At 37.2% G+C, this 72089-nt stretch overlaps 1 pseudogene; it reads left to right on the top strand.

Annotated features, from left to right (window-relative positions):
- Window positions 1-14874: 14874 nt before the first annotated feature.
- Window positions 14875-48614, top strand: LOC122136437 (annotated as a pseudogene).
- The last annotated feature ends 23475 nt before the right edge of the window (window positions 48615-72089 follow it).

Raw genomic sequence — 72089 nt, 5'->3', positions numbered from 1 at the left:
GAGTTATATAATGACCATTATAATTCATAATTCACACAGTTTCTAATTCATACTTACATGTGCTAGAATATAATTTCCAGTCTATTTTACAATAACTTGTGTTAGTTTGTACTATGACCCGAAACTGCCTGAGTACAGAAAAAAATGAAATCTTTGACCTGTGAAATCACTGACTCCACCCAATAGACACACACACACACACACAGAGAGAGAGAGAGAGAGATCTCTTGCTGCTTTTAATGAAGACAAACAACAACTTGACATAAAGAAAACTTCACAGGTAATCTTAAAAAGACTGTTTTAATGTAACTTTGATAAATGAAACATGAATGTAAGATGCTGCACACTAAATGAACCATTTGGTTTAATCATGAGTGTTCATGATGTGTAATTCAATAATTGAGTAATCTATAGTAACCACATAGATTCCACTAAGTTTTACTTGAGACAGGATTGTAAAGAAGTACAATCAGTGTCAAATGTGTTGAATGTTAGAAAGTGGAACATATTATCTTCAGATTATGCGTTATGACAGAAAACAGTAGAATTATGGTCTGTGTTTATTTAAAAAAATATAATTTACTCATGGATGTAGAAATAAAAATTAAAACTTACTGAAGGAAAATAAAATAAATAAATCAAAGTGATATCAGGAGTCAGAGAAGATGATCATCTGAATCTAAAAGAAAAAGACAGGAGCAAGTGTTCTTTGTACTGTAATGTCATCTCAGAAGTGAATGAGACATATGGTAGCAGTTTGTAGACTCTGCTCTGACTGTGTGTTCATGTGTTCTGGATGAGGAACGGCTGTGAGCAGATCTCTGAAAGGCTGAACATTTTATTATAGTCTATTAGAAATAATTGCAGTGTGAACAGAGTTACTGTCACTATAGAGCACTACAGCCCTCAAATAGTGGACTGTAAGTCTTAATGGGCCTGTCCCAATACCCTCACTTGTGGTCTTTGCATTTAAGCGCTTGTCTGTTTAAATGATGGATTTCCTGTATTTGGCCCAAGTGCTCTAGTGGGTGTGAAGACTGCAAGTGTGTGAAGAACTTTTGATTGACTGATAAGACACACTGCAACATAGTGTTGTGAAAATGCAAGTAAATTTTTTTTACAGAACTTAATTTACACATGTTGTACATGTATTGCTGTGCACTTCTAATTAAGTGATAATTAGTTGCAAATCTTTTACAAAATATTTTACAGATGCGCATCTCAGTACCATTAAAATGTGCAACACTTCACGTCTTACACAACTTATATGTGATATCTAATTACCTTACAACGTTAATAAAAGTTTTCCTCATCATTTCACATTTTTGGGGTGTGTGAGTTCCGAACATGATGAATGATGAGATACGCTTAGTCTCCAATACAGCTCTGAAGCAGTATTAGAGATAGTGTGTTTGATTGTGCATTAAAGGCATTGTGCTTTGCCATTTTTAAGCTTTTTTTAGTGTCTTGGTTGTCTTGCTGATCACTGTTTCTTGTTTGGTACCCAGCAAATTCATTTTAACTGGTGAATTTTTCTTCATCGTAATAACATTAGTTTGCTGTTTATTGAGAGCCAAATGGGAATCTTCTCAACCGCTGTGCAAACATAGTCTTGTAGACAACCTTGCAGACTGATAATATAAGACTACTGAGTCAGCTGAATTGTGTATGCTTTGCCATTTAATATAATTAATATATAATTAATATAATTATTGCTGTTATCTTTGAAAGAAAGGCAGAAAAAATAGCACATCTAAATTAATTAAAATAGTCATAATTTGGAATCAGATACCCAATTAGTCAAAAAGTACATAAACAATGCCAACAAGCATATGAGCTGTTATCAAAGGCAAAGGAGGCCATTTTGTTATTATGTGAATAAGTGTTAATAAATGTTTTAGTTTGTTATTTGTCCAAAAATTACAATAACATTTTTAGAATTTTTATATATATATATATTTTTTTTTTTTTTTTTTTTTTTTTTTTTGACTGATTCCTAAAATATTTGTGTTTTGTCTTATGACAGGTGGTCTAATAAATTGTTAAGCACTGCATGTTTTCATAGCATTCAGTTGGCACATTTGTTTTATGGACATTGGACAGAATGTGGAATAGTGTGTTTTATGTCAGCAAAATTAAAATAAAGAAAAAAGAGGTTTTAATCTGGTTAATCGAAAAAATATTAGGCCAACTAATCGATTACTAAAACAAGCATTAGTTGCAGCCCTAGTTTTGGATGAGGAATGGCAGTGAGCAGATCTCTGAAGGGAGGATGTGTTCTTTTATTTCAGCTGATTTCATCTAAAGCTGTATGACTCCGACTCAGCTGTAGTTGTGTTTCTGCTCACCTCTTTTTTCTGTTCTTGTTCTTTCTTTCAGTGATTTTGCTTGTTAACAGCAGGTTCATCACTAGTGTCACAGTTCACTCAAGTGTCTGAATTCACTCATTTTAGTCATTAATGCAGTAAATAGTGAATATTGGGTGTGACTCCAGACAAAGTCTTTGAGTTTGGACTCTGATCTCTGTTTATTCACAGCTGCTTCATAGCAAACTGCAAATATTACCTAGAAGGCATTGTTTTCAGCAGTATATTACGGTTTTATCCAATACAACTTACTGTGCATTCACTTAATGAAACATGTTTATATACAAATATGGATGACAAAAGTTTCACTCTTAACGTTCTGTAAATATTTTTTCTACTTTTATGTTTATATAATGATCAGTGTAAATTGAAGTAGCCTACTGTTGTAACGGTCTACCCCATAGTTTGTTTTTTTAAGACTGTGATAGTGTTTTACACTGTAAGTAACATGAAAGACATTATTAATTTAATAAATGTATTTCAGTCTTAAATATTACTAATGCAATGCCTTTTTCAATTTAGGAAGAATAAATCACCTTAATGTTCTTTGTGTAATTTTGATCCAGAAGCTCTTCATTTATTTTCCTCTTGCAATTTCTCAAAATAGAGTTTTCATGGCTGATGACACTATAAAATTGTCAATTTTGTAAGCAGAAAACAATTTTTTAATGACTCAGTGAACATATCTTCATATCATGCACTTATGTCACCTGTGTGGAAAAAATCAAATGCAGCGCAGAAGGCAGACGCAAAATGTCTGGTGAAAGCCTTTTAATGACATTTTATTAGAAATAATTGGACTTCCGGTTTGGTAATGTGGTGTTGAGACGCACGGTGTCGAAGCTCCGCATTATTTCATGTAATCTCTTCAGAATACACCCTATTTTATCAGCACTTAGTACTCATTTAATCCCTTTTGTATGTTTGAAAAATTCCGCCTTCGGAATATTACACTTAAAATGAGCAAGTCTACGAGGACGGGAGGTAAACAACAGTCTCAAGTTCAATATGCACAGGCCTCTCAAGAAAAGCAGCAAAATGGCGGAAAACGAGTCCGTATCTGCACAGCTCACAATCGAATCTCTAGTCAAAGAGCTCGAAAGATTCAGAAAAGACATGACCGGGGAGTTCGTTGCACTTCTAAATAGTTCTCTGGAACCAATTCGATCTTCAATTGAATCGATCGGCACGACCCTGACAACACAGGCAGTAACCATAAAGCGAGATGGAATCGGGTCTCTCAGACCATAGCGACCGAATAGATCAGCTCGAGCATGATGTAAGCGCTGTTCAATCAAAGTTGACGACAATGGAAAAGGAAAACACAGCGCTTAAAGCTAGCGTAGAAGATCTGATTTCTCGCTCGAAGCGCCATAACATACGTGTGGTGGGCCTTCCTGAGGGCCTTGAAGGAAAAAACGCAAGAGAGTTCATGACCAACTTGCTTTCTGAACTCCTCGGTGACTCCCTTACAGAACCACCTGAGCTGGATCGTGCCCACCGTAGCCTGCGGCCCAGACCTCACGCAGAGGAATCTCCACGTCCGCTGATTATCAGATTTCACCGATACATCATGAAGGAAACTGTGATGAGTTGGGCTAAATCCCACAAAGACATGTCTTACAAGGGCCACAAAATCAAGATTTACGAGGACTTCAGCACCGAGGTGGCGAAGAAAACGAGCGGCTTTCAACAAGGTCAAGAGCCTACTTTATCAGAAAGGAGTGCTTTTTGGAATGCTGTACCCTGCTCGCCTTCGAGTGAGTCGTAACGGCGTGGAACGGATCTTTGATTCCCCTGAGGCAGCGGAGACGTTTTTACCATCAAAACTTTCCTAATTAGGTCGTGGACTAATACCCGTGTCCGAATTGGGGATGGTAAATTCAACAGGTACAAAGCTGCGTAAATAATTTAAGGACATCATTGAGCTCTCACTGTACTTACGATTTGCCTTGAAGGAAAATTAGTCTGCCACACTATGAGTGCATTTGTCTGTTTTATTTAGATGTTATTCACGCATCCCCAAACTATATATTTTATCGACTGCACAAGTTATTGATCCATGTTGGTAATGCCGTCTTATGGCAGATCGCTTATATAACTTGCCAACTTTGACTTATTTTTTTTTTTTTTTTTTTTTTTTTTTTGTATGTATGTTTTCTGATCATCTACTTTTTTTATTATTATTATTATATATTTTTTTAAATTTATTTTGTTTTATAGTTTCTCGGCAGATATCTATGCCTTGATAGCTGCTTTGGGTGTATATCTAACTTTTAGGAGTTGACAGTTCTACGTGGTTAATCGGTTGTGTGAATTGTTGTTCTGGCTACTCGTCATGTTCAAAAAGACGAGCATCAGAGTTGTAAGTATAAGATTCCTTTTTTTCTCTTTTTTTTTCTCCCCCTTTTCACACCTTTAATTTATTCGTCTCACTTTTTTTCTTTTCTTTTTCTCTTAGATCCTCACGATAACAAATTATGAGTCCTAAAGTGAACACAGAAGGGCTGGCTGGTCATAATGTTTAATTTGTTACTTGGAATGTTAGGGGTCTAGGTGGTCAAATTAAAAGGTCAAGGGTGTTCTCACACTTAAAGAGCTTGTCTACGGATATTGTTTTCTTACAGGAGACTCACCTCAGGGTTAGTGATCATGTAAGACTACGTAGACCATGGATCGGTCAAGTTTTTCATTCAAACTTTAATAGTAAATCTAGAGGCACCGCAATTGTAATACACAAACGTATAAAGTTTGTCCCACAAAACGTAATATCCTGATCCTGATGGGCGCTACGTGATAGTATCCGGAGTTTTATACCACAAACACCTGTTATATTAGTTAGCGTTTATGCCCCTAACTTTGATAACCCTGCTTTTATGACCTCGCTCTTTTCCCATCTTCCAATTTGGATACCCATCGTCTTATTTTAAGGCGGGGATCTTAATTGCACAATTAACCCAAGTTTAGACTGCTCACAGCCCAAGTCATCAGCTCCTGTGTCAATGTCTAGGTCCTTCTCATTTCTAGCAGATCAGACAGGATGCGTTTTCTTTTTTTTTCAAATGTTCATCATGTTTATTCACGTATTGATTATTTTTTTATTGACAAGGCTCTTTTATCTCAAGTTAAATCTACAGAATATTCAGCAATAATTATCTCAGACCATGCCCCACACATTTTAGACCTCTCTTTCTCACAAAACTTGTGTAGACATGCTGGAGGCTGGAAGCTCAATACTGGGTTGTTAGCTAATAAAGAATTTTTTTTTTTTTTTTTTTTTTTTTGTGTGTGTATGGGATGTTTTGGGTTGGGTAGTGTTAAGAGTGTTCTGTATATTTGTATAATTTTTCTTTATTCATTTCTATTTATGTTAAAAAAGCAGGTTGTGTGTTTTTCACATGTCATGCACATTGTTATTTAAAAATCTGCTTAATAAAAAAAATATATATAACAGAAATAATTGCAGTGTGAACTGCTATAGTGTTACTGTCACTATAGAGCACTACAGTTCTCAAATTGTGGACTGTAAGTCATAATTGGCCTGTCCCAATACCCACAACTTTTGGTCTTTGCATTTGAGCACTTGTCTGCTTAAATTATGTTTTTGCTGTATTTGAAATGAAGTGACATACAGCCAATATGGTGACCCATACTCAGAATTCGTGCTCTGCATTTAACCCATCCAAAGTGCACACACACAGCAGTGAACACACACACACCGTGAACACACACCCGGAGCAGTGGGCAGCCATTTATGCTGCGGTGCCCGGGAAGCAGTTGGGGGTTCGGTGCCTTGCTCAAGGACACCTTAGTCGTGGTATTGCCAGCCAGGTTAGGAGTTAAACCCTCTAACCACTAGGCCATGACTTCCCCAAGTGTTCTAGTGGGTGTGAAAACTGCAAGTGTGTGATTAACTTTTGATTGACTGATAAGACACACTTGCAACATAGTGTTGTAAAAATGCAAGTAAAGTTTTTACAGAACTTAATTTACACATGTTGTACATGTACATGCTGTGCACTTCATCGTAAACTTCTATAAGCTTAGCTTAACTTGGGATACACTTAGCCTCAAATACAGCTCTGAAGCAGTATTACAGATAGTGTGGATTGAGTGTGCATTAAAGACACTGTGCTTCGCCATTTTTCAGCTTTGCACTCCTTATCTAGAGCCAAACACTTCATTCATGCCTTTTCTCCTCCTTGCATTTAGTATTATTAATCAGCATGTTAATAGTGTTTCATAATAAACAATGTTATAATTTATCAAATTATTTGTAGATGGCATTTGTAGATGAAGAAGTAAAGACAGCTACAAAGCTGCTTGCACCGCACTCTTTTGTCACTTAATTTTATTTTGATGCGTCAATCTGTTTAATTACTTAGTTTATGAAAACATGATCCACACTCTTATTTTAACGGTTTATTTTACATGAATCACCAGCAGGACAAAACACAAACATTTCGGCTCTTCTGTAGATTCAACATTGGCTGATGAAAGATGACGTCAATATAATTAATGATTTAAAAAGTGGGTGGAGGGAATTAATTATTTAACGCACTGAAGAAGTAAAATAAATGTTAAAAGACAGATCATGGTTTCATATATAAAAATGTAATAAATTTATAAATAGTTTCATATATGAAGGAAAAACTAAAATTTAACTTGTTTTCTACTCATGATGAGAGCATTTTATTGTGTACACTGTTTGTTTTTGGTAGGTAATTACAAACCCGATTCCAAAAAAGTTGGGACACTGTACAAATTGTGAATAAAAACAGAATGCAATGATGTGGAAGTTTCAAATTTCAATATTTTATTCAGAATACAACATAGATGACATATCAAATGTTAAACTGAGAAAATGTATCATTTTAAGGGAAAAAAAAGTTGATTTTAAATTTCATGGCATCAACACATCTCAAAAAAGTTGGGACAAGGCCCATGTTTACCACTGTGTGGCCATCCCCTCTTCTTTTTATAAAAGTCTGCAAACGTCTGGGGACTGAGGAGACAAGTTGCTCAAGTTTAGGAATAGGAATGTTTGTCCCATTCTTTTCTAATACAGGCTTCTAGTTGCTCCACTGTCTTAGGTCTTTCTTTGTCGCATCTTCCTCTTTATGATGTGCCAAATGTTTTACTATGGGTGAAAGATCTGGACTGCAGGCTGGCCATTTCAGTACCCGGATCCTTCTTCTACGCAGCCATGATGTTGTAATTGATGCAGTATGTGGTGTAGCATTGTCATGTTGGAATATGCAAGGTCTTCCCTGAAAGAGACGACGTCTGGATGGGAGCATATGTTGTTCTAGAACTTGGATATACTTTTCAGCATTGATGGTGCCTTTCCAGATGTGTAAGCTGCCCATGCCACACGCACGCACTCATGCAACCCCATACCACTCAGAGATGCAGGCTTCTGAACTGAGCGCTGATAACAACTTGGGTTGTCCTTGTCCTCTTTAGTCTGGATGACATGGGGTGTCCCAGTTTTCCAAAAAGAATTTCAAATTTTGATTCGTCTGACCACAGAACAGTTTTCCACTTTGCCACAGTCCATTTTAAATGAGCCGTGGCCAAGAGAAAACGCCTGCGCTTCTGGATCATGTTTAGATATGGCTTCTTTTTTGACCTATAGAGTTTTAGCCAGCAACGGCGAATGGCACGGTGGATTGTGTTCACCGACAGTGTTTTCTGGAAGTATTCCTGAGCCCATGTTGTGATTATCATTACAGTAGCATTCCTGTATGTGATGCAGTGCCGTCTAAGGGCCTGAAGATCACGGGCATCCAGTATGGTTTTCCGGCCTTGACCCTTACGCACAGAGATTGTTCCAGATTCTCTGAATCTTTGGATGATATTATGCACTGTAGATGATGATAACTTCAAACTCTTTGCAATTTTTCTCTGAGAAACTCCTTTCTGATATTGCTCCACTATTTTTCGCCGCAGCATTGGGGGAATTGGTGATCCTCTGCCCATCTTGACTTCTGAGAGACACTGCCACTCTGAGAGGCTCTTTTTATACCCAATCATGTTGCCAATTGACCTAATAAGTTGCAAATTGGTCCTCCAGCTGTTCCTTATATGTACATTTAACTTTTCCGCTGAGTGGCGCTTTAACCACAAGTTATCAAACAAGCGCATCAAAGCACATTTTCGCAAATAGCCGTCAGCGTTGCCTCACCGATGTGTTACATTTGACGGCTGCAGTCAGGGAAAATGAAAGAAAAACACTGTAGTTAAAATATTTAATATTCACAAATGAAAGTTTAGTACTTGAAGTTATGTGCGTTTCTTAGAACGAATTCAAGCAGGATAAATGTCAAGCGCCTGTGCTTATATTTTCTCTAAGCTGCACAGTATTACACCATATTTTAGATTTGACACATTTAATAGGTGTGCAGTATTATTTATATAATATTAATTATGTGTTATATTATTCAAAAGAAACTGTGGTTTACTTTGCATCAGAGCATTAAAAGTTATAGCCTATTTTAGTGAGCTAGGCTACATGGATTTATATGCAAAATGTCAATATTCTCATATATTAGGCCTATATTTTAATTTATATTTTAAAATTCCTTCAATAAAACAGCATGCATTTTTGTCACGCACTACTTTGTTATTCGTTACCTGTCTTTTATTTTGACAGATAACTTCTTGGGAAAAAGATATCTGTCTGTACACTGATTAAGAAATTGTTGCGTGTTTTATAAATTATTTTCTTTATTTTAGTAAAACGTGAAGCACTGTATAATTTCGCTCCCATTATTTAGGCCTAATTAAAACAAGAAACAAATAAATTAAACCTGCACGATTTAACTAAATCACTGAAACTCTAAAGAATGGACGAATTAATAAAACATCCTCACGTTTAAACTCAAGTTCTCTCATTATAATCAACAAAATGCACACAATGTCAAAAAGAGCTTCATTAATTGACAACTTCAGTGATTTTAAAGGGAGCCTTCTTTACTTGCTTTCACATAATTTAAGTAAAGTAAAAATAAATAAATAAATAAATAAATTGCAGCCGCATTTAAATGCAGGTGTGTATCATATTCATTAAAATATCAAGATTTGTTCGGTGCGCATGATGCTGAGTGCACTCGCAGCATTTATACTACATATTTTATCTTCATTACAAATCTTGTTTGGTTTTATTTTGGATAATTGCATGTAAAAATTATTTACTTTGTAATGCATATGCAAAATGTGAATTATTATTCATATTCAAATTATTAATGCGCATGCATCACAGGGGAGGCACCCTCTCGATCACTCGAATTTTTTTCCTGATAATGAAATAACTTCAAATTGGGGTATCTCACATACATGAGAAATATATCTACAGAAAGCTTGAAATATCTTTTTTTTTAAACAAATCAATTCAGAACGAAAGCATTATGTAATCTGTGAAGGTTGCATTTCTCTCTAAAGGTGCGTCCATGTGGAGAGAGCCAGCACTGTGAATTTCATCTTGCAGCCGGCAAGAAAAAATTTGTTTATTAATAAATAATTAAAATGTCTCCTTTTTCACAATTATTAGGCTACTTCTGCCTGTGCTTTGTGGCAAACTTAATGCATGTGCTTGAGCGCGGAATATATTGGCTCATTATGGATTATAGATGTAAATTTAATATAAACCTGCGATTAGTTGAATAATGCAACAAATAATGACAAATGAATGACTAGTAACTAGAAAAATCTTATGTGGGGGGCAGACCTATTAAATAGCCTCTAGACATCTCTGTTAAAGTTTTTAAAGCATTTTATACACATTTGCATAAATTCTGCTTTCAAAACGGTCTGTAACGGAGAGATGCCTTAACAATGATTTTTCCTCTGAAACACACACTCTATATATATATATATATATATATATATATATATATATATATATATAATATATATATATATATATTATGTTTTGAGAATGGCCAACCCTTCTCTGCAGATATTGTTGCTTCTGGTTTGTGCGTTATAAATGCAAAAAAAAAAAAAAGGTCTCCACAACCTCTGGTGTTTTTTGTCACGTCTGTAACGCATGTGTATTTCCCAAATCTAAAATAGCCTATAATACATGTTCATAGACGGATGCTTTACTGATGTCTGGACTCTGATTGGGATTTAGAAGAATATAAAGAGATGGTTCAATATATTGGTAATGAATCCTGTGAGAATTTATATTTCAGACTCTAAAATATAGTGTTTAGATGAAACAAAATAAAATTAATGCAACAGTTTGCATCATTTTTTTTTGAGTTAAGACAACTTCCTCTGAAATTAAGTTATAATAACTAATAAACTATATTGCGCTATACAGTAGTAAACATTTGAAGTGGATCAAAACCATTCTTCAAAGTTGTCCTAAAACCAAAATGACGAGGCATCCTACTTTGCAAACCTGTTCTGCAAGTTTGAAACCCTCATAAGGCATTGTCCATATGAAGGAGCAAGAAATTCACACATTTCAACCCCCACAAGCTATACAGAACTACCCAAAAAAAAAAAAAAACCCCTCCAGCTGAACTGAACTCGGTCTGTTTTTTGGCTGCAAGGAACGGTGTGTTTTCATGTTACTGGGTTGAAACATGCCTGCACTCACAGCAGCCCTACTCTTTTTATTCATTATTTTCTCGCAGCCCATATTATTATTTTCACCAGACTATAATAATAACAAATTATCAATTGATAATGAATCATTATTTTTTACGAAAATCATTGTTATATGTGAACTTAGGCATTTGAGGCAGGCTTTAAGACCAAGCGGAATCCTCCGTCAGCTGCTCCCGCTTCACAGCGAGCGCGACTCGTGCTAACTGACCCAGCTTCACCGTCTGCGGTTTGATCTTACAAAATCAGTTTTAGCGAATACAACTTATTGATCATGAGCCCAACATTTAGCAAAGCAGGAAAACATTCAGCCTACCTGAAATAAGACGTATTTCATTGTAAGTTAATGCTGTTAAATAGAGAGTTAAAAAAAATAATAAAAAAACACTGTAGGCTATTCTTAAACTTGGAGCTCATTATATTGAAGTACAAATCCAAACACCAGAAGCAACCTACAATCTCAGTGTTCTTTCACTGAAAAGTATTTTGTTTATTCACAGGCTATATGTTTGAAATAATATTTTAGTTCAAAACTATAAGTGCCATTGTTTAAAAAATTGCTTTATTGACTAACGTTTCATAGACCTTCAGTTGTTATGCTTTAAAATTCCATGACATTTGTAATTTCACAGTATTTCACCTCCTAAATTACTACCCCAACTCTGTAATGGTAAAATTTACTCAGGCCGATGGCATTTTTTAATGACATTATTATTTTTTTATTTTTTAGAATAATTGTAGCCTACATAAATGGGTGAAGCAAAAAAAATATATAACTTTTTAACTGCAGGCAGATATAGGCCTATACTATTGTACATTACAAATATTTTGACCGTCCCTTATTCTTTCTCTTATTTTCTTAAAGAATAAACACTTATTTTCTACAAGAATAAACATTATAACATTATTAACTCATAGAAATAATTTAAGCAATTAAAACTTTTTTTATACTAGATTTAACTTGAATTTCAATACTATTAAACTGACTTTAAAATCTAAAGGAGTTTATACGTTAAAAAGGTATAATGTCACAGTGCATGTTAAATAACCTAAATGAACTTGTATCTTTTATAGTATCCGAAGACCTTGATTGCATGTTAGCATAAAATTAACAATAAAATAAGATTTTTTTTTTTAAAAATGTAACCAACAGTAACCAATTTTAACCGATTAATCGCCTATTTTCGTTTGCTGCATATTTAAAAAAAAAAAATGCTAAAAATTTATTACGTTTGTGAGAGGAAAAAAATATATAAGTCATGTTTAAGTTGCATTTTATTACATTCAGAAATAAAGGCAGGCCTAATGATGCTATAGGCTAATGTACCAACAGGATATTTTAGTTCCCTTCACTTTACAACAAATCCTTTAAATTTAACAAATTTATCAGAACAGAACAAGAATTAAAAATATATAATTCTAATGGATAAATATAATTGCAGTATATAATAATATAGGCTTAGCTATAAACAAAAAAACAAAACAAAAAATTAAGAATAATTTAAAGCGAAACATACGGTAAGGTTGAGCTTATCTCTCTCATTCGGGACAAATCTAAACGTTTCCATATTTGTGATGTTGCCCATTTGAAGCTTAACTATTATTCATGAGGTAAAATAGGCTTTGTAGTTCTCGCGTGTTTCAGTATCGACGGGAAAAAAAAATCATAATGAGCAAAAATATGACAAAGTGGACCACTGCTCGCACCGGATGTCACAGTGAACGACTGCGGTGTTTCGTATGCATGAGGCACCAGCGCGATCAAACAGCTGAAACAGATAATACTCAATTTTTGGTCACACAGTAAAGGCATAATTTGATAATTCAAAGTGTTAGCAGTTTGAAAAATCAAGAATAATAACAGAGTTAATAAGAATTATTTCTAAATGCTGGACCGCTCTCATTTCGCTCTGTATATGGTGTCACGACACGCACACAAACAGGTAGATCCAAAAGCAGTGTTTTATTGGGATAATCCAAATATCATAATCCAGTCAGGCAAGGGTCAACATCCAGATAAGCAGTCCAAAACAAGAAACATGAACATCAACAAGGGAACAGGAAATAGCAGAGTGACATTAAACAAGGACTCCGTAACAAAGACAGAAACAAAACAGGTATTTATAGACAGGTGCAAACAATGTAAGTGGGAACAGCTGAATACAATGAACAGTGATGAGTACCAACAAGACTTGTGGGAAATGTAGTTCCTGAGGTGGGGTGACGATATGGGGAAGTGAGACCTCTAGCGGACACCCAGGGATACACAAACCAGACACTGAGACATATGGAACCTGAAGACTTTTTTTAACCAAGAATGAACTGAAATGAAAACATTTAGCTTTTAATCTGTATATTTATATATGTCATTACATATATATATATATATATATATATATATATATATAATATATATATATATATATATATATATATATATATATATATAGGCCTTATATGTAATGACTGTTTAATAACAATAGCATGCAGTAAGATTCTTTGTGTAAAGGTCTTTCTTTAAATTTTTGAAGCATAGACTGTAGCCTAAGACTATCCCACGTTTTGAAATTAACTCACTGTAAATTTTCTAATGGTTTTTAAGGATGTTACAATGTTATATTATAATGTTATTGTTGTTTTACATCTTCCTTTCATCTCTGTTTACAAACCAACATTTTACAATTACAGTCAGTTCACAATCCGTCCCTTTGCGCCACCTGGCGGTAGTTTCGCGAATGATTTTAACACGCGACTGACTTGCAGTTAACACCGCGGCCCTGTGGCGGCGGTACACACTGTGGTATTACCCATTCTGGATGTCCACCTACTGTATACAGAATAAGAGTATTTCAGTATTCACGCAAACATAATCTGCTCTGTCTTAAGTGAACGCTTAGGGAACTGTTGGGGGAAAACATCTGATGTGTAACATTATATTAGATCCATGCATTACAGTATAGGACATCTGTATCATTATCATAATGTTAATCTAACAATAAAAGAAAAGAGGGAATCACTCGCTGCACTTAATTGAACTGCTTTTGTAGTTTTAATAATCAATTTATTTGTAATGAACACACTTAAGTTATTTTTACATTTGATTGTTTTTCATACATGAATTCTTTAGTTTAGATATAAAATGATAAAGGTAAAGCATTATTTGTTTATTTCTAGGTTATTTGTTCTTTTTTTGCATCTGTTTTTATTTATAATAGTAAAGATAAAATAAAAAATAGCTGTATTGTGATTATTAATAAGAAAAGACCTCACTATCGACTTGGGTGTGACTGTCATGTTTTGCCGATTCCAACAAATCATAAATCATTTTGAAGGTCTTTTAATGGAGAATTTCATTTTTCCCCTCAATTTTTTTTCTTTTTTTTCCCTTAATTGCTCATTGTGACTCATTTTGTCAGCACAAGTCACTTTATTCTCATGAGGAAGCACATGTGGAGGTGGTAAATGACAACAAGCATATAGGCAACAAATCAGAATTGGGCATCAAGACCTGCAGTGTAAATGAGGCCTTAGACAATCGTTGTGTAACATATTCCCCATTTTTACAACATATTTACTTAATCTGCCAATAAAAGCAACCAGAACACTATTATAGCGACTGCAGCAGTTTTATCACCTCCATGTGTATTTGGCTTGAAACTGAGTTGGGAGACATTCCGCTCTTGTCACAAATAAAGGTAAAAATAGCTGAGTTGATATTTCACCATTTTAAAAAATACAGACTATATTGTTTATAATACAGAATTTATTTAAATGTTAAATAGAATGATTCATTACTATATAAGGTTGCTTAATTACTTAATTCGTATTTGTGTTTGTTTGTCCCTTTCATCTGGAGTCAGTGGTGAAGCTCAGACTGTTCAGATCCATCATGGATGACACTCAAACATCTGGAGATGAAGATTTGTTTCCAGGATGCAGGTACTTTGAGTAACCTTCTGGTTTTTGTTCATTTGGAAGTCACACTTGTGTTGTTTATGGTCAAAACATTTCATTAATTTTATTTTAATTAAATAAATGTACTATATTTATTTTTTTCCCAAAAATATATTTATTGGCATTTCTTTGAACGTGACTACAAAACAAAATAAAACAACTACAACAAAAATACATTATAGAACATTAAAGCAACTGAAACAAACTAAAATATAAAATAGAATAATTAAAATAGATATAATTTTCATACATCACAGTTCACAGCTTTTCAGTCTATTGTTTTAACTTTCACTGCTTTAAATTATTTGTATTATGGAATAATATAAGTATAATATATTATAAGTTATCTGCATAATATACTGGACATTTCCAATATGCAAGAGGTGAATATTTCAAACATCCCATGCAGACTCATCCACATGATTGCAAATGTGTAAAAAAAAAAAAAAAAAAAAAAAAAAAACAGTTTTTTTTTTTTTCTAATTTAAAGCAATAGCCCGCTTGACCTGAAGTAAACTAAAAATGACTAGATTGTGCTTATATGCATTCTCCATCCTCAAAATTTACATGGTATATATGAAATAAACAATTTGGGAACAAAAGAGACTTTTTCTACAGTTAAATTACAAATCATGAGAAGAAATTCCCTCAAATCTTTGAATCTCATTACACTCCCACATACAATGATACTGGGTACCCCAGATTGGTGACTGACATTGTAATTGCTATTAAGTATATAAAAGAAAATACATAGTGTAAATAGAATATATTGCTATTTTCACTTAGTGTAAACAGTGTACCCCAAAGAAAAACTTCTGTTGTCAATTACTGTAAACAGCATCTAAAACATGCCACTGCCGCTCTATGAAGGTGCGTAGATTCTCTGCTTTGTTCTTTTACAGAGAGCATCAATATGATCTTTCCATGATAACATATCATCAATAATCACTCCTAAATACTTGTATGTTTTAACCTGTCAAATTTTTCCATTATGAATAAAAACAGGCATTGTATTAATATCAGATGTAGACCTAAATATAATCTCTTCTGTTTTAAACAGAGATATTAAAACAGTGTCATCAGAATACTTTAAAATATATTGATTTAACATGTCAGTCCTACAGTCATCTGTGTACAAGGTGAAAAGTATGGCAGAACTGATGCATCCTTGGGGTACTCTGACATTTGTTATGATAGCGGTAGGGCTGGGCGATATATCGCATGCGATTGTCACGTGCATTTCGTCAGTAAAGCCGGTTCCCTGATTGCCGCTAAATCGCCTTCACCTGCTTTCAAATGGAGCGGCATTTAATAGACAGAGCCGTAGATCACTGACAAGCTACGCAATATCGCGTTCATTATCGCAGATGAATCGCCTTCAATAATGAACACAATATTGCGTAGCTTGTCAGTGATCTACGGCTCTGTCTATTAAATGCCGCTCCATTTGAAAGCAGGTGATGGCGATTTAGCGGCAATCAGGGAACCGGCTTTACTGACGAAATGCACGTGACAATCGCATGCGATATATCACCTAGCCCTACATAGCGGATGACAACGTTTTATTGACTTTGACTCTCTGAACTCTATTAGTGAGGAATGAGATATACCAACAAATCAAATAGGGATTTACACCCAGCTGTACAAGTTTTGACACCAATATGTCAACCTTTATAGTGTTGAATGCAGACGAAAATTATAGTTATAATCTTATAGTTGTATTGGATTTATCTAACTGTTTAGAAATTATATGCCCCAAAGCAGCAACTGCATCTTCCGTACTACAACCGTCCTTATAGGCAAACTGCCAAGGATCAAGTCTATCTTTAACCATCCTAACTAAGTGCTGAAGTAACAATCTTTCAAAACATTTCACAATTACTGAAGTAAGGGCTATTGGTCTAAAATCATTGTATTCTTTTGGAAATTAAATTTTAGGTAATGGCTTTATATAAGCTGTCTTCCATTACACAGGGACAGTATGTGTGTCAACTGAAGCTTGAAATACTGATTGCCACACAGGAGCCAATTCATGTATAAAATTCTTTAAAAGATCTGGACTACATCCATCTGGACCAAACCTTTTTTGTGTTATTAGTCTTAAAAGCTTTCTCCAAACGCCTCTTATGAGCTTCTTTAGTTTCCTTTAGTTTAATTTTTAATTCTCTTTCTGTTTGTTTAAGTACCCGAATATCCTTATTCATAAATGCTACTTTCCTCAGATTTATAACTTCTTTAATAGTCACTTATGGTTTATTATTTGGATAAACTTTAAATCTCTTTTGTAGGTATGACCAGCTCCACATAGAAGTTAATATAGTCATTTAACACTGTAGTTCTTTCATCGAGTGAGTCTTCCTCAAAAGTGTCCCAATTTGTCCAGTCAAAACAAGCTTTGGACCGGTACATGGGAATCATATGTACTACTACATTATGGTCAGAGTTTAGAATTGGTGGCATACTCTTTGACACATAAGCGTCCTTGACATTCACGAAGCATTTATCAAGAATACTGTTATTTCTTGTTCAGTCTTTACATACTGTTCAAATCCTGGCAACAAAGTCTCCAATTGGCATTTGTTTAAAACGCCCCGCACGATCACGGGTGCATCTGAGTTACTGAGCTGTAGTTCGTGAATATAGTCTGCTATCAGGCTGGCTGCCTGAGATGTTTTACCACTGGGTGGAACATATACCACGAACAGCAGAATACAACCAAATTCTGTAGGCAAATAATAAGGTCTTAAAGTAATTCCGAGAATTTCCACATTGGGATCAATACGCTTGGCACCATTTGTCATTTATATATACATAAATGCCGCCTCTTTTAATTTTACCTGAAACTTTGTCTCTATGAGCTCGTACTAATGTAAATCCAGGGACTTGCAACCAACTTTCCATGAAACAAAGCAGAGAAGCCTCACAAAATTCATAACAGTACCTTGTGTGCGACCTTATCATATCCACTTTGTTGTTCAGAGATTGCAGATTACTAAGTATAATAGAAGGTAGCGGAGGCCAATTGAATCTTCTTCGCAGTCATCGCTGAATGCCGCCTCTTCGTCCTCTTTTTAGCTCCATCAATGTCTCCCAGGTATACGGGCATGCAGACAGCACTATGAAACCACATGCTGTCAAGGTTCCACGTGCAGTTGGAAATTGGATCGCCAAACATAATCCATAGAGACCAATCGTCCACAAAATCCAAATCAAGATTACCTTTCTCCCAACTTTCATCTTTCCACTTTTATGAGACCGTGAACCGTAGACTTAACAAACCATACATATACTTGAAACAAACAAACAAACAAACCGCAAACACAGTATACTGAGCCACTGAGCAGCGCACCATTCCACGTTGAATTATTAACAATTAAACAATTTACCATACCATACCATACCAATACCTATGTTTTTTATGGACTCTTGAACTTTGCACATATTATTATTGATGAATTAATTTCACATAAATTCTCGTGGCACATAAATTATGCTTTAAAGCAAAAATTTGGGCCTTGTACTAAAGTTATGGTCTAGCAATATTTTAAACCGCTTTAACTGCACCAGGCTTTTTAAATGACACCTTAAATTTGCATAGCTATATAAATGACTTGGCTAATGGTTTAAAAAAATGGTACTACAGTGAAATATCAATTTGGGTTTTATTAGACTATTACCTCTGTATAAAGCCCTTGTCTTTATCTCATCATCTATAGTGGCCAAGAAAGGGAGCAGGAGCATTTCCGTTGTGTTGTGCTAATTTCATTGTGGAATTACCTTTTTGCCAATTAAAATGAATGTAATTTTTCAAGAAACTTATGAAAATATAAATTGAAACAATAAAATATCATTGAAACTGAAAAAAAATGCAGGCAAAATCTTTGACTTCGTTTTGAATCTTTGACGTGAAGTTTTTTGTTTGCCGTTCTGGCACAAATCTCTTGTGGGGGACAGGGCTAGCAGCGGTGTATTCTCATTGGCTACTGAGTGGTTGATTGACAGCTTATTGACCTGGAAGTGAAGCCGCCAGTGTTGCCCTGTGTGGATGTGAGCGGGTTCCTATTTCATTTTAAGTTAGGAGTTTTGTTTTTGAAATCAATCTGTATTTATCTGTTGACACTGTCAACATAAGATTTTAGGAGCGCAAGAGATCAAACGCAAGAGAAAAAGAAGGTCATATTGAGAATTATTCAAGTACTGTATATAATACTGGAAATATTGTATAATGTCCAATGTTCTTCTAGGATATTTGTTTATTGCTCATGATTCTTTTGCATTGTTGGGACTAATTAGGTTGTGCGGTTACATTTGAAAGATAATACTGTCATATGTGTGATATATTCAGATGTCAAGAAAGTCTCAACCCAACCAGGCAATCAAGCTCATTTAATTACATATTCCACACTAAGAATGTTCTTGCTGCCAATTGTTTTTATCATGCTCATTATTTTTAGTTATTTTATTTAGTTGACATTATCATCTAACATTTAAAAATGGAAATATATTTTTAACAATCATCAATTTCAATTGTGACTTTTATAAACCAGTTGAATGAATGTAAATTAAAATATGAATTAATTCAAATAAATGTACATTCTTTATTGTCACTATAGCATATACACAAGTATCAAAGTGTTTCCCTAACAGGAAAGACCTGAATCCACAAAACATTAACTGCATAGTATAAATGTAATGCACATTATTCTCATAATTTACATTACTATACAAAATTCACAAGAACATAATATCAGAATCAGAATGAGCTTTATTGCCAGGTATGTTTACACATATGAGGAATTTGTTTAAGTGACAGAAGCTCCACAGTGCAACAGAATGACAGTGACAAGACAGGACACAGATAATAAAAAGAATAATATACAAATATACAAAACAGACAATGTACAAAATAGCAAAAACACAATTATGTATGCACAGGTATGATATGTACAAATTTGAAATGTAAATGAGTATGTGTGTTAAATAAATAATGTATAATAGTGTTGTGTGTTCCATGTTTATTGCTAAATGTTCATGAGATGAATTGCCTGACGGAAGACACTGTTCCTGTGTCTGGGTGTTCTGGTGCTCAGTGCTCTGTAGCGTCGACCAGATGGCAATTGCAGATGGCAGATGATTTTACTAGCCGTTTTCCTCACTCTGGATGAGTACAATTCTTGAAGAGTATGGAGGGTTGTACCAGTGATTCGCTCCTCTGAAGTCTTCTGAGGTCAGATTTGGTAGCCGAGTAGAACCAGACAGTTATAGAAGTTCAGAGGACAGATTCAATAATAGCTGAGTAAAACTGTGTCATCTGTGCCTGGGGCAGGTTGAAATTCCTCAGCTGGCAAAGGAAGGACAGTCTATCTCTGCTATATGCTCTGCTATGTGAGTGTCCCACTTCAGGTCCTGAGAGATACTGGTGCCAAGGAACCTGAATGACTCCACTGCAGTCACAGTGCTGTTCATGATGATGAGTGGGGGGAGAGCAGGGGGGTTTCTCCTGAAGTACACTATCATCTCCACTGTTTTAAGCGTATTCAGCTCCAGGTTGTTGTGACTGCACTAGACAGCAAGCTCTTTAACCTCCTGTCTGTAAGCAGACTCGTCACCGTCCTCGATGAGACCGATGACTGTGGTGTCATCTGCAAACTTCAGGAGCTTGACAGAGGGGTCTTTAGAGGTGCAGTCATTTGTGTACAGGGAGAAGAGCAGTGGGGAGAGAACGCAGCCCTGGGGGACGCCAGTGCTGATCATACGGGTGCTGGATGTGTATTTTCCCAGCCACTCTAGTTGCTGCTTGTCTGTCAGGAAGCTGGTGATCCACTGACAGACGGAGGTGGGCACGGAGAGCTAATTTGAGCAGGAGGACGTTTGAGATGGTAGTGTTAAAAGCCAAGTTGAAGTCCATAAAAAGGATCCTCACTTAAACTCCTGGGGTCTCATTTATAAAACTCTCCGTAGATATCATCCTAAAAGTGTACGTAGGCACAAAAGCTAGATTTTGCGTATGCACAAAAGTTTTGATATTTATAAAACCATGCGTACGCCAGAACCTGCACAAAAATCCCTTTATAAATCCCAGTCAGGGGAAGATTGTGCGTATGCGCATCTCCACCTCGACTCCTCCCAGAAATAACCATATATGGAGCTTAAAATGCCTAGTTTTACTATGCATAACCTTATCTGCATATTATTTCTATGCATATTCACATCCAAATGACACCATATTTAACACCGTTTAAGGTTCAAGACATTAAGGAAATATGAGATATGGACTATAAATGCTATTTGTGCCATACACAATTTTTATTGCTAAAATTCATCCTGTATCCTTGTTATTTTTTTTTTAGCATAAATATATATAAAATAAAAATCCCTAAAAACAAAACTGTTTAAAATAGTTCTCAGATAAATATTTTAGAATATAGTTGGTCTCATTCCTTTCCACTGGCTGAATAGTATTTCAGTTGTTTTATACAATTAAAATCAAATATAATTTATGCAGTTTTGCTGATAAGCCTATATTTGTTGCAGTGTAAACAGAATTGTCTGACTCGGCGCATCACTGACAAAGTAGCCTATTTTAAAAGACAACATGCAAATTACCATTTTCTTTAAGTTGTATCCTAAAAAATGCAGTGGTATTTTTCATAATATTGTAGAGATGACTTCACACGACATCAACACCTCTGTGCAGCTGCGGTTGTACAGTAAGCTATTATCATTAGACCTATTCAAACCGGACAATGGACCATTCCACCGAATCCAGCAGTGTCTGCCATAATATCGAAGTGCACATCATTGATCATTGTTCTCACTAAAATATTTTCGCATAGCATGAGATCTGCAGTTTAGTTTAAAGAGGAATTATTGTGCATCTATAGCACTCCTCGCTGTCATAAAAACAGCATGCAACAGGAAAAGTGATCATGTCTAAATTCATATAATTTTTGTTTAACTTCTGCGTAATGACTTTATGTATTTTCAGTGCTTATCTCCATTAATGAGAGTGGAATATTTAATGTAAATATGTATACTGAAAGAAAACAGATTTTAAAATCGTTCCATACTTCATTACTTTTCTCATGCCAGGAAAAAGAGTGCGTATGCATGGTCTAGAATGTCCGGTGTTCCGGTGTTAATGGTGTTCCATACAGGCTTATAATGGTGTTCTGTAAAGCGTGCATAACTAGTTTTTATCGGCGAAAATTGACATTTTACTGGTCAACTGTGAACTGATTATTTATTTTAACTGAAGAAAATTAAAACATTATTTATTCTAAAAATACAAACTGTTTTGAACTCCCATGACACACTTCAGACTTAAAATATTTTTTAAAAATAAATACACTATATATATATTAGTACTAAATACCTCAAAATTATGCACCATTTATCATCTGTAATACCGTTGTGCAACCATTATATGGCTGTATAGCCCTATATATCCATGACTGTGTATACCCTAGTTGCTATAAACTGTTTTCATTCATAATTATTTGCATGCATTAGGTTTTGCATTTGGATATATATTTAGCATTATTAAAGACTACTTTTTGTCAAAGTTTTTTTTTCCCCCCGAAAAGTTCATCTGAAGTGACCATTTTTGCATTATTATTACAGCGCTCTTGTAAAAAGGCAAGGGTCATGGTCAGATACAGTACATTTAGTACTGTACATTACTCTATAAGGCTGTGCGATATTGAAGAAAAATGCGATACCTTGTTAAAAAATGTGATATTCGATATGCGATACGATATTAAATACTTAAAGTGTGTAAAATCTATTTCTATGATAATTTAAAATATTTAAAAATGAAAATTATATAACCAATTTGTTTCACATTCTTTCTTGGAAAATAAAGAATCACTATAACTTCTGAAAGTGACCAGTGTTTTAGCAGTAAAAAGAAATGTCACAAATCAGAAAATTTTAACATAAGTGTAAACATACAAACAATTTTTTTTTTATATATATATATTTATTATCTGACGTGGCTCATGCTTATAACAGTAGTTTGCTGGAGTAGACTCATTTAGACCAATATAATCATTTGGTTTTAGCCAGGTTTCAGTCAAGCAGAGTACATCAAAACTATTATCTGTGATAATTTCATTTACAAGAACTGCTTTGGGAGTGAGTAATCTAATGTTTATGAGCCCAAACTTTAAAAATTGTTTTTGTTCATTTATTTGACATTTTTCTGGTTTAATCACGATAAGATTTTTTCCAGATCCTACATTAAATTTTTATTTTGACACTACTGTTTGGGGAACAGACACAGTCTTAATAGATTGGACAGTGCAAGTACTTTTAAGCAGGTACAGTAGGTGGACATCCAAAACGTTACTTCTACCGCTGCTCGGTTACATTTACATTTGACGGTTGCAGTCAGGGAAAATGAAAGAAAAACACTATAGTTAAAATATTTAATATTCACAGATGAAAGTTTGGTACTTATGAAGTTATGTGCATTTCTTAGAACGAATTCAAGCAGGATAAATGTCAAGCCTGTGCCTGAGCCTGTGCTTATATTTTCTCTAAGCTACACAGTATTTACACAATATTTTAGATTTGAAACATTTAATAGGTGTGCAGTATTATTTATATAAAATGAATTATGTGTTATATTATTCAAAAAGAAATTGTGGTTTTACTTTGCATCAGAGCATTAAAAGTGGTAGCCTATTTTAGTGAGCTAGGCTACATGGATTTATATGCAAAATGTCAATATTCTCATATATTAGGCCTATATTTTAATTTATATTTTTAAAATTCCTTTAATAAAAACAACATGCATTTTTGTTATTCGTTACCTGTCCTTTATTTGACAGACAACTTCTTGGGAAAAATATATTTGTCTGTAAGAAATTGTTGCGTGTTTTATAAATTATTTTCTTTATTTTAGTAAAACGTGAGGGCACTGTATAATTTCGCTCCCATTATTTAGGCCTAATTAAACACAAGAAACTAATAAATTAAACCTGCACAATTTAGCTAAATCATTGAAATTTTCTAAAGATGGACGCATTAATAAAACGTCCTCACGATTAAACTCAAGTTCTCTCATTATAACCCACCAAAGTGCAAAAATGATGTAAAAAGAGAGCTTCATTAATAGACAACTTCAGTGATTTTAAAGGGAGCCACCGTTACTTGCTTACATAGAATTTAAGTAAAAAAAAAAAAAAATTGCAGCCGCATTTAAATGCCGGTGTGTAAAAAATGTTTGCGTGCAAGATTTGCGCGGCGCGAGTGATGCTGAGTGCATGCGCAAGCATTTATTCTTATTTGTTTTATCTTCATTACAAATCTTGTTTGGTTTTATTTTGGATAATTGCATGTAAAATATAATTTACGTTGTAATGCATATGCAAAATGTGAATAATTTATTCATATTTAAGTGTTTGTGCGAAAATTATTAATGCGCATGCAGGACAGGGAGGCGCCCTCTAGATCACTTGAATTTTTTCCTGATAATGAACTAAATCAAATAAATACCCTCTAAAAAACACTATAAAAACATCTACAGAAAGCTTGAAATGTCTTTTAAACGAATCAATTCAGAACGAAAGCATTATGTAATCTGTGAAGGTTGTATATGGCGTTATTTTTTAGTCAAAAGTTATGAGCGTGTAAGACATGCTCACGAGCACATTATGTTATTTCACACTCGCAAAATGAACCTTCAGCTGGCATGATAAAAGTACTCGCGCACAAATTCAACAACCGAGAGGTGTAAATGTAGCTGCGAGCGAGCGCCTGGCAACTCTCATAGGTTAACTCTGCTTGTACAGTGGAATCCTGCTCGCGCGCAGCGGGTATTCTGCTCGCGGGTTTCTGTTTTGCTCGCGCAGTGGATTTCTGCTCCCTCGAGTCTACAGGACTTTTGACAATTTGGGGGCGGAAACCAAGGAGGGCCCTGACCCTCTTATGATTGGTCACTTTCACACAGGGACATCCTTGTACCTTGATTGACAGCTCTCAATACAGGAAGCACGGAGTTGGGTTAAGTTACCACCGAAGAAGAGTGGGAATGAATCAGAATGAGTTTTCTAATATACATAAAATGTCTCTGCACGTATAAAATGCTGCGCAGATCATAGTTAAATCAATTGCCATCGATGTATATATTTGCGAACGATGAAGCCTACGTTTTGTTAAGTAGGTGTTGCCGCCATTCCGTCCACTGTGTGTTTTGCATGAATTATATTTGAGACTAATCGGATTCCAAAACTGTGCAGTGTTAACTGAATGACTGAACTCCGTCAGATACTTTGACTCCGTGCTTCCTGTAATGAGAGCTGGCAATCAGAAGGTACAAGGAATGTCCCTGTGTGAAAGTGACCAATCAATAAGAGGGTCAGTGACCCTCCTTGGTTTCCGCCCCCCCCAAAAATTGTCAAAAGTCATGTAGACTCGAGGGAGCAGAAATAAAGCTGAGCGAGCAAGACGCAATCCACTGCGCGAGTCAAAACAGCACTCCGCGAGCAGAAGCCCGCTGCGCGCGAGCAGGATTCCACTGTACAAGTCAGAGTTAACCTATGAGAGTATGCCAGGCGCTCGCTCACAGCTACATTGTACACCTCTCGGTTGTTGAATTTGTGCGCGGAGTACTTTTATCATGCCAGCTGAAGGTTCATTTTTGCGCGCGTGTGAAATACCATAATGTGGTGCTCGTGAGCATGTCTTACACCTCATAACTTTTGACTAAAAAATAACGCCCATAGTTGTATTTCTCTTTAAAGGTGCGTCCATGTGGAGAGAGTCAGCACTGTGAAATTTCATCTTGCAGCCGACAAGAAAACATTTGTTTATTAATAAATAATTAAAATGTCTGCTTTTTTTTTACAATTATTGGGCTACTTCTGCCTGTGCTTTGTGGCAAACTTAATGCGTGTGCTTGAGCGCGAAATATATTAAGGCTCATTATGGATTATAGATGTAAATGTAATATAATCCTGCGATTAGTTGAATAATGACAAATGAACGACTAGTAACTAGAAAATCTTACATGGGAGGCAGACCTATTAAATAGCCTCTAGACATCTCTGTTAAATTTTTTAAAGCATTTTATACGCGTTTTGCATAAATTCTTCTTTCAGAACGGTCTGTAACGGAGAGATGCCTTAACACTGATTTTTCCTCTGAAACACAAAAACGAAAATTTAAATAAAATTGATATATTTTTTTTTTTTTTGAGAATGGCCAACCCTTCTCTGCAGATATTGTTGCTTCTGGTTTGTGCATTGTAAATAGGCTACAAAAAAAAAAATAATAATAATAATAATGTCTCCAAAAACTCCAAAATGTTTTTTTTGTCATGTCTGTAATGCATGTGTATTCCCAAATCTAAAAAAGCCTATAAAACATCATAGATGGATCATACTGATGTCTGGACTGGTCTGGATGTCGTTTGCGAACAATTTATTCCAAATTTATTACATTTATTATTAATGCTCTTATTACATTAGTCACCATTTGAAGTGGATCAAAAATTACATTAGTCAACATTTGAAGTGGATCAAAACCTTTCTTCAAAGTTGCCCTAAAACCAAAATGACGAATCCTATCTAAACCTGTTCTGCAAGTTTGGATACCCTCATAAGCCACTGTCCATATGAAAGAACAAGAGATTCACACACCTTTATATCAACCCCCACAAGCTATACAGAACTACCCCCAGCCCCCTCCAGCTGAACTGAACTCGGTCTGTTTGTTGGCTGTGAGGAATGGTGTGTTGTCATGTTACTGGGTTGAAACATGCCTGCACTCACAGCAGCCCTTACTCTTTTTATTCATTATTTTCCCGCAGCCCATATTATTATTTTCACAATACCATAATAATAAGAAATTATCAATTGATTGTTAATCTTTATTTTTACGAAAATCATTGTTATTTGTGAACGTAACGTTTGCGGAAGGCTTTAAGACCAAGCGGAGTCCTCCATCAGCTGCTCCCGCTTCACAGCGCGCGTGACTCGTGCTAACTGACCCAGCTTCACCGTCCGCAAGTTTTGATTTAACTAAATCAGTTTGAGCGAATACAACTTACTGATCATGAGCCCAACATTTAGCAAGGCAGGAAAACATTCAGTCTACCTGAAGGAAGACGTATTTCATTGTAAGTTAATGCTGTTAAATAGAGAGTTAAATAGAGAGAGAGAGAGAGAGAGAGAGAGAGAAAGAAAGAAATAATAATAATAAAAAAAAAACGTGTTGCTATTCCTAAACTTGGAGCTCATTATTGAAGTACAAATCTAAACACCAGAAGCAAACTCTCAGTGTTCTTTCATTGACAAGCATGCATTTTGTTTATTCACAGGCTTATATGCATAATGGTTGAAATAATATTTTAGTTCAAAACTTTAAGTGCCATTGTTTAAAAAAAACTTTATTGCTTTATTGGCTAACGTTTCATAGACCTTCAGTTGTTATGCTTTAAAAATCCCATAACATTTGTAATTTCACAGTATTTTCACCTCCTAAATCACTAACCTTTAAAGTCACAATTCTATAATGGTAAAATTTACTCAGGCCGATGGCACTTTTAATTACATTATGTTTTTTTTATTTATTTATTTATTGTATTTTTTTAGAATAATTGTAGCTTACATAAATAGGTGAAGCAAAACAAATATGAATAATATTTGGATCGTCCCTTATTTTTTCCCCTTATTTTCTTAAAGAATAAACACTTATTTTCTACAAGAATAAACATGATAACATATTATTAATTCATAGAAATAATTTAAGCAATTAAAACCTGATAACATATTATTAATTCATAGAAATATTTAAGCATTTAAAACCTTTTTTTAAAAACTTGAACTTCAATACTATTAAACTGACTTTTAAAATCTCAAGGAGTTTATAAGTTTAAAAAGTGTAAAATGTCACAGTGCATGTTAAATAGCCTAAATTAACTTGTGTTAACAATATAATTAGAACTAACAATATAATTCGATTTTTTTTTTTTAAAATGAACAATTCCTGTATAATATGGGACAGCAACCTTTTTTTATATCAAACATTTTTTAAATCGTCCACAGCTGAGCAACGCGCGAGGCAGGTTGAGCGTGCGAAGTGAATGTGCTGCACAAAGTCATTTTCAGATGCAATGAAAAAAAATAAATATAAAAAAACCCTGGATAGCCTAGATTAGGTCCAGACTCTGTTCCTAAGTATATAATAATTATAATTATCCCACAGTAACAAATTTTAACCGATTGATCGCCTATTTTCGTTTGCTGCATGTTATTTTATGTATTTATTTATTTATTTACTTTTTAAAACAGGCTAAAAAATAAATTAAGTTTGTGAGAGGAAAAAAAAATATATAAGTCATGTATTAGTTGCATTTTATTACATTCAGAAATAATAACGGCTGGCCTAATAATGTTATAATGTGCCAACAGGATATTTTTAGTTCTCTTCACTTTACAACAAATCCTTATCAGAACAGTACAATAATTACAAATATATAATTCTAATGGATAAATAAAATTGCAGTATATAATAATATAGGCTTAGCTATAAACAAACAAACAAAAAAATGAATAATCATTTAAAGCGAACCATAAGGTAAGGTTGGGCTCTCATTCGGGAGAAATCCAAACGTTTCCATATTCGTGATGTTGCCTATTTCAAGCTTAACTATTATTCATTAGGAAAAATAGGCTTTGTAGTTCACGAGTGTTTCAGTATCGACGAAAAAAAAAAAAAATCATAATTAACAAAAATATGCCAAAGTGGACCGCTACTCGCGCTGAATGGCACGGTGAACGGCTACTGTTTCCAATGAATGTGCGCGAGGCACCAGCACGTCAAACAGCTGAAACAGAAAATACAAAATTTTTGGTCACACAGTAAAGGCATAATTCAAAAATGCAAAGTGTTAGCAGTTTGAAAAATCAAGAATAACAGAATCAATAATAATTATTGCTAAATGCTGGACCGTTCTCATTTCGATCTGCAAATGGAACCTGAAGGATTTTTTTTAAACCAAGCATGAACCGAAATGAAAACATTTAGCTTTTTATCCGTATATATAGGCCTTATTTAATGACTGTTTAATAACAATAGCAAGCATAAGATCCTTTGTGTAAAGGTCTTTCTTTTAATTTTTGATGAGTAGACTGTAGCCTAAGACTATCCTACATTTCGAAATTAACTCACTGTATTTTTTCTGTACTGCATTTTTTAATGGTTTTTTAAAGATGATACAATGTTATATCATAATGTTATTGTTGTTTTACCTCCTCCTTTTATCTAATTTTACAATTACATTCAGTTCGCAATCCGTCCCTTTGCACCACCTGGCGGTAGTTTCGCGAATGAATTTAACACGCGACCTGCGGCAGTACGCAAGGCGGTAGTACCCATTTTGGTTGTCTACCATCTGTAGAACAAAAGTCATCATGGTAGATATTTGAGAATTGGCTTACTAGTCATATGGAGCGAAGTGTCCTGGAGATGTTGTCCAAGAGGAGTTCCACTCCGACTCTGCTGGGGTGCAGGCCATCAGCGCGAAAAAGCCTAGGATGCTCCCAGAAAAGATTCCAATTATTAACAAATAGCAGTTTCTGTTCTTTACACCATGACAATAACCATTCATTTAATGCAAAAATTCTACTGAACCTTTCGTGTCCTCATCGATACGTGGGCAGTGGTCCTGACACCATGATCATCGCCGCGGGCGTCGTGCTGCACACTGTCGTGCGTGACGGACAATGGAGTCTCCGACGATCACAGCATCACGTTCCATCTAGCGGAGGGGAGCGAAGCAGTTCCGGATGGAGATCTCGAAGACCGGAGGGGGAGAAATAGTCACCTGAAACCTGGCTTGCGTCCTCTGCTTTGGATGCACCCAGGGTCCGTGGTGTCCCAGCGCCGGAGTGAAGGACATCTGGGAAGATTGCGCCCTGGGTGCACCGGGCCTGTGCAGAGAAACACATGGAGTAGAAGTTGTGGGACTGTTAGCAGCACGCTGTATACTTACCCCGGACTTGTGAGCGTCAGCCTGGGAGGTTTCCAGCGCGGCTCTCCGCTCTCTCAGCTGGGCCTGCCTCACCTCCAGGTCGCGAATCTGCTTCTCCACTGCCTCCAGCTCGAGCTGCACCGAAAGCAGCTCCAACGTGTCGTCACCTGCACTCAAAGGTAGACATACATCCGCCATTAAAGCAAGTAATGTAGTGTCGTGTCTGCTGCCATGGATCTGAGGGATCACACTCAGTTTTGTTTTGTTTCCAGAAGATAGACTTTATTTCAGAGAGAAACGAAGCCGAGATGTTCTCTGCGAGAAGATCTCTCGAATGTTATGTGGTATCTCCTTGTATACCATATACAGGGCGTTCCCAATATTCCATAATTTTCCTTAGGCTTACAATTCGATCCCCAGAGAGAAGGGGCCCCCTATTTGGTCTGGTAAGGAGAAAGACCCTTTTCCCAGATGTTTCTCATCTGGGTCTGGACATTCTAGTCACGTAGGCATCTTTCTTCCTATACTAAAACCATAGGATTATAATGGAATAATAACTATTGACATATGTGGCTAAATTCACCTTAATTATACTTGATTGATAAAAAATCTTATTAATAAAAATCTCCCACATTTTGCCCTTTGAGACTTAGTAAGTCTCATATTTGATTATTTTTATTCAGAGTGCTACTCCATAGTACATACTCCATTTAATTGAAACAATAGAATGGCTGTTGATATTTTTAATTTTTCTTTCTTACAGTGTTTAATTATAGAATTGTGTTGTTGATGTGTGGTGTGATTTCTAAGCAGTGAATGTATGTTACAGTGTCAAAGAAAAATTTCCTCTCTGTGAAAACAGACTGGACAATAAAGTTCAATCAATCATAATCCAGTCTTATTAGTTAACACTACCTAGTGACTAAATAAGTCACACTGTATTATCACCAATTAATAGATTATGCAATTTCACTCTGGGGAGCAACAGGACCAAACATCTCCTTCCACAGTTGACTAGGAGGGAGTAAAAGATCCAGCCTCCCTAAACCCTTTCTTAATAGAAAACTATGTTATAAGCATGAGCATGCAATTGGTTCAGCTCTTGCCTGTGGTTGTCACAGAAGTGTATAAAAGACATAAAAATACATACAAAACATAACACATTGAATATCACAAGATTATAATAGTTGATCTTCAGCCCAGATACTCTATGTATCGTAGAGGGCCACCCTGGGCAGAAGTTAGGCTAACACTTACACCCAGGGTATGGTTCATCTTTAGACCTCTTCATCGTCCTCGTTAGAGTCACTTGAACTATCATCAAAAGTTTGTTCATTTAAGTTCAGTTTGTTTAGCCATCCTTCATAAAATTCCCTTAGGCTCCTTTCTGTGATAATTTGTTGATTATTTGGGACTTTTATCACTTCCATTTGCTTAGCCGTAGCGCTGACGATTAATGTTCTTAATATAGGTAATACACAACAAAATAACAATCCTCCTATTAGTATGGCAACTCCCAAAAACATTACCAGTTTAGCAAACCATGCTCCCCATGCTCCAAATTTCAAATCAATCCAATGCCAAATTTGTTTGTCTCTTCCGGGATTTGCTGTAACTTCAGCTCTTAATTTTTTAATTTTAGTCATAACTTCACTAAAAGCTCCCCCAGGGGCAGTATTATTTGGTATAAAAGTACAACATTGATCTCCAAACATAACACAGACTCCTCCCTTGTCCGCCAAAAGCCAGTTAAGAGCCTGTCTGTTTTGCCAGTCTGTTTGTTGGTCTCCTAACAAGGTTAATGCATCATCAGTATAATTAATGAATCTTTGTTGATTATAATAAATGTAATTAATCCACTCTGCATTTTTGTTTGGTGTGATCCAAACAAATATTGACTCAAAACCTGTTTTTATTTCATCTCTTGCCTTGAATTCATTAGGAATTCCTCTCGGTTGTCCAATTGAGTGTAAATATACATTGGGGTCTGGCTCGTAACCTCTTTTAATTTTGTTGTCTTCCTTACTTGTGCTTTGTTCTGTTCCCCATTGTGCCATGTTAACTTCTTGAAGTAATCGTACTCTTACACATATACCTTTCCATCCTACTGGTAAAGAAGGCAGTAATATCTCACCTCCACAAATCCAAAAGAAATCTGATATTATTAATGATTGGTCTTCATAAATTTCTATTGAAGGTAATGCAATAGTTTGATTTTCACATTCTTCAGGCGTTATTTTACTTCCATTAGTTGTTCCGAGTGCTAACAGTTCTGGAGCTCTAGCAGGAATTCCTGATTTCCAAGAATTTTTCTTATCTATGTACCAAATAATAGCACATTTTCCTTTAAATTTGCCCACATCTTGTGTTCCCTTTGGTGTATGGAAACACTCATATTCCTGTTTATAATCTATGCTATACCATTTTGGAATCTCTACTTTCCGTTTTTCAATTTTTATATTTTGGCTGACATCTTAGTACTGACACCAAGATCCCCAGAGTGGTCTAAAAAAATAATCTGTTACTTTAGAATTTCCCAAAAATCCTAGACATTCAGCAAAACAATATGGTCTGGTAAAATCTGTTAAATGACAAAAGTTTCTCCCAAATTTGGTATGGCTATTACTTTGTTTAACGGAGATTTGGAGCACAGCAAGCAATTTTCTTTTCCTGTTTCTCTAGCAGTAAAGGCTGCCCATTTATACCATTCATTATTTTGGGCTGTATCCCATAATGCATCAATATGATTAATGTCTTCATCACCTTGAACATCATAATCAGTGTTTTTACGATTTTTGATTATCATTGGTTCTGTTGGGTTGATAATCATTGTCACTTTTGTTCAAAGGTTGAAAAGTCAACTGAAGGGAAGTCAGGTTGCTTTCCATTGGTTGAGTTTGGGTTTGCATTATTAGATGCATTAGGCATAGGATGGTCTTCAGACATGTGGTCAGACTCATTCTCTGTCCTCTCCAGTTCGTCTGACAGGAGGAAAGGAGCTTCTTGTGGATCTTTCTCTGTGCTCTTGGCAGTTTGCACTTCATCATGTGTCTCTGGTCTTTCCTCGTTACTTTCTCCTGCATCGTCTGACTATCTGTTTTCTTTTCTTTCTGCCTTTCCCGTGGGAACTCTAGTACAGTGGTTTAGATGATACCAGGTTGTGCTTCTCTCCACTTGAACTGCTGTTGGAGTAGCTCTCACCACTTTGTAGGTTCCTTTTCTCCTGAGCTCATTCCACTTTCTCCGGAATACCCTCAGATATACTTGGTCACCTGGAACAACTGGACAGGCAGTCTCCAATTCCTCTCTGCGCTCTTTTATTTTTTTCCTGTAAATAGATAACTTTATGCATAGCAGTTCATTTCTTCATATTATATCGAAGTTTCATTTATAATTGCTCTAGAGGCAGTCCTTTGTAGGGACCTTTACAATATGGCACATGCATGGGTCGACCCGTAAGCATTTCATGCGGTGTTAAGTGCATGTTCCTGTTAGTTTGCATGTGATAGCTTATTAGTGCAAGAGGTAAAGCATTAATCCAAATAAATTTAGTACTTTCACATATTTTGTTTACTTTGGCCTTGATAGTACTGTTTAATTTTTCTTATCACTTCTTTCTGTTTCATTTGTTTAATTTTCCTTATAATTTTCCTTATCACTTCCCCCCTTGCGCAATGGTCAAAACCATGCGCATCTGCAATAAGAATATTCAAAAATGAAGTAGGTGCAACAATGTTTCCTTCATGTGTATGCCAGATCTCTTGTTAGTCTTTTTTAGCTTCCCATCTGTTACACATTTATTGTTCATAGGGGCCTGCTTGTTGTTGAATTCGAATTATATAATCCAATTGAGGTTGAGGTTCAATATGTACTACAGGTGCTAATATGGCTACCTGACACACTGAAGCTTTTTTATCTTCAAAATCCACTGTAATGTTTCCCTTAATGACACTGTTTACCTGTATATGTAAACAAATACCTACTCTCTTCTGCAAGTGGCACACTGTAGTAAACTGAATAAAGATCAGTTACGGTAAAATATTTGGCATCAGTAGGGAAATTCATCAGTAATGTGTGCGGGTTTGGAACTTCAGCTGGCAAATTTCATTTATTATTTATAAGTCTTTTTCATCATTCGTCCTACATTTTTTTTTTCAATTTTTTCTACAAATTCTGCAATATGTCAGACAGACTTAGTTATTAAAAATATTAATTTTAACAAATTCACCATCTGGTATTTATAGCTGCTCCATTTACCTGTTATGATGTATTTGGAGACACAATTTGCTGTCCTTTTGTTTCTTTCTGCCATTTTTGTTCTATTTTCTCATCTCTCTGTTAATCATTTATCATTGTGCATTGAAATTCTGATTTTAGTAGCTGTGCTTCAATAAACTTTCCCCATTTATTGACTCACATCATGTTCTATCTGTCCTGTCCAATAGACATTTGATTTTGGCTCTGCAACTACCATTCTGTTCCTATTGCAGCAATATATATTCCTTCTGTAGAACACCTAATTTGTAGTCCTAATTTGCGTAATGCATCTCTTCCTAACAAATTGATAGCAAATTTGATACCAGAATGGGCATTGTTATACTTTGATCTTTTGTTTGTAGACACACTAGAGCTGTTATTGGAATTAATTGCATTTTCCCTGAGAATCCTATTGTCTTTGCAAATTTTTCCAGACAAGGGGAGATGTGAGACATATTTTAAATTTAAGCAGGTAAAAAAACACCTGTGTCTAAGATCGTGGGTGTGGTTTTTTCCTTCTATTTTATTTTGCATAATAAGCTCTTGATCAGCTTTAGTTGTTAAAATTGGAAGCTGACTCTCCCCTGTAGGATTCTCTGGGCACCCCTAATAGCCTGGATTGGGACCTCCCCAAGGGTTTACTGGGCCCTGTACTGGACCCTGGTTAGGCTGTTGCCAGCTCTCTCCCTTCCACACTGAGGGTACTTTTAAGGTGGATAGGTGGGATAGTCATTTTTATTATGTCCGGGCTGTTCCATCTGCCCAGCACACACCTGGAGGACCAGTATAAGTCTCTTCCTCTCTGGCCTCGCTGTATGAGTTTCTTTCTCTCTCCCATTGTCCTGGCTGTTGAGTATAAACAATAATTATGGGCACAGGGATCGGGTGTGCATTTGGAGGGATTGCTGTAAGTGGGCTAAACAATGTTGCCATTACTGAGTCTCTTTCTGGATCCCCTTCAGTTTCTTGCTTCCACCTTGTCAGCTGTTTCTGAACATATGTGGTTGGATTTTCTGTGTCTCCCAGCTCTCGTCTCTTCAATGATTTAGGATTCAGTCTGATCGGATACTCCGTACGCAGTGCCTGCCACACTGCTGGTCAGAATGCATCAAAAACAATTACATCCATATTGTGAGAGTTCACTGCTCTGTTTAGAGTAGTTATTTGAAGAATTTCATCCATCTTTGTCCCTCCTACAATTTTAGCCAGCAAAGCTTTAATGTCTCCCACAGCCAAAAGTCTGCCCATAGTTTCTTCCTCAAACACCCTGATCCACTTTCCAGCCCCCTCATGAATATCTGGGAGGCGATTGACCAGCCCCTCGAGGTCCTGTGGAGCCCAGGGGACTTACTGTCCCTGCTCACCCTTGATTAAAATTGGGAGTTGTGCAGCCAGTGGTCTGAGTGTCCCCTTTTCTCTGCCTTGTTCCCATTTTCCGTTATCAAATAACTCATCTGCTTTATGTACATCCTCATTACTGTCAAACAACTTACTTATCCCTCTTTCTAATTTATTTACATCTTGCATATTTTTCCTGATTCTTTCATTTTCTCTTCTATTTTTTCTTCCATAGCTTCTACTTGTGCTTCTATTTCTATTTATTATCTTTTCTCCTTATTTTTTCTAAACCTTCCTCAAACCTGGGTTTATCTTCCTGGTTTGCTTTCATTTTTATTTTTATTTTTATTTAATTTTTTTTATTTATTTTTTTAACGCTGTACGTGCCTGTCTGTAACAATCAATCTGCAAATTTTCTTCACTTTTCTTTCTGTCTTGCCTCTGTGTTTACACAGCTGGTTCCTCTTTACCATCCATCTCTATATGCCCCTCCGTCTCCAGTTCTCTGTTACTTCCACTGTTCCCTTGAGGATTGGGAACTCTCCCTCTTAGGGAAATAGGGGGGAGACTCAGAAAATACCTTTGTCTCTTTGTCTGCCTGTAACTTTTTAACATATTCTCTCCTTCCTTCTTAAACATGGCTATTACTTATTTCTTCTTTTTCCCTTTCTGCTTCTCTTTTTTCTCTTTTTCTTACTTATGCTTTTAGCTTTATAGTTTTTTTTTATTTGATCAGAGTTTCCATCTCCTCACACAATGCTACATCGAATGTCCCTTCCTTTTGCCATTTTGTCATATTTTTGTTCTCTTCTGCCATTTGTTTGAGATCTTATTTATTAGCTCTTTACACAGTGGATATTTTAATCCTATTATTTCCTGCCATATCTGAGTGGCTTTCATATCTTTTCTTATAATATTACAATCCAATATATACTTTTTAATTCTTTATATATATATTTTTTATTTATCTATATTTATCTATATATTTATTAATCTATCAACTTATCTTATCTATTTTTATCCAGTTTTTCCAAAAAAAATTTCTTTATTCCTTAGTCTTTATTCATGCCTCTTTGTATTTAATTATTAATTCTGTCTGATGCATTTACACTTTTTGTATAAATTGATAATCTCAACTCTATTTTACTATCACTCAGTATGTATAAAATTTCTAAAGATAATTCTTTATTTATCTTTACTTCTCTTTATTGTTTTGTCGGCACTTATATTATTTTTTAATATACTTATTTAACTTAATGCCTTGCTCTCACTTCTACTGCTCTGGTCTCACAAAATTTCTCCTTCTCTTTCACACAGACATCCCAAATGCAAAAGCTTGTAAAAGATCTTGATTCAAATTTTATTGATTCTATTTTCCTAACACATTAACTCCTTCTAAACCCTTTCATCCTTTGTCCCTTCATTCTATAGGGCTCAATCTCTCATACTTTTATCCCTTGATTTATAGGGCTCATCAATCAATCATCCCTCTCGAGTGCGGTAGTTGCGTCCAATTCTGCCAGATCACATTTAAGTGATGGTCCAGGAACGGTGCGCAACTTTTACCCACCCGATACGGAATATATTTGTTCAAACATTCTCATCCCGTTCAGACCTTTGAGTTAGTGACCTTTCACCTTGTTCTTTCTCAAAGCGGTAGCCGTGGGACTTTTCCTCGTGATTCTACATCTGTTTCCCGTTTATTGCTGTCCTTCTTTAGACCAGTCTTCAATAAACACAGACCCTTACATACAATAAATTTCTGCCTACACCATTTAGTCTTAATTTAGGTTACCTATCAAGGCCTTCCTAACATTATACCAAATATGTGTATGCAGTTTTTCTTCTGGAAAAAAAAACCCCCATTTTAATTTATTTATTTAATTCTAAATTTTGGAAGAGCAGATTTTAAGTGACCTTACCACTCAGAATGACTGTTCAACAACACACACTAATTATATAAGCAAAAATGCTTACCTTATTCTATGGTGGCCACCACTGTGTGTGTGTTGCTCATCAGCCAGTTCAAAAGCGGTCGTCCACTCTGCTGCTCCTTTCCAGTCCCTGTTCGGGCGCCAAATGTAGTGTCGTGTCTGCTGCCATGGATCTGAGGGATCACACTCAGTCTTGGGGTTTTGTTTCCAGAAGATAGACTTTATTTCAGAGAGAAACAAAGCCGAGATGTTCTCTGTGAGAAGATCTCTCAAATGTTATGTGGTATCTCCTTATATACCATATACAGGGCATTCCCAATATTCCATAATTTTCCTTATGCTTACAATTCGATCCCCAGAGAGAAGGGGCCCCCTATTTGGTCTGGTAAGGAGAAAGACCCGTTTCCCAGATGTTTCTCATCTGGGTCTGGACATCCTGGCCACGTAGGCATCTTTCTTCCTATACTAAAACCATAGGATTATAATGGAATAATAACTATTGACATATGTGGCTAAATTCACCTTAATTATACTTGATTGATAAAAAACCTTATTAATAAAAATCTCCCACAGTAACAGTGAGTAAAGCAATGGTAATGTGTGTGAATAGTGTATTAGCAATGCACGCGGGATTAGTGACAACCACGCTGGCAATGCTAATGGCTATAAGCTAAATAGCGGACTCGGGAAATCAAAATAAAACTAGTGATAACAAGGCGCTCTGATTGTTTTATTGTAGAATACGATAGATATATTCACATGTTATAGAAACGAAAATGATGGTGTATAAAATATAATTTTAAGATAAAAAATAGTCACTAAAAAATAATGTGATGGAGCTCAAACTCAATACACACGGCAGCAATTATCAGGTTAGCTTCCATATTTCATTCTAGTAATGTTTTTTTTTCTGCAATATTTTTTCTTTAACATTTCATGTTACTAAAAATATTAAAATGTAATGGATAATGGATCAAAATTGTATATATTTATATCTTTTTTTGAAATGTTGATTTGTGTCAGTTTTTGCATAATGATTACATTCCAGAAGACAGAGAAGACAGTGCTTTTTTCCTGCATCATGGAAGATATGTAGATCGTACCCCCCCCCCCCCAAATGGCTCTGGATTTTCATATTTTGTTGGATTTTCCATTTGTTTCCTTTGCCAGACATTTTTCATTTGAACAAGTGTGAACGCTGCCATCTGAATCTTGGTGCTCACCAAATGAGAAGACCCATGAAAGATGGCTCTCAGTCTGCTCCCAAACAACTCTGCTGCAGTTTGACTAAAATATGAACAAAGACCAAAAATGTCAAAAGATGTTATCAAGAGCTTTTCTTAAAAACATTTTAAAGTACTAAATCTGTTCTGTTTTAGCTCAGTTCATCAGAAGAGATCAGAACCAGAGCCTATTTTTGTTTCTATCAAGAGTGACTGGTCTATGCATCAGCCAATAATGTTTAAGAGTAGAGATACACGACCTGTTCTCAGGTAAAACTGAGTTATATATAATTTCTATAAAAATATTATTATATTATGGTATTTATATGATCATTTAAGAAATTCTTGTGATTTGTTTGTGGGCATTTTTTTTATCTGAATGTAACGTATACAAACAATTTTTACATAAACAGTGTTAAGGAAATGATTTCAAAGTGCTCTTTAAAGTTAATTTGATAATGATAAATGAATATTTGATTTGCTGAATATTTGATTTGCTGAATATATATATATATATATATATATATATATATATAGTAATTCAAAGGATTAACTTTAACCTCTCTCTGTTTTTAGCTCAGTTCAGTGGAATAGAGCAGAACCAGAGACCAGCTGTGTGTCCATGAAGAGTGACATGTCTATGCATCATCCAGAAGATTTTAAGAGTGGAGATAAACGACCTGAACCCGGGTAATGCATAAGTTATAAATAATTTGCATAAAATATTATTATAGTATGGTATTTATTTGATCATGAATTTTCTACAAGCAATTAAATAAAAGCGTATTTGCTACAATATTATTAGAGAAAAAGTAAATGAGCTAGGAGTGTGCAATATTTATTGTTGTCATGATCCGGTCACTGAACTGCCGTTAATTCACCAAGCAGACTTTCACACTATACAGTACACCCTGGACTAGATTTCCCATGATCCATTGCACCAATCACAAGTTCACCTGATAACAATCACACCATGCACCTGAGAACAATCACACACACACAGCATAATCATCAGACACACTTTATAAGCATTGGACTTCTTCTCACACATGGCTGAGTACAGTTCTGCACATATCCCTCCCCTAGTGATATCTGTGATAGGTAAGCCTGTCTGTGTTAGTTTCTAGTTTTCATAGTTTAGTCTTTCAGCCTTTCCCTGTTAGTTTCTAGTTTTCATAGTCTTGTTTCAGATCCTTATTTTCAGTCTTGTTTCAGTTCCTTTTTTTCATAGTCTTGTATGTGTTTCTAGTTTTCATAGTCTTGTCTCTGTGTCTAGTTTTCATAGTTTAGTCTTTTTCTTGCCTTGCCATGTTTTGACCCTTTTGCTCTGGATACTGGATTACCCCTCTTGCTTAGCCCTCTGGACATTGTTCGCTCCTCGAAGACCCACGCTTGCCCTAGGAATATTCTTTGTCTTACCCTCTATATACCTGTTTGCCAGTGTTTGACCCATGCCTGTTACGACCACGTCTCTGTGTAATAAAAGCTTGAACATGGATCCGCACGTCTCACGACTCATCAGCCCCATTACAGAATACTCAGCCACACAAGGATCCAGCGGCTTTTCTAAGGGACCCTAGCCAGGTATGGACCCATTTGAGCAGCTGCTTGACCTGCGACAGGGGAGTTTATCCCGATCTGAATATGTCACTCACTTTTGTGAATTATCTGCTAAGGTACCTTTTAACGAGTTAGTATTAAAGGACATTTTTCGTTTCAGACTGAGTGAACCCATAAAATCATGGGTGCCAGAGGGTAAATTTCATTGTAGTCTAAGGTACTTTATCGACTACGCTTTGCTATCTGCTGGCTCTTTGTTCACTGTGGGTATCGCGGAAGAGGAATAAGACACTGCGTCTTTGCCTGTATTGGTGGACGCACCAGTTCACATTCACAAGATGGCAGCCACAGCAACACTCCGTCATGTCACTGCTGCCACTTATGAGTTAAGTCAAGTGACCGTCGATCTTCCACAGGCTCGTCACGTCTCAGCTGAACTTCCAGAGGCTCGTCATGTCTTGTCTGTTGCACCTAGAGCCTGGAGGTCAGCTCTTCAGTATCCCAGACTGGCATCCAGCATGGACGATCCACCGCTGCTGTCAGTAAGAGCATCAGTATCCCAAAACCAGCACGTTCAACCGCTCCTGTGCAGGAACTGATTCCCCAGTCTGAAGTGCTTCCCATGATGGGGATTGTTTTATGTTGTGTTTGGGCTGCGTACACCACCACTTAAACTCTAGAGGTGGTGGTGTCCACTATGATTTTTCCAGAGTCTTGCAGCTAATACTGCAGAACCTTCCGAGGTAGTGGCGCTTGCTGCTGTGTCCCCAGAGGCGATGGTGTCCGCAGCAGTTTCTCCAGAAGTGGTGGTGGCACATGCTGCACAACCTCCCGAGGCGGCGGCACTCGCTTCAGCTCCTTGCGTGGTGGTGACGCCCAGCAACTCACTTTCATCCCGTTATGTCACTGTCAAAGGAACCTTTGATGAACATTGTTTCTGCCCTGCTAAAAAGACTATTAATGAACTCCACCTGTTTTCTGTAGGTACTGCTGTAGAACTTCCGGAGGCTGGGGGAGAACCTGCAGAACCTCCAGAGGTGTCAGTGGTATCAACCTGTGAACTCTCGTCCTGTCACTGTTATGGAGGCAGTCTATGAACCCTCGTCTTGTCCTGCCACGGCTATGGAGGCCGTGAACCTCCGCTATGAACCGCCGTTCTGTCCTGTTATGGCTATGGAGGCCGTCTATGAACTCTCGTTCAGTCCTGTCATGGCTATGGAGACCTTTTATGAACTCTCTGTGTTCCCTGCCTCAGTCCCTGAGACCAGGAATGCACTGCCTGTGTTGTCTGTCTCTGCTTTATCTAGGCCCCAGTCTCTGCCATGGGTCCTGGCCCCATCTGCTCTGCCCTGGTGGCCTCCAGTTCCATCTGCTCCACCCTGGTGGGCTTCTGTCCCATCTGCTCTGCTGTGGTGATCTTCTGCGCCACCCTGGTGGGCTTCTGTCCCATCTGCTTGGCTGTGGTGGTCTTCTGCTCTGCCCTGGTGGGCTCCAGTTCCGTCTCCCCCGGCCTGGCAGACACCTTTTCTGTCTGCTCCACCCTGGTGGACTCCTGTTCCGTCGGCTCCACCCGGGCTTCCTGCTCTGCTGGCTCTGCCTCAGTCCCCGGCCACTCCACTTCCAAATGGACTTGGCCCTCCATCCCCCCCCAATAGAGCGTCTGGAGGGGGGAGGGAGGGGGGGTGCAGTTTGACTAAAATATGAACACAGACCAAAGATGTCACACGATGTTATCAAGAACTTTTCAAACACTTTAAAGTACTAAATCTGTTCTGTTTTAGCTCAGTTCATCAGAAGAGATCAGAACCAGAGCCTATTTTTGTTTCTATCAAGAGTGACTGGTCTATGCATCAGCCAATAATGTTTAAGAGTAGAGATATACAACCTGTTCTCAGGTAAAACTGAGTTATATGTAATTTGTATAAAAATATTATTATATTATGGTATTTATATGATCATTTAAGAAATTCTTGTGATTTGTTTGTTTTTCATCTGAATGTAACACATACAAACACACACAAACAAACAATTTTTACATAAACAGCGTTAAGGAAATGATTTCAAAGTGCTCTTTAAAGTTAATTTGATAATGATAAATGAATATTTGATTTGCTGAATATAGTAATTCAAAGGATTAACTTTAACCTCTCTCTGTTTTAGCTCAGTTCAGTGGAATAGAGCAGAACCAGAGACCAGCTGTGTGTCCATGAAGAGTGACATGTCTATGCATCATCCAGAAGAGTTTAAGAGTGGAGATACACGACCTGAACCCGGGTAAAGCATAAGTTATAAATAATTTGTATAAAATATTATTATAGTATGGTATTTATTTGATCATGAATTTTCAACAAGCAATTAAATAAAAGCGTATTTTCTACAATATTATTAGAGAAAAAGTAAATGAGCTAGGAGTGTGCAATATTTATTGTTGTCATGATCCGGTCACTGAACTGCCGTTAATTCACCACGCAGACTTTCACACTATACAGTACACCCTGGACTAGATTTCCCATGATCCATTGCACCAATCACAAGTTCACCTGATAACAATCACACACACACAGCATAATCATCAGACACAATTTATAAGCATTGGACTTCTTCTCACACACGGCTGAGTATTCCTCTTCTAGCGATAGCTGCGATATGTAAGCCTTTCCGTTAGTGATGGCAAAATGAGGCTTCCTGAACCACTGAGACCTCGCAGCCCATTGCTTCACCAAAAGGTTCATTACTCAAAGCTTCATTCGTTATTGCTCACTAGTGACACTTAGCTACTGTGCAAAGAAATAGCAGACCAGTAAATTAATACTGAATCAATGACCTGAGCAGATATTTGTCCATTGCCTGGGTATCAAATAAAATATGTTTCTCTCTCTGTCTGAATTTACTTGTGCAGAGACAACTGTCACACACAGATCGTTAATTATTCATAAATTGTTTGGATAGTGACAGTAGGAACAACAAAAGTGAGACTGTGTTGAGTGTAGTGCTTATGGTGGAGGGAGTGTAATAACGCAAATTGCAACAGAAAAGTGTGGGGTGGGAAAGGTTAAGAATTGTTTCTGGTGTGTTTTGTGCATTGAACTGTTACTAGTTTTAGTGCAATGTTGTGCTTATGGGACTTTGGATTTAGAGGAACAAACTGCAACACTGCAGTTTGGGGTGGGTGAAGGAAGGATCACACATTATTTTTATCGAGGAACAGAATTTTTTCAAGTGTGTTGGGGCTTAGACAATTCCTCTTCTTGGACAGAACCTCTCCAGCCTTGGAAAAGATCCTTTCGCGTGGAACAGATGATGCGGGGGGACATAAAAATGTCAGTGCCAGCTGGTATAAATGAGGGTACAGGTGTTTATGTTGAGCCCAATATACTAGTGGATCCTCAGATCTTGTGAGATTCACTTCGGATAAATATCGGTCCACTTCTATAGTAGCATCTGCTGTTGCGCTTGAGCTCATTCTACTGTGATCCACCGTGCTATTCAGCAGATGCCAAAGGTCACCTGATAATAGAGGTACAAAGACAAAAACTCCATTTACAATGGTTCACAGTAATAATCACTAATGTGAACATTCACACAACAAAGACATATACTACTTACTGTTTGAAGATTGACCTGCTTCTGAAGAGGCTGGCAACTGAGCTGGGGGTGTGTTGGTGGAAGCAGAATGGAGACCAGAACTTCTGATCACAGTAGCGTATTCCGATTTTGATCTTGATATAGCTTCTTGAAGTGTCCCTTGACTCAAGAATCCCATTTTTTTAATTTGGGATCCAATAACGTGGGTATGGTCATCACCAGGGTGCGATTTGCCGGGGGGGATGGGGGGGATTTCCCCCCCTCTGGTCTATGCATCCCTCCCTCTGCTAAATAACTTTTATCCCCGGTGGGGATAAAAACATCATGTAAACCCGCTCTGACGTCCCGATCTGAATCAAATGACTCGCGATACGCGCTTTGAAGTCCCGATCCGAATCAAATGACTCGCGATACGCGCTATGAAGTCCCGATCCGAATCAAATGATTCGCGATATGAGATTTGATTGGAGCGCTTAGAAACAGTGAATCATTTTGCGACGCGGTTTAACTGATTCGGAGTTTCGAAAAGCTCCGTTGTGTTCTTTGCTCGCTTTCTCTGTGTAATTTGTTGTTTGAATAACCGTGGACATTAAATCATTACAATTAATAGGCCTAACGTAGACTTACAATGTTTTTATTAAACTGAGATTTCACTAAATACAATTTCCGTCGTATTAAAAACATTTCATAAAAATTTTCAAAAGCATCCCCCCCTCTGTTTTTTTTCACAAATCGCACCCTGGTCATCACACTTATTGATTCCAAATGAACTGCGTGTTCCCCGACCCTCCGTCCAAGGCTGTGACCCAGCTGCCTTGTTAAGTTGGACTTAAGGCCTTCTAGCTTATTCATTACAGCATGATTAAGCATTTTCATCAAAGATATCACTTTGGAGGCAGACACCCTTTTCTCTCCTGAAAGCTCTACTGTAGCCTGGCGGAAAGGGGCAAGAACATCTAAAGCATCCTGGACTGCCTCATACTCCAGGGCTGTTGGAGGGGTGATTTCGGTCTTAAGAGAGGCCAGTGCTGCCCCCACTGGCTCTCTCAGCTGATACAGACGTTCCAGCATGTTGTAAGTGCTGTTCCAGCGAGTGTCCACTTCAATGATCATTTTCAGAACTGGTCTCCCCATCTGCTCCTGTAATTGGGCTAGTCTCTCTTTTGCTGTAGGGCCGGTTCAAAAATAGGTCACAAGTTTCCTACATTTGGATCGAATGTCATTGAAGCTACTGATGTCATCAAAAGATTTCCTCACAATAAGGTTTAGAGCATGTGCAATGCATATCGCATGCCTAACATTCAATGATCGTACACATGCTATTAGGGCTGTGCAATTAATCGCATTTGATTGTCATGCGCATCTCATCAGTAAAGCCAGTCCCTTGATTAGTATTAAATCACCATCACCTACTTTCATATTGAGCGGCTTTCACCACACAGAGCCGTAGTTCACTGACAAGCTGGGCGATATCGCGTTCGAAATCGAATGCAATTCATCTGCGATTATGAGGGTGATTTTGTCTAATTGTCAGTGTACTACGGCTCTGTGTAGTGAAAGCAGCTCAGTCTGAAAGCAGGTGATGGTGATTTAATACTAATCACAGGACCGGCTTTACTGATGAGATGTGCATGACAATCGAATGCGATTAATTGCACAGCCCTACATGCTATCATGTTGGCTGCAGCATCAGTTACCAGGCACTTCACTTTTTCCTTTATGCCCCACTCCTCCATGAGCTTGATATGTCCAGTAGCCAAGTTCTCAGCAGTATGGCTCTTAGGGAAATGCTCTACACCTAGTAAAATAGTGCACAGCTTGTCATTGTCATCTATAAAATGGCAAGTTACTGCAAGGAAGGCATCCATGTTTAACGATGTCCACATGTCAGAGGTAAGGCTTATAGCCGCAACTTCCTGCAGCTGGTCTCTGGCCTGCTCCTTCACCTCCTTGTATTTATGCTCAACCATGGCCTTCAAACCCTGTGGATAAAAATAAATGTAGCTAATCTTACTTTTGACTTCTTAAATAATGATGAATCACTTTATTAATCACATATCTTTCGAGTTGGGATAACATAAGTGGTATCAAACACATGCAGGAGCTCCCTAAATCCATCATCATCCACAATGGAAAAGGGGTGGGAAAGGCAGGTGTATTGTAGGAGCCTAAAATATTATTTAGATAATGTTTATTATTATTATACATTACTTTGACTACTGTGTGGATTGTTAGTAGTCTGTGCATGCTCGTGCAGTGCTCGATAATGCCTGAGCATGGAGAAGGTGTTGTATGTCATCTCCTTTAGGCACAGCAAGCATTTCACCTAGAAACACAAACGAATAGACATGAAATATAATACAGCCTTATAGTGAGTATTATTATTATATCAAGACAGTAAAACAATAATAATACACATACCTTACTGTGACCAACCATTTCAAAATGGTTCAAAACTCCCAGACAGGGGAGGATTTCCTCTTTCTTGCTGGCTCCATTACAAGGAAAAAGGAAGAGGTCACAAAAAGCAAACAAATCCAAAAGGGCAATCCAAATCAAAAAGCAGTCTAGTCCAAATCCAAAAAACCAAAGCAATCCAAATAATCTTATCTAATTAATATAGCAATACTGTAATATAACTACTATAATTAATAATAACAATATACTATAACTAATCTAACCTGATATAATCTAATAATATACAGCCCTAACACATATATGACACAATAATGACGACGACACAACTATCTAACTCTAACTCTAACTCTGATTCTGTGACTCTACTACAACTGATTCAACTACTCCTGACAACACCCACAAGGTGGCACGAGTTTCGAACCCCCTTTATCCGGAAACGACACTCAGACCGAACCGATGATGTGTCCACACAAACCGAGGCCTCGTTTGTCATCAGTCACGTGATTTCCATGTTAACAACACAAGCCTCGAATCGCGGCTTCATCTGGCACGCCCCTTTTTTCTCAACACAAGCTCCAACGCCTCGGTTCAAATGTCACATCACTACTTTCCATGTTAGTTTCTAGTTTTCATAGTCTTGTCTCTGTTTCTAGTTTTCATAGTTAAGTCTTTTTCTTGCCTTGCCGTGTTTTGACCCTTTTGCTCTGGATACTGGATTACGCCTCTTGCTTATCCCTCTGGATATTGTTGGCTCATTGAAGACCCACACTTGCCCTAGGAATATTCTTTGTCTTGCCCTCTATATACCTGTTTGCCAGTGTTTGACCCATGCCTGTTACGACTCTGTGTAATAAAACTTGCACATGGATCCGCACCTCTCACGACTCGTCAGCCCTGTTACAATTGTCTGCTATAATGTTTGCATGATTGTTGCTTTAATGTCCAAAAAAAAAACACTTCTTGAGAGCCCACAAGCCTTCAGTGAAGCCTGTAATAATTCAATATATGATATGGAGACAAAATGCCCTGTAACAGAGCAATGCAAGTGAATTGATTTTATACAACAGTTCAACAAACAAGATGTAAACTTTGGTTTAACAAAAGGTAATTCGGCCTGCACAAGAGGACTTTTTCTCCAATCTGGCCCTAAAAACTAAAATGTTGCATAAAGGTGCAGTATGTAATATTGACAGAGGTTGAAATGGGTACAGCAGTCCAAATTCAAAGTATTGTTTCTCCTGCCCCCTACTCCTTAGACACGACGGGTTGTAAGATTGAGGACACGCAACAGGAACGAGCTCAGCTGACACAAAGGAAATGATTACAGTGCTCTGTAAAGTGTTTTTTTTTTTTTGTGATTTAAAGAAACAAGTTTTTTTTTCACTGTTTTAGCTTTGTTCAGCAGAAGAGATCAGAACCAGATTCCAACTGTTTGTCTATGAAAAGACACGTGTCTATGTATCAGCCAACAATGTTTAAGAGTGGAGATACACAACCTGCTCTCAGGTATAGCATTTCTGTAAGAGATATGACTTAAGTATATGATAAGACATTATATATATAAAGCATTGTGCTTATTATTTTACTTATGTAGTAATGTGGGATTTTAATTTTACAGAAAAGAAGTCCTCAACACCTTTAGATCAAATCTGCTGAAGAAGTTTGAGCATCTGTGTGAGGGAACAGCTACACAGAGAAACCCAACACTGCTGAATGAGATCTACACAGAGCTCTACATCACAGAGAGTGAGAGTGGAGAGATCAGTAATGAGCATGAGGTGAGACAGATTGAGACACAATCCAGGAGATCAGCAACAGAGGACACAGCCATCAAATGCAGTGACATCTTTAGAGCTTTACCTGGACAAGACAAAGCCATCAGAACTGTGCTGACAAAGGGAGTCGCTGGCATTGGAAAAACAGTCTCTGTGCAGAAGTTCATCCTGGACTGGGCTGAAGGGAAAGAGAATCAGGACATCCAGCTCATATTTCCTCTTCCTTTCAGAGAAATCAACTTGATGAAGAACAAAACACTCAGTCTTTCAGATCTTCTTCATGTCTTTTTCTCTGAAACTAAAGAAATGGAAATATCCAGAGAAGAATATAAAGTGTTGTTCATCTTTGATGGTCTGGACGAGTGTCGTTTGTCTCTGAACTTTAAGAGCAAAGTGAAACTGTGTAATATATCTGAATTAGCCTCAGTGGACGTGCTGCTGATGAACCTCATTGAGGGGAATCTGCTTCCCTCTGCTCTCATCTGGATCACCTCCAGACCAGCAGCAGCTGATCTCGTCCCCTCTCAGTGTGTCCATCGAGTGACAGAGGTACGAGGCTTCAATGAGCCACAGAAGGAGGAATACTTCAGGAAGAGAATCAGTGATCAGAGTCTGGCCGACAGGATCATCTCACACCTGAAGTCATCGAGGAGCCTCTTCATCATGTGCCACATCCCAGTGTTCTGCTGGATCTCAGCCGCTGTTCTGGAGAAGATGTTGAGTCGAGCAGAGAGTGGAGAGATTCCCAAGACTCTCACTCAAATGTACACACACTTCCTGATCCTTCAGACCAGCATCAAACATCAGAAGGACTATGAGAAGAAGGTGACAGATGAAGACATGATCCTCAAACTGGGGAAACTGGCTTTCCAGCAGCTTGTGAAAGGAAACCTGATCTTCTATGAGGAAGACCTGAAAGAGTGTGGCATTGATGAGACAGAAGCATCAGTGTACTCAGGATTGTGCACTCAGATCTTCAGAGAGGAGTTGGGCTTGTATCAGGGGAAAGTCTTCTGCTTTGTTCATCTGAGCCTTCAGGAACATCTAGCAGCTCTATATGCACACCTCTCCTGTACAAACAACAACATCAATGTGTTTGACCAAACCAAACAGAGTCTGTCATCTCAAACTTTTAACTGGAAGAAATATAATTCATTATTTGAGCTGCATCAGAGAGCTATGAATGAGGCTTCACAGAGTAAGAATGGACATGTGGATCTTTTCCTGCGTTTTCTTCTGGGTCTCTCAGTGGAGTCCAATCAGACTCTCTTACGAAAAATAATGACACAGACAGGACGCTGCTCCTACTACAAAGAGGAAACAGTTCAGTACATCAAACAGAAGATCAGAGAGAATAACTCACAGGAGAAATCCATCAATCTGTTTCACTGTCTGAATGAACTGGGTGATGATTCACTGATGCAGGAGATCCAAGATTATCTGAAATCTGGAAAAATAAGAAAAGCCAACCTCTCCTCTTCACAGTGGTCAGCTCTGGTTTATGTGTTGCTGACATCAGAGCAGAAGATGGATGTGTTTGATCTGAAACAGTTTATTGGAGCACAACATTCAGCAGATGAAGTTCTTCAGAATCTGTTACCTGTGGTTAAAGAATCCAGATCAGTTCGGTGAGTAACACTGAAAACAATCACTGCACTTTCAAAACATGATCACATTTATGAGTTTAGCATGTGTTTTTTTTTTTTACCAAAACAACAAAATGGGGAATCACATTTCTGTCAGTGAGCAGGAGAGGTGTGTGAGACACAAACTGAAGCAGCTGCGGATGTTTTTTCGTTTCTGTGTGAGAGCTGATGATGTAGAGCTCAGTGTGGAAGATGAAGATGAAGTAATGAATGTGAGGGGGTCAAAACTGACAGCAAACCGATTTCTAATGATGTTTATATGTTTGTTTTATTGTCTGTATGAATGACATTTGAATTTGTAAAATGTTCACATTTGGTTTCTTTAATCACAGCTGGAGTCAGTTCATCATTCATGTTCTTTAATCTGTAGAGGTTTGCTTATTGTGGTGTTACAAATGAAGGCTGTGTAGTTATACACTGATATAAATGTTAATTTTCTTAAGTAAGAAGATATAGGTAATAAAACACTCAGCTTGTTGTAATGTTGCTGTTTGAGCATAAAAAAAAAACATCTGTAAAGTTACAAAGCTCAAAGTCCACTTCAAAAAGAGATATTTTATTTAACAAAATATCACTTCTCAAAAACTACAACGAACAACTCGTTTGGATTACAACACATATTTTCCGGGATTTGTGACATCACAAATATTTGATAAATAAAACGTGATATTTTGAGCACTCAATTGAAAATGTACACAACGTATCAATCGTAATTACAGGTTGTGGTTCGAAGAGCTTGTTAGTCCAAATTAAGAAGATTAGAAGCCAACGAAGATAAAAGCCAAGTTTAGTGAAGCAGTCCTTGGTAAAATGACATGCACACAACAAAAGGTTTGAATTGTATTTCTGTGGTATCCTTGAACACATCATCTTCTTAAACATGATGTAAACACACTAATAGAGGAAGTGTTTGTGGGCAAATGTGTTCCCAGTGTCATGTAACAGGCAAAAGATTTGAAAATTTGACGACTCGTTAAGGGATTCAGAATCGACTTTCTCTTTTGAGAGACATCTTTATCATGCACTTTTTTGATTAACAACTTTGCAGATTGTTTTCATTTAAGGATAGCTACGTTATAAACTGCAAATTAGATATTTAAAAAAAAAAAAAAACTGTATGACCTGCTCTTTAAAGTGTCAATTTTAACACTACTAAAGATCATATATGGTCCCAATCTATCTAGTGTTAAAAAAGTACACCGTTCGTAGTGTTAATATAGCACCTTGCTGTGTAGAAAAATTACACTCATAGTGTAAAGTGTTAAACTTGCTATTGCTGTTTAAATTTTACTCTATGGGGTATTTAACATCCCTGGTGTTGTTTTAATCAAGTGTTATTTAATTAAAGTGTTATTTATAAAGTATTCTTTTCAGGGCAAAAAAATCTATTGTATAGTGTTAATGTACAAGATTAGACATAAAATCAAGAGTCTTCAGACAGATGTATAAATTTCAACATTTATTTAACAAATGTGCAAAGTGGCAACTTTAAAGTATATATCAGATGTGTAGAGGTTAATTAGTCAGTCACAATTATTATGTGTTGCACAGAAACATAAAATATTTAATAAAACACAAAACCATCAAATTTAACTAGACGTGAAAAAATATGACAGGTAGATTTGAACAAGAGTGCAGCAAGATACTTGATGACAGTTGTGTAGCATCCACGAATGCTGCTCCTCTGTGTCCCATCAGCGAGCAGGTATGGCTGTGTGGTCTCTTCAAGGTATTCTTGTTAGTGCCTGCAGATCAAAGAAAAAAAAAACACTCAAGGTCAGCTCTCCAACTGATTTTATTTATATTAGTCTTTCATATACGACACATCTGGCAATATTTTGAGGCAGATAATAGGTAGTGACAGAAATGTCCAAATGTAATTTTTTAAAGATGGTTTTCAGCTTGATAGGAGGACATTTTTCCAGGTCCATTGCAACCTTGTGCTGATGGTGGAATCAAATGAAGTAGGAGACAAATCGATGCAATATCAATGACCTATTCTAAATAACAGATTTGACAACTTCAGGAAAAAATGCATGAACACAGAATATATATAATGCATGAATATAGATAATCTTATTCTGAAATATAGTCTAACCTGAAACATTGATTTCATCCTCCTTTACAGCTGATTCTGAATTTAGTCGGGTCCTTGAAGGTCATGGGAGAAGCCACAAACTTGGTATTCTTGAAAAAAGAAAGAAAAAAAAATGAATGACAACAATATCTCTCACAGGAACTATTCTTTTAAGTTGATTGTGTAGTCACACAGTGGCTCTGTTCACACCTGGCATTAGCAAGCATCTTGGGTAATGCACAAGTGAACAGACGCAAGACGCATATGGCCACATTCTTTTATTACAGGATTAGTTCAAAAATGAAAATTCCATCGTTTACTCAGCCAAGACTTTCGTTTTCTTTGAAACAAAATTGAAGATACTTTAATTGAATATAAGATTTCTGTCCCTTGATTGACGGACCATGCAACTACCACTTTAATACTTCATAAACTTCATAAAGAGATCTAATCCATAAAGAGAACTAATCCATATGTGACCCTGGACCACAAAACCAGTCTTAAATCACTGGGGTATATTTGTAGCAATAGCCAAAAAAAAAGAAAAAAAAAAACATTTTATGGGTCAAAATTATCGCTCCCATGCTTTTATGCCAATGTAACGGAGGCCAGTGAGTAGGTGCTGTGCAGGTGAACCTCACTTCCCTGATCTCAAGAGATACACTAGAGGCTGACACTAGTGGCTGCAGACATTTAGCCTCCTTGTTAGTGCGTCCGCCTCCCATGCTGGAGACCTGGGTTCGAGGCCCACTGGGAGCAAGGACGAGGTGTGGTGTTGAGGACCCTGGAGAGAGGGGTTACACCAAAAATCATTAGGAAATTAAGTAAAGATCATGTTTCCATTAAGATATTTTGTAAATTTCCTATCATAAATAAATCAAAACTTAATTTTTGATTAGTAATATGCATTGCCTTTAAAGTTGTCCAGATGAAGTTCTTAGCAATTTTCTCAGTATTTAGATTTTTTTGCACCCTCAGATTCCAGATTCAAGCTCATGGTGCATAAAGAAGATATGTAAAGTTGCAAAGATTAAAGTCTCAAATCCAAAGAGATATTCTTTATAAAAGTTGAGCCTCGTCCACGCCCCCCGAAACGGCTCGTTCTAACATGCCCCCACATATCTACGTCACTATGTGGGAAGATTTGCATAACTCCGCCCAGATGTTCACACAAAGAAAGAAGGCGTACCTTTTATTCTCGATGTAGTATTGTTGTTGCCGCCACCGCCATGTACAAACCCGATTCCAAAAAAGTTGGGACACTGTACAAATTGTGAATAAAAAACAGAATGCAATGATGTGGAAGTTTCAAATTTCAATATTTTATTCAGAATACAACATAGATGACATATCAAATGTTTAAACTGAGAAAATGTATCACTTTAAGGGAAAAATAAGTTGATTTTAAATTTCATGGCATCAACACATTTCAAAAAAGTTGGGACAAGGCCATGTTTTACCACTGTGTGGCATCCCCTCTTCTTTTTATAACAGTCTGCAAACGTCTGGGGACTGAGGAGACAAGTTGCTCAAGTTTAGGAATAGGAATGTTGTCCCATTCTTGTCTAATACAGGCTTCTAGTTGCTCAACTGTCTTAGGTCTTCTTTGTCGCATCTTCCTCTTTATGATGCACCAAATGTTTTGTATGGGTGAAAGATCTGGACTGCAGGCTAGCCATTTCAGTACCCGAATCCTTCTTCTACGCAGCCATGATGTTGTAATTGATGCAGTATGTGGTCTGGCATTGTCATGTTGGAAAATGCAAGGTCTTCCCTGAAAGAGACGATGTCTGGATGGGAGCATATGTGACCCGTCACGGAAACCAGTGACACAAGTCAGCAGCACAACTTTCGAGCAAAATGAGAAAGAATCGGGGTTTTTTTTCAAAATTGGTGATTTTCGTTTTTTTGCAGAATCTGTTAGTTGAGATCACGAAGAAGCCTCTCCGTGTTTGAGATAGCAGTATTGGTATATTTAAAAGCGTACACTTTGAGGTTGAAATCGGCTTGTTTTTTGGAGATTCTAGCACGCAGTAGGGGAGTGTCATTGTCTGTGTGTATTTCCATACTGGATAAGCCGGCTTTTGTTTCTTTTGTTATTGCCCCCGCCCTCCAAGGGAAGCGTGCCCCTACTTATTATGCAGCGCTCTAAACTGAAAAAATGTTTTGAAGAACTTCTTCGACAAGTTGGATGCTTATGAACAAGTGCTCACTGATTCTGAAGACGATCTGAGCGATGATGAAAGCGGCATAATAAGACTGAATAATATCCCTAATCTACAACTGAGCGAAGATAAAGACGAGGAAGAATGACGAGTTGGACCGTAAGATATCAGAGGCTTTATCGATAGTAACATTTGATGGGGATAAAGACAGAGAAATGGGGAAAATCTGTAACTTTGACTGTAAATGCTACACGAGGAGAAAAGAGAACTGTCTGCATGGGAGACAGTCCTGTAGATAGAAGCTTTCTCCAGACATTATGTACAACATACGGCTGGATTCTTTAGCTGCGGAAAAAGAGTGGCAGGACATGCGAATTATTGGACATTTAGAGGCAAACAGAGAGATGGTAACATCCACAAAGAAGACCCCGACAAAGAGAAAGTGTGCTCGAACGACTTATTTCATTGGAGGCAACGAGATCTGCAAGAATACTTTTCTGTTTCTTATGGGGTGAGTTTCCATAAACATCAAAGTTTGTCCTTTTGTGTTAAAAATTCAAAATGATGGCCAGATTTTAAAGGAGAGTCTTGCAACGTTATCTACAATGCACAAGTTCAAATAGAGTTTTGACGACAAAGGTTTTATAAAAAGATAAAACTCACATATTTCAGCCTCTAAATCATTTTTATAAAAGTCAAAAAAGATAAATTACTGACATTTACAATGCACATTATCCTTTATTATTAATAGTATCCGGTCCGATTTTTCCCGTTGCGTCTGTCGTTGTTATGCAACCATGCAGCTTTACAGGGGGTATGGCTTATCTAAATGAGATGTAAAATGACCCCTATTGTCACTCTCAGCAGGTGAGAACAGGGGAGAACTGCACAATCTTAGAGGCCATTTTCTCCCTTTTGAGCTTTTTTGAGTGCCTACCTTCAAATGGCCATAACTTCTCCAAATATGATCAGATTTCCATGTGTTACACATCGTTGAAAAGCATGGAGACTACACTTTCAGAATATGTGAATAACTCAAAATGCCCCAGAACCGACTTGTGTCCCTACTTTCCGTGATTGGTCACATATGTTGTTCTAGAACTTGGATATACCTTTCAGCATTGATGGTGCCTTTCCAGATGTGTAAGCTGCCCATGCCACACGCACTCATGCAACCCCATACCATCAGAGATGCAGGCTTCTGAACTGAGCGCTGATAACAACTTGGGTTGTCCTTGTCCTCTTTAGTCCGGATGACATGGCGTCCCAGTTTTCCAAAAAGAACTTCAAATTTTGATTCGTCTGACCACAGAACAGTTTTTCACTTTGCCACAGTCCATTTTTAAATGAGCCTTGACCCAGAGAAAAACGCCTGCGCTTCTGGATCATGTTTAGAAATGGCTTCTTTTTTTTGACCTATAGAGTTTTAGCCAGCAACGGCGAATGGCACGGTGGATTGTGTTCACCGACAGTGTTTTCTGGAAGTATTCCTGAGCCCATGTTGTGATTATCATTACAGTAGCATTCCTGTATGTGATGCAGTGCCGTCTAAGGGCCTGAAGATCACGGGGATCCAGTAGGTTTTCCGGCCTTGACCCTTACGCACAGAGATTGTTCCAGATTCTCTGAATCTTTGGATGATATTATGCACTGTAGATGATGATAACTTCAAACTCTTTGCAATTTTTCTCTGAGAGACTCTTTTCTGATATTGCTCCACTATTTTTCGCCGCAGCATTGGGGGAATTGGTGGTCCTTGGTGACGGAGAACAGCGGAGCGTGACGAAGAGGAGCGGAGAGTGCTGAGCGAACACGGAAGAGAGTGAAACTCACATGGCAGATACATGCACGCAGAACTAGGGTGCAGAAAAGTCGCAGATGCGATTGTTTTCAGTGAGATAACAACGCGGATTAGATGCACGAGCACTTTCTGTATCAGCATGAAGATGATGCGTGCTGGAAAGTTAAAAGATTGTGAGTGACGCACAAAACGGGAAACGCATCAGCTGTCAGTCATCTCAGGGACTCTGATGGTATGGAAATCTCTCTCTTTAATTATGAGAAGGACTGATTGTCACGTGAATCTGTTATTTGATTATTATAATGTATAATATGAAGGAAAACTGTAAGCAATCCAGTAATTTGTATTATGCTGCAATTAATACTAAGTGTATGACGCACAACTTTCATGTATTCATAAGTGCATAAATGCAGTAAAATGCCATAGATCTCATGTTTGCGTAAACTGTTCATGTAAAATGTTATAAATGTTATGCTTGCATAAGAAGAGAAAATAAGCTAAATATATAAATGAACAAACAGAGACAATTGTAAAGTTTATTTAAATTGTATTTGTTCACAGTTGTTAACGTTTCATCAGAAGTAATGATGTATCCTTTTCTTTGTTTTTGTTTTTCATTTAAGCCCAGACAGCAAGCAGTTTCAGCCCAGAACCGGCCCACATCTGGCCCACATGGATTTCATGCGTGCCAGATGTGGGCTGGTTCTGGGCCGAAACTGCTTGCTGTCTGTGAGGTTATCAACCTAATTGAATCTACTTGAGCCAAATTGAAACTATTGTCTAACCTGCCAAACTACCAAATACAAGAGCTGAAAAGTGATTCTGGAGTTGTTCCCTGTGTCCCCTGTAGTTGGCTGATGCTTTATTCGAGTTAGAAGCAGATGTTGATGAGCAAAATTTCCAGATAACTCAACACACATCTGACATAAGAACAGAAAAAATAGAAAAATAAACATACAATAAAAATAAAATAAAATTAGTAAGACTTAGCAATAAATAATGTGTATGCATCTGGAACAGTGGATTGATTTATGTATAGATTTGTGCATTTTTACTCTATATAGAACTGTATAAATAAAGAGCATATGTATTTACATAATACTTGAGAAAGGCAATAATTAAAGATGTAGAATGATTTACGGAAAATAATTACAGAACACAGGTAATGATTCATATGTTAGCTGTTTAAGCTGAAGATGGCATGGGCAGGTGCACACCAATGATCCTTTCTGCTGTCCTAACAGTCCGTTGCAGTCTTCTTAAATCTGATTTGCTGGCTGACCCAAACCAGACAGTTATAGAAGAGCACAGAACTGACTCAAGGGGGGTTTCTCCTGAAGTACATGATCATCTCCACTGTTTTGAGAGTGTTCAGCTCCAGGTTCTTGAGACTGCACCAGACAGCCAGCTGCTCAACCTCTTGTCTGTAAGCAGACTCGTCTCTGTCCTGGATGAGGCCAATGACTGTGGTGTGGTCTGCGAACTTCAGGAGCTTGACAGAGGGGTCCTTAGATGATGATAACTTCAAACTCTTTACAATTTTTCTCTGAGAAACTCCTTTCTGATATTGCTCCACTATTTTTCGCCGCAGCATTGGGGGAATTGGTGATCCTCTGCCCATCTTGACTTCTGAGAGACACTGCCACTCTGAGAGGCTCTCTTTATACCCAATCATGTTGCCAATTGACCTAATAAGTTGCAAATTGGTCCTCCAGCTGTTCCTTATATGTACATTTAACTTTTCCAGCCTCTTATTGGCTACCTGTCCCAACTTTTTTGGAATGTGTAGCTCTCATGAAATCCAAAATGAGCCAATATTTGGCATGACATTTCAAAATGTCTCACTTTCAACATTTGATATGTTATCTATATTTATATCTATATCTATATCTATATTAAACTTTACAATTTACAATTGTCTCTGTTTGTTCATTTATATATTTAGCTTATTTTCTCTTCTTATGCAAGCATAACATTTATAACATTTTACATGAACAGTAAGCAAACATGAGGTCTATGGCATTTTACTGCATTTATGCACTTATGAATACATGAAAGTTGTGCGTCATACACTTAGTAATAATTGCAACATAATACAAATAACACAGATTCACGTGAAACTCAGTCCTTCTCATAATTAAAGAGAGATATTTCCATACCATCAGAGTCCCTGAGATGACTGACAGCTGATGCGTTTCCCATTTTGTGCGTCACTCACAATCTTTTAACTTTCCAGCACGCATCATCTTCATGCTGATACAGAAAGTGCTCGTGCATCTAATCCGCGTTGTTATCTCACTGAAAACAATCGCATCTGCGACTTTTCTGCACCCTAGTTCTGCGTGCATGCATCTGCCATGTGAGTTTCACTCTCTTCCGTGTTCGCTCAGCACTCTCCGCTCCTCTTCGTCACGCTTCGCTGTTCGGCATTCTCCGGCGGTTGATTCGAACTCAGCTCCTTTGTTTCGCTTACTTCCGTTGACAGTGCAGCAATCACACACACATATCTGCTTTTTAGCTTCACAATATGTTAAGGGGCGTAACATTTCCGTCACACACTTGAAGCATTCGGCCAATCACAATGCACTGGATAGCTGGCCAATCACAGCACACCTCGGTTTTCAGAGATGAGCCTTGTGAAAATCAAGCGTTTCAGAAGGCGGGGCATAGAGGAGAAACAATAATGTACAGTATGTGGAAAATAATGTGTTTTTTTAACCTTAAACCGCATAAACATTTCATTACACCAAATACACAAAATAATGTTCTTTTTAGCAGCATCATATGACCCCTTTAAGACTGGTTTTGTGGTCCAGGGTCACATATGTGGTTCAGTCCAAATTTTCTATTTATGTTCCCTGATCAATGTTTAAATGTGAAAAGAAAAAGAAAAATTCAATCTGTTCATTGTAAAGCGATCTCTTTTTTTGGACTAAACCCCTCAATTCATTTGCATTAGATTTATGATCTCTTTATACTTCTTGAAGTATCAAAGTATTAGTTGTGTAGACTGTGATGGAAGGACAGAAATCTTTTAGGTTCAGTTTAAAATATCTTCATTTGTGTTTTGAAAATGAATGAAAGTCTTGCAGGTTTGGAATGACAGAGAGTGAGAAATAATGAAAATTTGTCATTTTTGGGTCAACTAACCGTTTATCTTTTTGCAGTTTGATATCTTAAACTGATAATTAGTAAATCCCAGGTGTGAACATAAGCAGATATTGTGTGCCTGCCCAGTTAAACTTAAATTGTTCATACTCATTTGTGCATTTTAAATTTGTATTGCACATAGAATAACATATAAATGACACAGAATCACAGTTCTGGATTCATCTTCAGCATTCTGCTCCTTTCTTGAAGGGCTTCCATCACTCACTCAGAGTCATCAGACTCACAGTTTAAAATCTTATGAGAGGAGCTTCCTTCACTTTACACTGCAGAAGTCTGGCCAATTCTATTGAAAGAGGAATAAAAGAAAAAACACATTTCAGTAATTGAAATTTACATTAGGACTGTAAATATGGTAAAATAATTGTGATTACTCCTAATTTTGAGTATGCTGAGAGCTGTCTATAATACGGGTGTCAAATCATAAAATTTTTATTTTCATCCTTCGTTCTAGGGTCAATTAAATATTGTGCAATATTCACATGAAGGCCTGAAACAATTTAAGTATTTATTTAATCTGATTATTAAATACATTTGTATCATTTTAATGAGAAACATGAGTAATAAGGCATCTTAAATTTAACATATCTTACTATTAATTTATTATTTATAATGTGAAAAGAAAATACAGATAGATTCAGACATATCTTTCTCCATTAAAACTTAACTTTATATATCTGGAAATATTTAGAACATTATTTAACCCGAAATAACATTCCATATGAACTGATAAAGACTGGTTTCAAGCTAAAGTACCTGCATGCTCTGCCAGTGGCCACTGAAGGAAATAGGGGTTATGCACAGACTCCTGTATTCTGTTAACCTGGTCTCGTCTCTTCTGGTTCAAGCATTTTGCATATGCTAAATATGAAGCAGAATTACTCAAGATGCCTTCAAAGTAGATACCAAAGATTATGTCCATCACATATGCGGAATGATATCTAAATTATTTTATTTTTATTCTTTTCACTAACATTTATAGTGCACCGGAAGGACTGCTGCTTTTGCATAGTTTGTGTTTCCTGTTTATTAATCATTTAAAACTGGCAAACTAGCAGCTCCAGTAGTGAGATTAAAGGATTTATCTTGAACTCTGTCATGGAAATTATGCATAAGCCCTAATGAAACAATTTAATAATCAATTTACAATTAATTTATACCTGTGTTGCATTATGCTGTATGCCATGGATGAGCACTTTGTAATATGAACATAATGATTATTCAGCTGCGGGCACCATCTTCTGGTGAGATGCAGGAATTCATTCAGCACGTGACTCTCACAGTGCATTATGGGTATTCTCTAGCCATTGAGTGTGCACCAGTTGTACACTCCTTTTTGCGGTGCATTTTGGGATTGAATGAGTGCACTCGAGAACGTCCACTATGGTTTCAGACACCATTAAAAATTGCTGTCCCCTCAAATAGTGCCCTATATAAAGGTATAGGGGCGATTTCCAATATATCCCTGTTTTCCGGGTTTGGTCAGGTAATTTTCGATATATCCCCTATTCATAGCTTTCAGTCACGTGACCGGCTCGAAGACCTGGAGGGCAAAACATCCATAGAACTGCAGCACAAGCCTATAATTTTTCCATCTGTTTCACAGCCGCAAATATTTAAATCACATCTCACAAGAATAAAACAAAGGTATGTGAACGAAATGCAAGTTTTGGCCATTTGCAATCCATATAAAGCAGCCGCGGCAATATTTCAATCATAAAACAGTGCGACAAACATTGTAAAATCACTTAAAGTGCATTAATATATTTAAAACAGTAATATTAAAAGATCAAATTCAGTAATCACTATATTAATCATGCATAGTTTACATAGGCAAGCAGATGAGGCTGGAATATAAACACAACCTGCTTAATGGTTCAGTGTTTTCTTTCTAATGGTTTTCTATGGGAAACCATTTAACGTGAAACTTTGCACATTGTGTTTATATTCTGAGTTCATATCCTTGCCTGTACAATATATACATCATCAATAAAGTGTTCACTGAATTTCACCTTTTAATATCTGTGTTTTACTTCATTACTACTTAATGCAATCTGTATAAAAATAACTGGTGGTCAGTGGAGCAAAGCTTGGTTTTGTCCTCCAGGTGGGCGTTTCTATGAGTGTGTGACGTCACGTGAAATCTATCAACAGAAAGACTGACGGATTTACAGTTTAACTTACCTTTAACTCACTTTCACCATGCTTACATAAACGTAATTAGAAAAACATGATGGAAGCGCATTTGTGTCTTGACGCAGATAATGACGACATGACGGACATGATACTGAGCGCTGAGAACAAGCATCATACAGATTATGCAATTCAAACTTAAGCCTAGGATGAATATAAGTTTTTAAACATGCTCTAATTTCTGTTTTGCATTAGATAACATCAATTGACTGGTAAATGTTCCACATTACACAACCTCCGTCTGCAGAAAGACTGGATTGCTCGGATAGTTCCTGTATCAAATGAAGGCCCGCCTTCTGAAATATGAAATGTGCTGTGATTGGTTAGCTGGGCCAGTGTGTGATGTGACTGACAGCACTCGGCACCTGGTCAGGAAATATCCTGCCTCTTACTATAGCCGCCTGCTGTCAGCTTCAGTTTAAATATTGCCTCAAAATCAAATCAATTTGAGCAAGATTTAAACCCAGATGATTGTAACCACTCTAAGCTCGTCTGTCTTGGGAACACTTATTGCATCTCCGACATAGTGATAAAACTTGCTACCTTCTCTAGTGCAGCTCAACCAGGTCTCGTCCCATTCGTCGATCTTTGTAATATCACAAATTCCGGAAAATATGCGTTGTAGTCCAAATGAGTCGTTCGTTGTAGTTTTTGAAAAGTGATTCCTTTTAAAAAAAAAAATCTCCTTTTGAAGTGGACTTTGAGCTTTGTAACTTTGCAGATCTATTTATGCTCAAACAGCAACATTACAGACTAACTAAAGTTAAAAAAGTGAAAAAGCATAATAACACCCCTTTAACACCCTCTTCAGAGAGGAGAGAACACCATCCTCCAGAAACACTGCCGAGCAGCATCTGGGCAGATTCCATGCTGTGAAGGGACTCCCAGGCCTGTTTTGCTTTTCATATGTCTTGCCAAAAGTCACAAGGTGTTCAGCAGAGGAGGAAAATTAATAGATAATATCTGCCTCTACTCTGCCCACCTAGAAGCCCAAGCTGCCATTTGTTATTTCAGCAGTAATTATTATTATTATTACCATTGTTATTATTTCATTGCACTGGATAGAATAAAGCTAGAATTTACCACAAATGCAACATAATGAGTGCATTCAGTGTTTATCTTACATGTGCATGCAAACACTCAAGGCAGCTCCTGGAGACAAAAAAAGCTGATGATGTACATTGCAGGCACACTCTTATATTCATGGTGCTCCAGTAATGACATCATAGACTGTGGTCTGCCAATAGAGTTGTTGTGTTTGCACACATGCTTCAGACACCGGTTACACTGATGAACTTCCCCATAGCGTCAGTCCAAGACGCAGTGTCCTGTTCCTCCTCTCTGGGAACCATGGTTACAGTCATAATTTGAGACGTTCACTGTCTTTTCAAATAAAAACACTTAAATTATGGAAACAAAACACCACAACATTACTACCATACCATTTGATTACAATACTTGTAATCCGGATTTGGTAATCTGAATCATTGATAGTATCTAAATCATGAATAACTGTAAATCACTGATCTGTAGATTGGGACAATATGTCATGTGAGCAGTGGTAATTTAACACTAGAGATTTTGCTTTGTTGTACTCACATTTTAACCAGTTTATTATTCTAAATTGTGTCATAAGTTAAGGAAAATGATTGGTAAATGTCAAGTGTTATCATGAGGATGTTCTGTTTATGTTCCGGGACTCTTATTTTAATGTTCTTTTCATCCTGTTGTATCTTGTTTCTAGTTTCCTATGTTTATTTCCTGTGTCTTTTGTTTCCTTGGTTCCTAAATTTGTTTCCATAGTTGCTGATTAGTTTCTTACCTGTGTCTAGTTTGGTTCTTAATTAAAAAAAGAAAATGGAAATAAATTAAAAAGTAAAACTCTCTTACACTAGCGTTCCCTATTCCTTTTCTATTCTATGTAGTTTTTTCTTTTAATTTATTATAAAAAAATAAAAAAATAAAAAAATTGCTACATGTACAGCGTTAGGGTAACCGAGAGTTGTCACAACACTTAAATATTATTGGCCTTTTGATTGTTTTGATTGCTTCTTTTGTGCCCTCATTTGTAAGTCACTTTGGATAAAAGTGTCTGCTAATTTACTAAATTTAAATATATTTATCTTGTCTATGCATGATTGCCTGCTGTTTTTATCCCCTTCGTCTTTGTACCCTTTGGACATTTTTTTTTTATATATATATTTTAACATACAAACTTGCTGCAACTGGATCCACTGTCCCTTCTCTGCCTTGCTGTGACAGGTTTTTTATGAAGAATTGAACATACATTTAAAATCTAATGGAAGCCCTTAATTTTGTGTAATCGCCTTAAATGAAAAGTTAAAACCATCAGATATATTCACTGATCACTGAGTTTACTTCCAACTGTATCACCACAGTCAAAACTTTTTGGAAGTCATATGTGCTCCAGATTATAAACCCTACCAGATAAATAAACACAATAAGTAAAAAAAAAATTATATACATATACATATATTCATATACATTATATTTGTTTGTTTTGTTCTTTACACAGGCTATGTGGATGTAATCTCACTGCTCAGTCTTGTGGAAGTTTGTCTTCAGCTCTACAATCATCAAACTCTGTCCTGAGAGAGCTGGACCTGAGTAACAATGACCTGCAGGATTCTGGAGTGAAGCTTCTTTCTGATGGGCTGAAGAGCCCAAACTGTCAGCTGGAGATACTGAAGTAAATGGTTCTCAATCAAATAAATTAATAAAATATTCAGTGTGTTTATCAAATTTTAAAGCTTGTGATGTAATTTGATATAAAAACACAGCATGGCAGTATGTTAATTTACACGCAAGCAGCTCTTGATCGAGTGTTTTCAGTAGCCGGGTTTCCATCCAAAGCTGCAAATTTAACTTATGCACAAAATTGGAATATCACACAAAACATTTGTAAACAAGCACCATTTACATCCAATGAGTCAAAGCGAACAAAATCATCAATTCCTGATAAATTGGCACTATACATCACTAAGAAAAGTAGAAAAAGCTACTGAATATAATTATTTTCATATATAATAATTTACTTGCACCTCAGAATGGGCAGACGAAACAATGAATCCGGCTATTGCTTTCGGAGGTGGAGGCTGCTGTTTGGGATCGCAGCTTCAGTCGTTTAACAGTTCTGAGAGGCAAATATACAGAAATACTTTGATGATAGACTTTGCTCAGGCATTTCCGAATGACAATAACAACATTTTAGATGCTGTGAAATGAGATCGGTCCGCTGTTTAGTCAGGATTTACCGTCCCATAGCGCAGTCACATGACTTTTTTGATGTGATAGATTCAGGACCTATTCTTTTCTCCATTTAACAACTTAACGTTATAATATCTGGAAATATTTAGAACATTATTGAGCCCACAATAGCATTCCATATGAATTGATAAAGGACTCGTTTCAAAGATAAGTACCTGCATGCTTGCCAGTGGCCACTGAAGGAAATTAGGGTTATGCACAACTCCTGTATTCATGTTAACCTGGTCCTCGTCTCTTCTGGTTCAAGCATTTTGCATATGCTAAATATGAAAGACGAATTACTCAAAGATGCCTGTCAAACCGTAGATGACCATAATGACTTAGGTCCATCAATATGCGGAATGATGATAAAATGTCCCCCCCCCCCCCCCCCTATTCTTTTTTTTATTTTTATTCTTTTCACTACAATTTATAGTGCACCGGAAGCGACTGCTGGTTTTGGCATTAGTTAGTTTGTTGTTTGCTGTTTATTAATCATTTAAAACTGGCAAAATAGAGGCTCCAGTAGTGAGAGAGTAAAGGAATTTATATTGAACCTCTGTCATGGAAAATTATGAATAAGCCCTAATGAAACAATTTTATATACTCACTTACAATTATTTAATACTGTGTTGCATTATGCTGTATGCCACTGGATGGATGAGCACCTTTGTATATGTGAACATAATGACTTAGTTTCAGCTGCGGCAACAACCAGCTTTCTGGCGATGATGCGGTAATTCATTCAGCACGCTGACTCTCACAGTGCATTAGGGTATTCTCTAGACATTGAGTGTGCACCAGTTGTACACATCTTTTTGGCGGTGCCATTTTGGGGATGAATGCGTGCACTCGAGAACGCTCCCCACTATGGTTGTAGACACCGTAAAAATGCTGTCCCCTCCTCAAATAGTGCCCTATATAAAGGTATAGTGGCGATTTCGCAATATATCCCTGTTTTCCGGGTTTTGGTCAGGCATTTTTCGTCGATAAATGTCCCCTTATTCATAGCTTTCAGTACACGTTGACCGGCTCGGAAGACCCTGAGAGGGCAACACATCCATAGAACTCGCAGCACAAGCCTATAATTTTTTCCATCTGTGTTCACAGGTCCGCAAAATATTAAACACATCTCACAGGAATTAAAAAAGGTGTGTGAACGAAATGCAAGTTTTTTTGTTGGCCTTTGCAAATCATATAAAGCAAGCCGCGTGCACTATTTCCAATCATAAAACAGTGCGACAAAAATTGTAAAATCACTTAAAGTGCATTAATACTATTTAAAACAGTAATATTAAAAAGATCAAATTCAGGAATCACTATAATTAATCATGCATCGTTTAACATAGCGCAAGCAGCCGATGAGCCCTGGAATATAACCACAACCTGGTTAATGGTTCAGTGTTTTCTTTCTAATTGTTTTCTATTGGGAAACCATTTAACGTGAAACTTTGCACAAATTGTGTTTATATTATGCGTTCCATATCCTTGCCGGTGTACATATATACATCATCCATCCAGTGTTTCACTGCATTACACCCATTTTAATATCTGTGTTTTACTTCATTACTTACTTAATGCAATTGTATAAAAATAACTGGTGGTCTGTGGAGGAAAGCTTGGTTTTGCCTCCAGCGTGGGCGTTTCTATGCAGTGTTGTTGACGTCACGTGAATATCTATCAACAGAAAGAACTGACGGATTACAGTTCTAACATACCTTTAACTCTAGCACTTTCACCATGAGGACATAAACGTAATTAGGAATAAAACATGGATGGAAGCGAATTTGTGGTCTGAACGCAGATAATGACGGAACATGAACGGACATGATACTGAGCGCTGAGACAAGCATCATACAGATTATGCAATTTTTCAAACTTACGGCCTAGGAATGAATATAAGTTTTTAAACATGCGCTAATTTCTGTTTGCATTAGAGTAACATCAATTGACTGGTAAATGTTCCACATGACACAACCCCGTCTGCAGAAAGACTGGATTGCTCGGATAGATTCTGTATCAAATGAAGGCCCGCCTTCTGAAATATGAAATGGCTTGTGATTGGTTTAGCTGGGTCGAGTGTTGTGTTGTGATTGACAGCACTCGGCACCTGGTCCGGAAATGTCCTGTCATCTATTACTATAGCGCTAGGACTGTACCCGCTTCAGTTTAAATATTTGCTCAACACAAATCAATTTGAGACAAGATGTAAACCCAGATGGATTGTAACCCACTCTAAGCTCGTGCTGGTCTTGGGAACCATAGTGCGTCTCCGACATAGTGATAAAACTTGCTACCTTCTCTAGTGCAGCTCCAACCAGGTCTCGGTCACCATTAGTCGAGCTTTGTGATATCACAAAATTCCGGAAAATATGCGTTGTAGTCCAAATGGAGGTCGTTCGTTGTAGTTTTTGCACAAAAGTGAATTTCGTTAAAAAAAAATCTCCTTTGAAGTGGACTTTGAGCTTTTGTAACTTTGCAGATCTATTTATGCTCAAACAGCATACATTACAGACTAACTAAAGTTTTGAAAAGTGCAAAAAGCATAATAGCACCCCTTAAACACCTCTCTCAGAGAGGAGGGGAACACCATCCTCCAGTAAAACTGCTGCACTGAGCACGCATCTGGGCAGATTTCCACTGCTTGTGAAAGGGACTACCCAGGCTGTTTTTCTTTTGTCATAGTCGTGCCAAACGCACAAGGTGTTCAGCAGAGGCGGAACAATTAATAGATAATATCTGCCTCTACTCTGCACACCTAGAAGCCCAAGACAGAAGCTGCCATTTGTTATTTTCAGCAGTAATTATTATTATGAGTACATTGTTATTATTTCATTGCACTGGATAGTAATATAAAGATAGAATTTTACCACAAATTGCAAAATAAGGAGTGCATTCAGTGTTTTATCTTCAATGTGGCATGCCAAACAGGCAGAGCCTGGAGACAGAAAAAGCGTGATGATGTGACATTGGCAGGCACACTCGTATATTCATTGTGCTCCAGTGCATGACATCATAGACTGTGGTCGGCCAATAAGAGTTGTTGGTGTTTGCCACACATGCTTCAGACACCTGTAAACACTGAATGAACTTCCCATAGCGTCAGTCCAAGACGCAGTGTCCTGTTCCTCCTCTCTGGGAACCATGGTTACAGTCATAATTTGAGACGTTCACTTGTCTTTTCAAATAAAAAAACACTTAAATTATGGGGGGAAAACACCCCATTTGATGACTGTTTACACCATTTGTTGTGAGTACTTGTATCTCAGAATTGGTAATCTGAATCATGATTGTATTTAAATCTGATCACTGTAATCATCATTGATCCGTAGATTGGGACAATATGTCATGTGAGCAGTGGTAATTTAACACTAGAGGTTTGCTTTGTGTGTACTCAATTTAAACCAGGGTATTATTCTACAATTGTGTACATAAGGCATAGGAAAATGCTTGGTAAAATGTCAAGTGTTATCATGAGGATGTTCTGTTTTATGGTTCCGGGCCTCTTATTTTAATGTTTTTTTCATCCTGTTGTATATTGTTTCCTAGTTTCCTCTGTTTATTTCCTGTGGTCTTTTGTTTCTTGGTTCCTAAATTTGTTTCCATGGTTGATGAGTGGTTTTCTTACCTGTTGTCTAGTTTGGGTTTTAATTAAACGAAAGAAAATGGAAATAAATTAAAAAGTTAAAACATCTCTTTACACTAGCGTTCCCTATTCCGTTTCTATTCTATGTAGTTTTTTCTTTTTAATTTGAATTATAAAAAAATAAAAAAATAAAAAAATTGCTGACAGTGTACAGTGCGTATAGGGTGTAACGAGAGGTGGTCATTCACAACACTTAAATATTATTGGCGTTTTGATTTGTTTGATTGCTTCTTTAGTGACCCTCATTTGTAAGTCACTTTGGATAAAAGTGTCTGCTAATGTACTAAATTTAAATATATATTATCTTGTCCTATTGCCTGTTTGCCTGCTGTTTTTTATTTCCCCTTCGTCTTTGTCTACCATTGGGACATTGTTTTTTGTTCTAGATATATTTTAACATACAAACTCTGCTGCAAACTGGATCCACTGTCCCTTCTTGCCTGCTGTGACAGGTGTTTTATGAAGCAATTGAACATACATTTAAAAATCTAATGGAAGCCCTTAATTTTGCTGTAATCGCCCTTTAAATGCAATGACAAGTTAAAACCATCAGATATATTCCACTGATCACTGAGTTACTTCCACTGGTATCACCCACCGTCAAAACTTTTTGGAAGTCATATGTTGCTCCAGATTATAAAACCCTACCAGATAAATAAACACAATAAGTAAAAAAAAAAAATTATATACCCATTTACAATATTCATATACATTATATTTGTTTGTTTTGTTCTTTACACAGGCTATGTGGACGTAAATCTCACTGGGGCTCAGTCCTTTGGAGGTTTGTCTTCAGGCTCTACAACTCATCAAAATCTGTCCTGAGAGAGCTGGACCTGAGTAACAATGACCTGCAGGATTCTGGAGTGACGCTTCTTTCTTGATGGGCTGAAGAGCCCAAACTGTTCAGCTGGAGCTACTGAAGTCAATGGTTCTTCATCAAATAAATTAATGAAAAATATTCAGTGTGTTTATCAAATTTTAAAAGCTTGTGATGTAAGTTGATATAAAAAACCACAGCATGGCAGTATGTTAATTTTTACACGCAAGCAGCTCTTGATCGAGTGTTTGTCAGTAGCGGGTTTTCCATCCAAAGCTGCCAAATTAACTTATGCCACAAAATGGGGAAATCCACACCAAAACATTTGTTCAACACGCACCCTTACACATAGACACAGGAATGGTTCAATCAGCACCGGAGACCACGCAACACCCTCGACACACAGACCGCGCTTAATTAGGGGCACCTCTACCTTCATCTAAGTAAAAGTAGTAGAAAACAGCTACTGAGTCTAATTATTTCATATATAATAAATTTACTTGCCAACCTCAGAAGAGCAGAGCGAAAAAATGAATGCGGTTATTGCTTTCGAGAGGTGGAGGCTGCTGTTTGGGATTCGCAGCTTCCAGTCCGTTTAACAGTTGAACGAGTCAAGATATACAGAAATACTTTGATGATAGACTTTGCTCATAGCATTTCCCCGAATGAACAATAACAACAGTTTAGATTGCCTGTGAAATGAGATCGTGTTCCGCGGTTTAGTCAGGATTTACCGTTCCGCCCATGCGCAGTCAGCCTGACTTATTTGATTGCGATTGGAGAATTTATTCTACAAAATGATTTCCAGCTCCCATTATTCACATTAACCCGTTTTTGCACAAGTCAAAAAACTCCTTCAAGGGCGCGTAAAAAACTGTGTTGTTGGATAAATTAAGCCATTTTTTTTGAAATTCAGCATTTCCATCACTTCATTCTTGATGCGATACTTCCAATGTGATTACGATAACAGGGTGATGAAAACATCAGCTAAGGTCTTTGTTGCGTGCTTGGTTCCACAGTAATACGATCGGTGCTCCACACGAGTATGTCCTGCCTGTTTCATGCAAGAGCCTGAGAGTTTGGGTCACTAACAATAACTTATCACTTATCACTTTTTTCATAGCTTTTGCAGGCTCTGTGGAAGTAAAATCAAATCAAATCAAATTTACAGAGAAAGTGACATGCCTGGGTGTTGGGCTCCTGGAAATAACGACACGTAACTGTCGGCAGAGAAGCACAAGTAAACTAATTTAGCCTTTCACAAGGCCGCATATTTTACAAAAATTATAGACTGATAGGAATCCATACTAGGTCCTCATGGAGAGCAAATCAATTCATTTCATTCTAACATGTGGCGGTCGAGGAGGTACGTACAGTGAGAGTGCCTGGTTCCCACATTGGAGATTACGGTGGGCCGTTAAAGCTTTTTATACAGGAATGTAATGAGTGATCATGAGTTATGTTTTAGCAGACAGTGATAATCGGAATGATAATCTGTAGTCAATTCACCACAACTGTCACAGAAACAGAGAAACAGGGTGTGAGCGACCGCTACTGCTCATGGGTGATCTGCGGCGTTGGGAGGCGTTTTTTCAGAAACAGGACAATGGCGATATGTATTCTCTCAAGGTGAAAGGACATGTAGAAAGTGGATGTCAAATAGACTGAGAAATAGACAGTGATGTCAAAAGTCTAGCTTTTTTTCTTAACAAGTGTTGTTTTGGTCAGCTGTAACAACAGTGCCCACAACTCCACTGGACAGCCATTTCCATCACTTTGATGGTTCTGTCTAAGCATGCCACGGCGTTCTTTTAGCTTTTTTGTTTTTTTTGTTATATCATTAGACAGCAATATACTGATTAGTGAATTACTGCATTTTCTAATGAAGGGATTGTTATAGTGGGTTTAAATACAAGTAAACCGATTAACACATGACCACATAAGAGAGTTGTCCACATGGATTATTGACTGTATTTGTAGATTGTCTAGGCTGTATGGTGACAAGAGAAAGGCTGTCATTTAATGTGTCTTCAGCTTTGAGTTCAAAAACCAGCATCACAACCTGAGAGAATGGATCTGAGTGAGCTTACAATCACCCAGGAGATTCAGATGTCAAACTTCTCTACTGCAAAAAAGCTGGAGGACTCAAACTGCTCATTGGACAAAACGAAGTATGGCAAGCATGATGTTTTTATTATTCCAATACCTCAGTGTCTGTTTGTGTGTGTGTGTATAGGCAGGGCTGTCCTTTTTTAAAAAGAACCAGATTAAATGTGTGTGTGTGTGTGTATATATAGAGTATATATATATATATAGATGTATTTATTTAGTTATTTAAGATTGAGAAGTGTCTGGCTTCCCCAACACGCGAAAGATAAACACCGTTTATTTGTAAAGACGACAACAGCAAAAAATTCCAGTTCGTAGCCGAAAATCAGATTGTACCTGGTCGAACACAAACTAATTGAAAAGGCCATTTTTTAATTTTATGCAAAAATGCAATATCCAGCATTCTATGCTGTCATGTTTTCTCCGTCTTTCCAAAACCGAGGACAAACACCAGTTTCTCCCTTCTCTGCAGAATGACGGGATGACATCGCTCAAAACATTACACGCGGCATCATTCCACGCATTGTAAACAGGACCTGACAAGCTCCGAATTGTAGAGTTGCGTTCAATATGAGAATCGCAGATGAATCATTAGATTATGTAAACTCGATTATGTATGTGACTTGTCAGTGATCTTACCGCCTCCTCCTGTGTCAAATGCAGCTCCTTCCTGAAAGCATGTGATGTATGATTTATTACTAGTCACATGAAGCCCGCTTCTGACTGAGGAAAGTGCAACTAACCATCGCATGAGTTTATGAATGCAAGACCCTAAAATATAAAAGGAATAAGTTTGATGTGCATTGAGTGAAACTGTGGTAGGGGGGACGACAACGGTCAGCCTTACTCCGCGTCGCTATGTCAGTGGCAGCTTGGTGGTTATACGATCCTCCGTTTCGAATACCGTAGCTGTTGCAGGCGGACCCTGTCCTATGATTGAAGGTCCCCTCTGCCTTGTATGTCTTCTATTTCTCTGGGTACGCCCCGAGTTTCCCTGTGATCTAGGAACGCAACAAACACCATTACCTTGGCTGTTTGGTGCATCTGTTAGCCTGCATTTCGAGTTGCGACGTTTGGGAGGTCCCTCCGTTCCTTATGGACTAGTTGTGAGAAAATATAGCCGATATGGCAAACATGTGTGATTTGGCGATGATTCACATAGTATCAGATTGAGGGCCCTTTCAAAAG

Source organism: Cyprinus carpio, chromosome B3 (assembly GCF_018340385.1).
Source record: "Cyprinus carpio isolate SPL01 chromosome B3, ASM1834038v1, whole genome shotgun sequence".
Lineage (NCBI taxonomy): Eukaryota > Metazoa > Chordata > Actinopteri > Cypriniformes > Cyprinidae > Cyprinus > Cyprinus carpio.
This window is presented reverse-complemented; position numbering and strand designations above follow the sequence as displayed.